Consider the following 72,089-nt stretch of genomic DNA (forward strand, 5'->3'; position numbering starts at 1 on the left):
CCAGTTTGCTTGTTTCGTAGTTAGTTGGACGCAGTTGCAGAGCACGGTCTGCGCTGCTTTGGGCGGTGATCTTGCCACACGCATTAAGGATTTGGAAGTTTTTGGACACGACGGTCACAACACTTTGAAATATAATGCACAATGGTTTAGTTGGGACTCATTATTTTACCAGCGATGAACACTTGGAACTATTTCATCTAGAGTGTCTTACTGACTTGAATTTATTGTGTTTAGCGTTGATCTCAAAACAGGACAGTTTTGGGCTGTAAACACATGCAATGTTTCCAGCTGTTTTAAATATACTGTATAGTGAGTTTACAGAACCACTGTTCTGAGACTCGAGCTATTTTTATATTGCCTTAGCAACAGTGAAGAGTTTAATCACCAGTCTGCATTCAGCTCGTAAAAAGTTGTATAAACTGTTACCTCTGAGCTTTAAAAATTGTAGTTGGCGAACATTGTACAAGCTGCTGCATTTATTTACAACCCAACGATTATTTATTATGATTTATACATCAGGGATAATTAATTATTTTTATTTTAAAGCATCATGTACGAATACAGCATCCCCTTTGACGATGACGCTTGAGTATTTATACATTTTGGAACTTGGTACAAAAGCTGAGATTTACGAAGTCAACATTTGTGCAGACAGCGGAATGGCTGTCAGCTACTGGAGATGTCAACTACTGGGGAAAACTGTATTCCTTTCATTCCCACTGTAACATAGGATAATGCTTTTTCCCCATTAAAGTGAGCATTAAAGGAAGAGAGAGAGACACAGATGAAATTTATTGTGGTGTATAAATCAGAGAGATATTCATGTGACAGATGTGCTAATATTACGTACAGACATATGTGAGATGAAATTTAATGATGAGGCGCAGGTGAAAAGAGACACAGGAAATATTTTGTGCACATATTTGGGAAGAAATTTAATGATGAGTCAGTATAGTATTTACAAAGGTGAGAAATCATATTGTGTGTGTGTGTGTGTGTGTGTGTGTGTGTGTGTGTGTGTGCGTCTGTCTGTGCAATTCAGAGGCAAATATCTTTGTAAATGACGCAATTTTACCCTATTTGAATATTACCCTGATTAAATTCACAGGTATCTGTCTCTGTGTGTGTATGCTATGCAGAGGCAAAGATCTTTGAATATAATGCTATTTTACACAAATAGCAATTGTAATGCTACGGTGATGAAAGACAGAGGTATGCATGTTTACGTAATTTAGAGGTAAATATATTTGAACATAATGCTATTTTATGCAAATATCTTTGCCTTTTACGCTTATTTAAGTGCATGTTTTTTTAATAATGCATATCTTTGAATACGGTGCCATTAAAATGAAGCTTATGCAATTTCACAATTACATTCTGCTTGGCTGTCTCATTTTTAATATTTTGCTGTTTTGAATGATCAGAAATAAGAGTGATGACATCACTGATGTGGAGGGGCGAGGCCTGTGATATCATGGGTGGGGAGAGTACATGATGTGCACACGATGACTTCACTGACCTTCAGCAGACATCTGGAAGTCGAAGTGGCCTGGATAGCACCTTTGCATAATATTTTGGAAGTCTTGCTCTGCTTGTTGTATATTAGTGATCTGGGAAAGAAAAATAATAGTAGCCTCAGACATTTTGCAGATGGTGCGTTTATATGTAATAAACCACCATCTGAAAAAAATCTGTGCAAATAGCCAGTCAGGTCTTGATACCGTATTGAAGCGACGCAACGATTGGCAGCTTGCTATAAATAACCAGAAATGTAAAATTGTGCACGTAAAAAACGTGGAAAAACAGTATGCAGTGGCTTCAGTGTCAATGAGTCTCAACTGGAAGCAATCAATTCAGACAATGCCTACGTGTCATCATTTGTAAGGACATGAAATGGAATGTTCTCATGGTCACAGTCGTGGATAAAGCGGGTGATTCATTGGCAGCACACTGGGAAAAATTTGGAAATTTGTGGTAAGGACTATGGAACTAAACTGCTGAGGTCATCGGTCCATAGGCTTACGCACTAAGTAATCTAACTTAAACTAACTTACGCTAAGGACAACACACACACACACACACACACACACACACACACACACACACACACATGCCCGAGGGAGAACTCGAACCTCCGACGGGGCGAGGCGCACGGGCCGTAACAAGACGCCCTACACCGCGCGGCTACCCCGCGCAGCAGCACACTGGGGAAATGGAGTTAGTCTACGATGAATGTATTCAAGGAAGTCCAGTAAGAATGGTGACAGGTCTGTTTGACCACGACGAATCGTCAGGAAATGCTCAAAAACGTAAACTGGCCGAAGCTTGTAGATAGATGCCGATTATCCCATGAAAAGCCACTCACAAAATTTCACGAACTATTTTTAAATGAGAAATTTAAGAATATATCATAGCCCCCTATGTGTTTCTCTCTTAGGTACTGTAAAGACAATATTAGACACGTTATACGCGCATGGAGACATACGTGATAGGAAGACAGAAACACTCGAAGACGTGGTCCTTTGGTAAGACCTTCTGCAGTGCACTTCACAGTGGCTGTCAGTGTATGTGTGTAAATATGGTTGTCGATGTATTGTACCCTTTGTTCCAAATCTGATAACCCCTGCTTATCGGAACGTTGCCAAAGTAAAAGTATCTGCGATTTTAATGCTGTAGTTAATTATGTCCCTTCCAAAACAGTTTCGATCGTTAGTCGAGAAACACACGATATATCACGTAATCTCCGCCGAATCTCAATTGTGAACTTCTCTAAATGTGTCGCGAGAGGACTTTTAAGAATGCATGTTTACTGATTGACAAAACTCGACGAGGTATTTCGTGGCATCTAAGTTACGAGATAAAAGTCTTTCTACAGATAATCATCTTATTTCATTGCCATTGCAATCATCCGTTTCTGTACTTCTTCAGGATTAATATATGAAGGAACTACTGTTACCAAAGATTTTCTCAGGCTATTAGGTGATTTTGTACAAAACTGGGAACATTAAGGTTATATATACAAATTAACACCAGAAGTACGGTACTTCATTTATTGTACTTAGATTAGTGGCAAAATCACACACATCAGTACAATTCCGGTGATATATTACTGCTTGTATAAACGTGTACATAAGAGAAGGAAGCTGGCAAAAAGGGAAACTTATTAGAGCAACGATTTGAAAACTGGTAGCTTGGTTCACTGGTAAATGTCTGTCCGAAAATAGTGTTAGCTACCACTTTGTAAGGCTGATCTCAATGATAACAAATGTAAAGTATTGCGAATACAAAAACAAAAAGAGCCTTCACTGTATGATTACACAACAGCAGAACAGTCACCGGAAGCAGTTACTTTCATAAAATAGCCAGGAGTATGCGTACGTAGCGAATAAAGGCGGAACGACCACATAAAATTAATCGCGAGTAAGGTAAATACCAGGCTGAGATCCGTTGGAAGAATAATCAGGAAATGTAGTCCATCAACAAAGGAAGTAGCTTACAAAACACTCGTTCGGCCAACACTTGAAAATTTCTCGTCAGCATGGGATTCGTATCACAAAGGACTGACAGAAGAAACAGAGAAGTTCCAAAGAAGAGCAGTGCGTTTCGTTACAGGTTGATTTAGTCAATCCGAAATGATCAACCATCTCCAGTGGGAGACGCTGCAAAAGAGAGGCTGCATGCATCGACGTTAATATCCGGGAAGATATTAAAGGGAAAGCATTTTAGTTTCCAGCTTAGATGTGATGTTTGAGTACGATTCATAGAATATTAGATTATATCGTTATTGGGTCATGCTTGGTGATAGCTGGCAACGCCTGAAGAGCAACTTTTTTTTGTGGTAGGATGAAAAGTGCCGGTGCCAAGTTGGAACAGAAATCACTTTTTAATTTATTTACTTAGTTTTTGTGAGCAATCTTAGTTTTGGAAAGTGGGATAGTTGGGCGCTTATTTTGATTCCACTTCACGACAGTGAGTGTACTGATTTTGGTAAACAGAAAGGAAAACGGTTGTCCATTATCCACTGTTCGGTAATTCTCGTAGCAAAAGTACTGAATATTATTACTAACGCTCAGTTAGTATATCTTTACTGGTCCATATTTTCCAAAACTTAAAAACAATAGTAGGTCAGGCAACAACGTTTTAAAAAGCAAGCGAATCAGTTTAAAAAACAAGTTAAAGTTTTTCTTTTTTTTTGGGGGGGGGGGGGGGGAACCTAATGAAATTATTTCTTTCTTGCCCTTGTCTAGGCATCGACATCTTTGAAGCAGAGATATGGCTCTGGCAGCTAGTTGCATGATAAGGAATTGATACGATTTGACGATACATAACATTCTTTTGAAGTTAAAAAAGTATAATCTTCTTACCTAACTAAAGGAATGTATAGTTAGTGATTTGATCTAAAAGATTTTGAATAATAAATACGGTACGCATTTCACTAAACGCACCTCGTAAAAAAGATCGTACTGAATGCAAAGTTTAAACGAGAACGCAATGCACTCAGCGAGTCTTGTAAAAGTAGCAATAGATATCCTACTACAATTATATTTGTCCCCACAGTGGTATTAGGTATCACTGTACTGAAATAGTACGGGGCCAAAATTATTATCAGGTCAGATTGTCAGGGCTATTTTTTAAGTAGTCGAAAATAATAAAGTAATTTGTACTGATCGTGCACAACGAGATTCTCAAGTTCCTGAAGAAAGGCTTAGAAGAGTTTTAGTAAATTTCCTTAAAGCTGTATCTAAGATTAAGAACTACGCTCGAAGTCTCGTCAATTTCAGCCCCAAGCTCCTGTCAAAAACACCTTTAGCGTAGAGAAGAGCTCACCACTGAACTTTTCCGGTGAATGAGTTACGTTTAAAACTTTATCCGAGAGATCGATGGTGGCACGTACAGGAAATTGAAACTATCAAATCAAAGTCTATCGCGGGAATTTCCGAGACGCGGGTCTGGGAAATGTACAAATGATAGGAATTGAAAGTTACTCGATAAGAACGTAGGCAGTACATTATGCTGTCACAGTGGCGGTTATCTGTGAACCAGTTAACCAAACAGTGTTGCAGGTGATGGAGCTACAGGTTAGCATAGAACTTGAATTGCAGCGTAGCTTAATATTTTTCAAGGCGAACAAAGCGTTGCCACAGATGCGCGGATAATTCTTAGGCTGTCTGATAATGCTGAATCCCACAACACAGTATCAGCAAGGGATAGAAATTCAAACTATTAAGTCTGTAATCCACTTTGACGCTTAGCTATCAGAACTACGAGCAAGATACAGTACTCCAACTTGAATTTACCGCAACTATATTCTTTACAAGAATTTTTTATTTATTTTTCTTCGACTAAATAGATCGTGATGTTTACAAATTCATGGAGAAGAGTGATTCAGTGTCCGTGCGTGTTTGGACACTACCACGCCAGATGTATCGCTGTATTCAGAGGTATCAGAGAATTCAGCGTAACGCCTTTGTGGTCAGCTAATGAGCCGTGGCTGACGAAAGAGATGCCTGGGAGAGAATTTAGAAATACCCACTCCCGCACTGACAGCGATTCTCTGCCAAGTCTTCTTGTTAACTGATTACGAATTCCTCGCGCTCCGCCCTCTAACGAAGGGACAATCCCGAATTATTCAGCTGCCTGGCCGAAGGGAGAAAAGATCACTCACCTTCCTTCGTACAGAAGATACTAAGAAAGTGATCGTGCGGAAACGAATTTTGTCTCCCGACATATTAAATGTTACTAGAAACCGTGAAAGGGAAATGGAAAACTAGAAACTGACTAGCACAAATTCTGTTAGATTGACGAAGAAATAAATTTGTGAGTTGCTGCACTTTTTTTCTTTTACGTATTGCATTTGTTATATTCATACAAGAGTGTATTATAAGTAATGGCGTTTCATTTGTATCAGCTATTATCGCAATGCCATCATAGAACCCAAGTTTGTACTTGGTCAGTGCGAATACAACGGAAATCATCCGAATAATGTGCATATTCTAATAATATATCATAAAGTCACGTAATAAAGCGGCGTCAATGGACTTCACGTATTTATCAATTTATGGTACGGCTATTAATACGAGAAACATATTTTGTTGTTTAGAGAAAGAGTTCAATTAACTAATATATTATAACGTAGTATTAACTGCTTCAAGTTTCAAGAGGGTATAATAATTTTACTGTCTTGTATCCTATCGTTTGAAGTAACGTAACTGCGTTACAAACATATCCAAATTAATAGTTACTGTAGTTTCTAGTTTTTTAGATACTGCAGAAAGTAAGAAACATTGTACTCATGTTGTTTTTTGTGCCCTGTTTCACTTAACTCATAGGTGTCTATTCCAATCATTATTCAGTTTTCTTATTATTCACCTCTGAACAATACAAATAAAACAAACACAGTGATTTAATGTTGTAATTCGTCAACAGCTGTCACGGTACAACCTCGCACACAAAAGAAGAAAATGTGTTACACGGACAAGGTCTAGAAATACTTTATTTCTATGTTAGAATTCATTTTCTGCAACTTTGTAAAGTACACTAATCATGGGAGACACAAGATCACAGTGGACCAAAATAATAAAGGAAAGTCATTCGTATATGAAATGTTCGATATCCCTCTGTTAGCGTTGATAAATGCATCAACTCACAGTCGCGCTGAATGACGAAAGCAATGGTATATTCGTGGAGTACTGCGTATTGTTTCGGAACCTTCCACAAATGCGGGCACAAAACTATCTTCATCAGATACACATGGACTTTCAGATGTTTCTAAGAATTAAAATCTACTGGGTTTACGTTTGGTGAAGGTGGAGGACAGGGATTTGGTTCACCTCCACCTACTCATCTGTGACGAAGTCTGTTATTTAGGAGGATCTCCATCGTGCCTAAATTGCATTTTTCGACCCATAGATAAAGACATATCTTCTAGCAAATCTGGTTGAATATTCTCCGAGAAATCACTGAGAGTTCGTCCGTTGTGCCCGAGTAAAAGAACGTGATGCCACGACAAATAAGCCAATGCTGGCCAAATATTGACAGAAAGTCTTTGTCGATGTCGATGTCAACATGTGCTTAAGACTGATGAAATCCCATACATGCTGATTGTGAACAATTGTAATATGATGATACTGTAGAAAATGAGCCCTGACATGGAATTTAAATTTATAACGTGCATGAAACGTTTTTCCTTCTTCTTCTTCATCAATGACAAAAAAAACTTATATCCCAGAGAATTGATGGTTTTCGTTACTGCATGAGATTTATTTGTAGAATTAAAACTCTGTACTCCTCATGAGAGAGGAGAAAACTAATTGAGTTCTGTAATAAATTTCAATTAGTAATAGCGAATAGTTTGTTCAAAAATCACAAGAGGACGAGGTATACATGGAAAAGCCCAGTTGATACAGAGAGATTTCAGTTAGATTACATCATGGTGAGACAGAGATTCAGAAGTCAGATACTGGATTGTAAGGCGTACCCAGGAGCAGACATACACTCAGATCACAATATAGTAGTGATGAAGAGCAGGCTGAAGTTTAGGAGATTAGTCAGGCAGAATCAATACACAAAGAAGTGGGATACGGAAGTACTAAAGAATGACGAGATATGCTTGAAGCTCTCTAATTCTATAGATACAGCATTAAGGAATATCTTAGAAGGCAGTACAGTTGAGGAGGGATGGACATGTCTAAAAGGGGCAATCATAGGTGTTGGAAAAGCATAGGTACAAAGAAGGTAACTGAGAAGGAACCATGGGTAACGAAAGAGGTACTTCAGTTGATCAATGAAAGAAGGAAGTACAAAAATGTTCGGGGAACTTCAGGAGTACAGAAATACAAGTCACCGAGGAGTGAAATAAATAGGAAGTGCAGGGCAGCTAAGACGAAACGGCTGCATGAATAATGTGAAGAAAGTGAAAAAGAAATAATTGACTGACTCAGCATATATGAAAGTCAAAACAACCTGCGATGAAATTAAAAACAAGGCTGGTAACATGAAGAGTGTAACGGGAATTCCACTGTTAAATGCAGAGGAGAGAGCGGGTAGGTGGAAGGAGACACTGAAGGCGTCTATGAGGGGAAGATTTGTCTGATGTGATAGAAGAAGAAACAGGAGTCGATTTTGAAGAGATAACGCATCCAGTATTAGAATCAGAATTTAAGAGAGCTTCGGAGGACTTAAAATCAAATAAGGCAGAAAGGATAGATAAAATTCCAACAGAACTTCTAAAAGCATTGGGGGAAGTGGCAACAAAACGACTATTCACGTTGATGTGTAAAATGTATGAGGCTGACGATATAGCATCTGACTTTCGGAAAAGTATCATCCACACAATTCCGAAGACTGCAACTGCGAGAATTACCGCACAATTAGCTCAACAAGTCACTCATCCAAGTTTGGCTTTAGGAAATGTAAAGGCACTAGAGAAGCAAATCTGACGTTGCGGTTGAAAGTGGAAGCACGACTAAAGCAAAATCAAGGCCCGTTCATAGGATTTGTCAACCTGGAAAAGCGTTCGACAATGGTAAATGGTGCAAGATGTTCGAAATTCTCTGAAAAATACTCTAGGGATAAGCTATAGGGAGAGACGGAGAATATACACTATGTACAAGAGACAAGAGGGAATAGTAATAGAGGACGACGAAGAATCAAGTGCGCGGATTAAAATGGCTGTAAGACAGAAATGTAGTTTTTTGCCCCTACTGTTCAGTCTGTACGTCGAAGAGGTAGTGATGGAAATAAAAGAAAGACTCGGGAGTGGAATTAAAATTCAAGGTGAAAGGCTATCAATGATACAATTCGCTGATGACAATGCTATCCTGACTGAAAGTGAAGAAGAAATAATTATCTGCTGAATGAAATGAACAGTCTAATGAGTACAGAATATGGACTGAGATTTGAGGAAGGCCGACCGCTGATTCCGAGCGGCTCTAGGCGCTTCAGTCTGGAACCGCGCTGCTGCAACGATCGCTGGTTCGAATCCTGCCTCGTGCATGGATGTGTGTGATGTCCTTAGGTTAGGTTGGTTTAAGTAGTTCTAAGTCCAGGGGACTGATGACCTCAGATGTTAAGTCCCATAGTGCTCAGAGCCATTTGACCCAACTGAGGAAGAAATTTCTGATGATGTGCGTTTGGAGCATAGCATTGTATGGTAGTGAAAGATGGACTGTGGGAAAACCGGAAGACAAGATAATCGCAGCGTTTGAGCTGTGGTGGTACAGACAAATGTTGAAAATTAGGTGGACTGATAAGGTAAGGAATGAGGAGGTTCTGCGCAGAATGGGAAAGAGAAGGAATATGTGGAAAATACTGATAAGGAGAAGGGACAGGATGATAGGACATCTGTTAAGACATCATGGAATGACTATCATGTTAATAGAGGGAGATGTAGACAGCAAAAACTGTAGAGGAAGACAGAGATTGGAATATTGGAATACATCCAGCAAATAATTGAGGACGTAGGTTGTAAGTGTTACTCTGAGATGAAGAGGTTGGCACAGGACAGTAATTCGTGGCGGCGTCGCATGAAATTATTCAGAAGACTGATGGCTAAAAAAAAAAAAAACTCTTCATTATAATAGGGAGGGAAGCGCAAGGGCCTCTGTTTTTCTCTCTACTTGCGGAGGTCTATGCCAATAATGAGTTCAACGAACTAGAGGTGGTGTGTCAGATGTCACGAATGTTCCAGATGTTGCAAATGTTCCACAACGCAAAGATCGTCATTAATTTTCTACATCAACAACGGAACAATTTTTTTTCTGATAAATGCATTATGTCCAAAAATTATGTGAAGCTTAAGGAGATATTACTGTTAGAGAGTGACAGTAAATATGAATAGATGGATCGAGGGCCAAAGAAATTCAAATGGGATGCGGAGAAGATTATTAGGACCCAGGAAGAGACGAAAATCAGTTGAAGCACTAAATACCTTGGAAAATGTATCAATATGTAAATGGCTATGTCATCGGACCTAAAGCTTTTGTTTAAAAATTCTAATTTCTTTACCAAACAAACACAATTCCAAATAATGTTAAGATTATATGACAACAACATTTACATGGCATATTGCAAAGTCGATGTGTACCGTCTGCAGAAGATATGACAAAAATGTGAGCACTGTAAGCTACTGGATGTTTGATCATATGATAAAGTCAATTAGAAAACTGCAACTTAACATCTTGAAGACTTCGAAGAATGTTGATGTAAACTAGCAGCTTGGATTAACTAAAAAAAAGAAACAGTAGCGTTAAGCCAGTGTTAATGCAATAGATTTAGGTGTGCTAGTGTGAAACAAGCGGCTATCAGATAGTCAGTATCGCGAAAATATCATTGTAAAGAAGCGATAGTCGATACTCATTCACAAGCTGAAGTTGTTTCTCAGCGCCACTGACACTATCATCTATCTCACTAAGGTTTTAGCGGAACGAGAAATAAACTGGGGCAATATTCCTGGGCTTTCCTTTGTAAAGGAACATATGAAAACAGATCCAAAAATTGCTCCTTTCGCTTTGCTACTCGCAGTTTCAGTTCCTGCCCTGTCCATGAGTGAATTTTTCCAACACTAACAGCCCTCACATGCGGCCAGGATTTCTTTGGGTTTTGTGAAAGATCTTTCGACAATATTCTGCTAGGGCAGTCATTGAAGGCGTCACGCATTGCTCTCTTGACAGCCAAACACGTTTCATTTAGCGTCTCTCTACCTTCAGCATTCTGCTTTGTTTTACACCTATTGTGCAGTAGTCTCTGTTACTTTAGAAGTTTCTTTACGGTGACCGTATACCGAGAGGGTCCCACCCATTATTAAATGTTCTCCTGGATACATATCAGTCCAGTGTGTAGGCAACTATTCTTTTAAACTTGACCCATAGTTCCTCTACATGCTCCTGTCCTGTGCTAGGAGTTTCAGGTTCTTCATTGAGATATGACACTACTGTTTTTTATCTAGTTTGTTGAACATATATATCTTTATATTCGTTTAGTTGCCCTTTGTACTCTGGTAATCATTATTGCTACAACCGCTCACGGTCACTGATACAAGTTTAGATGTGGACATCCTCAGAGGTTAGATTTACTTGTTGCCATTAGATCCAATATATTTCTATCATGATTGGGTTTCCGAACTATTTGTTGTAAGTAGTTTTCCGAGAACGTATTTAGTATAACATTTCACAGGATGTCTTTTCACGCCCATTAACAAAACTATATTTTCCCAGTTAATTGTTGGATGATTAAAGTCTCCACCGATGATTCTAGTATGTTGGGGAACTTACGTACAAGCGAACTGAGGTTGGCACTAAAGTTTTAAAGTGAACTGAAAACGAAAATATTTTCTGTTGGTTTAGATTAAGACATTTTATTATTAAACAGCAATTTTATATACGCATAAACGCCTAAAAAGCAAAACATAGTTGAAACGCTTTGCAGTATACTATATTAAGCATGAAACAGATAAAAATGTCTGGTGGTAGGAAATAAAATAATTAAAACAAATGTTACCAGGGACTGGCGTGTGCGAAAGAGATGAGATAATTATTGAAAGATTTATTATCAATGCTCTTCGTTATTTATGATGATAAATTAAACGAGAAAATACAAAAAAAAATGAAATAATAGTAGCAGGAGGAGTAAGTATGCAGGACGAGTAAGTATGCAAATGAACAAGTAGTGTTCGCAGAATCAGAAGATGACCAACAATTTATGGTGGGGAGGCTTGTTTGTGAAAGTGAGAAAAGATTTTGAAATGAAGATAGATGTAGGAATACTTCCAGAAGCAATCACAGAATCGAACATTAACAGTTCTTTCCGCCTATCAGCGAAATGTTACAGTTGTTTATATTGAGAGCAAACTGCCACTCTCAGCACCAAACGTCGATCCTACGCAAGTATCCTTACAATCGCTAAAATATCACGCAGTAGCATTACTCAGCTCCAATAGATAATTATTCACAAAAGTGCAGCATTGTCAAGAATTCTTCTTTCACGTTAGATGGTTCTATAATTGAGTTCCCGACGTGAGCTCGCTTCATGATAGAAGAATCCACCATCATTTCCTTCTAACTTAAGTCTTTTCCGACAATTATGTCCAATTTTACATTCATTTGACTTGAAGAGACCATTGCACGACGCAACTCCACCAAGGGTAGCCTACCGCTGGGTCTCGTCGCAGGGTTTCAGACACAAGATGAACAGCGAGACATGACCGCAGTAAATTGTCTTTTTACGTCTTTCTTTTCCGTTCTGAATCCATGGAACACTTTTCTTAATTATTCTTGTTATGAGACGGTCTGAAAATCTCTTCCTTCGTAATATACATCATTTACTATTTTTTCTGAAATTGTAGTGACCATTTGGATTTCTAACAATAACTTTCCGGTAATGCGTGAAACCACATCCACCAAAAAGCACTCGGTTCGAAAAATACGGCGACAAGAAAAACTAAAGAACCGAATTAGCGCGAGACGTACAGTCTATTGTGAGAGAATTTCACTGGCCGTGTCTCTCCTTTCCGCGTAAACTACGCCACATTGAGGGTGACAGCGAAAGACACAACTCGTTCGCCGAGAAACTGCCCGGCACTAAATCGTCACTAGCAGCGCACCTACTGTCTCGTTTATTTGCACAGCAAACGAGCGCTTAAGAGCAGGCTATAGCGTGACCGAACGTAAATCATCCTGGCCCTACAGGCGAGTCGGCTAAATCTGCAGCAGGTGGTTTAGAGGAGGCGCTCGTTCACACATGCGCTACTTACAACGGCCATCCCTCTCATTTACAGCACAATTACAGTATGAGGCAAGTAAAGCTTTCACCAACCAGAACATTAGTTTCAATACCACAGCACTTTACTCGGAATAGTCCAGTAGGAGATGGTATGCACCTTTGAACTGACTTACCCAGGGGACCTACAGTTGAGCATGGGCTACGAATCAAGGTGCAACTCGGCATTTTTAACATCAACGAATATTGCCAGAGATGAAAAAAAAAGAGCTTAGTGACAGGAAGAAATCGCTGAACTGATCGTGGATCAAACCGCTTGTACAGTTTACCCTCAGTGGCAGGAATCGATTTATTATTATTGTTATTTGAGTAGAATTTATTTAGTTATCTTTGAGAGTTAGATCCGATCAGTTATCCACTTACGTGATTTTACCAGGGATACTGTTGTCACTGGCTCTCGCTGACGAAACAAGAGATAAAAGTCGGTTTGTGGGGCTTCTTCCTCTGTAGTTGAACAAACCAGAACTACATGTAGCTACAGAGAATATTTTGTAAGCCATAATGATGAATAGTTACACTTGTCGCAAAACATAAAAACGGCCGAATTCAAAAGTCACCTCGACTCATTTATTTGCTATTAATCCTTACGTTTTTATGTTTACAAGTGATCAGCTCCACCCATCTAATTATTCCTCAAACATTTGGATATGTAGTCTACAATTAACCACTGAACAGAATTAGGTGTGTGTCCATTGTGCTCCAAGCCGCGAACGGTTACTCAAATTGTAATCGCCAGAAAGAGAAAGGGGGAGAGGGAGAGAAAAAGAGAGACAGAGATCATCAATTAGAGCAGGGGCGGGCAAGCGTTGCACGCGGCTCGTGAGCGCACAGCGCTGCACGTGTACTGCTCGCGTGCAATCGCCGAATGGGGCAGTGGCGACAGCCGGCAGGTTGCGGCAGTGTAGTACAAGGCTAAGCCGCGGACGTTGATGCGAAGCGACCACTAAATAGTGAACGTTGTATTTCAAGAACCGGAAAATGCAGAGTGAATCAAGGAAAGGAGACGTGGAGATTTGCTATCTTTTAAAAAGAAATGGGAGAATCATTTTTTCTTTGTGCGAAGACGTGAAAATTCGAAACGTTTAATAGTTGGCAGTATTCTCGCTGGTCAGCGGAAGTTTACAATTGAAGGCCATTATAATAAATTTCACAAGGACGAGTACAATTTATTGTCGGATTCTGAGCGGATGGGGAAATTGACTGAGCTTAAGAAGAGCGACCTGACGATATTAGATGCATCTGTCCTAGTTGCCGTTGTCACGAGAGATCTGCGACTTTCTCTCGTCATGTCTCTCATCTAACTGATTTAACATTTTATGGAGCACTGTTTTCAATTTTTCAGGACGACAACAATAATAGCCCAGCGGTACGTGCAAGCTATAAAATTGCGCTTAATATAGTGAGAGCTGGAAAACCATTTGCTGAATTAATAAGCCTCAGTAAGAGCAGACATAAGTGATAAAAATTTACGTAACTGTTTGCGTTTATCTGTATGCAGAAATTTTGTTCCAGATATTAAACGTATTGTAAAGTCCACCTGTGAAAATTAAATAAATCGTATCGTAGTTAATAGGTACTCTTTCAAACGATGATTTATTTCAAGCACTCCTGCTAACCTTATTCCATCATTCAATAAAGCAAGCTAGAAAAACAAAACGCATTACAGAGGAAGGAGTGGACAGAAGGTATGGTGGGGAGGGGAGGTAAGCGGGTGGCCAGCTTGCCCCCGTGTGCACGCAGAACACCTGTTAACTGCACGCGTGCAAGTGCACCGCACACGTGCAGGATTCCTGCCCGCCCCTGAATTAGAGTGTGAACAACTGATGACAATCCGTACACACCTAAGTCTATTCAGTGGCTCAATAGTTAACTGGTGTCGCAGGGTATATTGTGCCGAGAAATAACTGTTAAGAAAAATATTAGATACGTTGCAGCGCTACAGAATTAATCAGCACAGAAATTAGTCAATCAGGCCGCTGAGCGAGCAAATTCTGGCGTCCCACCGGGTACAGTTTCTCAGTTGTTCTCATAGCGTGGATGACAGCGCACGTTACTGCTCAGCCTTCGGTTCGGCTTCAATACTTACGGTCATCCTATTTTCAATTTTTGTATCGCTCTCTCATTCGGTTTTAGGAAACAAAACTAAGAACACACCGTCACCGTCACTGGGAGGTCGCTTGAATTTGCGCCCGCAAAGGCGTGATGCTAATTAACTCGGAAGTGGCGTAACATAAATTTTTTTCTTTACAATTATTATTCAGCACAGTCTGCACAGCAACACTCGTACAATGTTTTTAGACTGTTTCTGACCACCCTGTATATTACTGGGACAACATACAGAATGTAAATGATAATTGCTTATAACGTATCATAGAGGACACTTCTAGTTCATCATGTCGGGAAATTACAGCACATGCACGGTGGGCAGATTTTCAAAATTCTCTCACTCTTTACGTGCAAGTATTGTTTCTAGAGACGAAATGAGTAGGACCTTTTATGTAGTAAATTTAATGTAGTTTGATTTCTTACTGGAGTACGTTACAGCTAGAGGCCGCGGTTTTAGAGTTATTCAAGAAAAATGTACAGAAGTGGCCTCCGAACGTACCACCACACACTTTTAGTAAGTTGTTCATGGCACTACCTCTTACTCTTGTACAGCAATTTGCGATTAAGAGAATTATTTCCCAAATTCGACCTTTGTTGGTCTTCATTTTCTAGGTTATTCCTGCGCCACCGGCCAAATCGTACACTTCGAAATTATAAAATTTACGTTTGTGTACATTTAACCTCATAATTTTGAGAATTCAAGCAGCATAAAATTAACAATAAAGTAATGTCTTGGTTGTCCCTTTTATTACAAAAATGCTTTGCTTGTAAGGGTTAAGTTAAAATCGAACTGTAAAGTAAGTAGTTTATGTGTAATGTTTACAAAAGTCTGTTTCCTTTCAATATCCTCACGAGAAAGTCTAAATTAATAAAGTCAACGGAATAGGCGAATAAGCCGGTGGCGTGAGCCATTGGAAAACCAAAACAGTCGAATATGGGAAATAAAACGTGTAGTCGCCAATTTTTGTACAGTGGTAGGAGGTAGAGCCTTGTACAACTTACTAAAAATCCTCACTCATAGGGAGGACTAAGACCAATGCTTTGCTTGCAGAGAGCGAGAAAATATTGAAAGTTTTGCATATAGTCAATGCGCCGTAGCTTAGCTGATTTCTGTAGGCCAATTTGTGGTTAGTTTTCCGACATGACAGACCACAAGTATTCAGTGTGAACCTGTTCATCTCGACTTTCTCTACACCACGATGGTACGTCGTAAACAAATACCCTTTACGCCCTGAATATTGCAGCTCGCTTAGGTAAGGCATATTCACTTTTATTTCCATTTATGTAACGTCATTTTCATCGTTAAATGTGCAAGAGATAAATCAGACAAATAGATGGTATTTAATAATGAGAGCCGGTCGCGGTGGTCTAGCGGTTCTAGGCGCTCAGTCCGGAGCCGCGCGACTGCTACGGTCGCAGGTTCGAATCCTGCCTCGGGCATGGATGTGTGCGATGTCCTTAGGTTAGTTAGGTTTAAGTAATTCTAAGTTCTAGGGGACTGATGACCATAGATGTTAAGTCCCATAGTGCTCAGAGCCATTGGAACCATTTTTGAATCATGAGAATAATTACTTCCGAGAAGCCAGATCACTTTTATAAAGCCATTCTAAAAATGCAGAAATGAGTGTCACCTTGACGAGATGATTGTGTTTGAGAATATACTATTAAAGTTGCACGAAAAGCGAAGCAAAAGAAGTTTTACAGAATGTCTGCGGAGGAAGACAGTCCTCCAAAACAGCAACAATAATGCAGCTTCACAGGAAAAATTACAGACAAGACATAAGCAGCAGTAGATCTTCCAGTCTCCTCTGCGTATTGTACAAGATATTTATCATAATCATAAATAAAATCATAATCAACTGTATAAAGAAGATAGCATTTTAATCGAGCAAAGAAACAATTTGTTTTATTCTCGATAAAGTACAATGGAGTGTAATCAAATAGTGAATGGAATTATATAAATGACTAACATTTTGCATAGGATTCATTGTATTCGAGAAAGCTTTCCTCTCAGTTTCAACAAAACCTGCACTGGTATTTTTGCGAATTGAAATGTTGATTCAGGCTATATGAAAATGTATATATGAAAAGAATGGAAATTAATAACGAAATCGTAGCACTAGTTGACGAGTTTCTGCATTTAGGGAAGGTGAAAACAACGAATCGAAAAACTTCAAAAGGAGTAGACAGAATAAAAGAAGCAACGGCGCTGTTGGTGAAACAAATATTTTTCAAACCAGGCTTCCACTGTGTTGAAAATGGAAAGCTTATTTACTGTATTTATTGCCAGATGTGACAACAATGCATAAAAACCACTTTATTCTGCGACATTACAGCTAGCGATTAACTGAGAAATTATATAAAGGACTATCGTTATACATATGATTCATTGTTTTTGAGAAAGCTTTCCTTTCAACGCAACCAGCACATCTTGGGATCACCTTGGACGGGGCATTTTCTTGAAAAAGCGCTTGCGCTTGACCTGGACACCTGCTTCGCTCAAAAGCAGAAATAACGTTCTTCATGTGCTCCGTGGCACCAGCTTAGGATAGTCAGCAGACACTCTTCGATTATCGGAATTCGCATAGGTGTACTCGACAGCCGCGTACTTTCCGTCTGTCCGGCTTACTCTGTGGGGTGATAAAAGTCATGGGATGGCGACATTCATATATACAGATGACAGTAGTATCACGTACACGAGACATAGATGCTGTATGTAGCAATCTCTGTTATCTCATCTGCTTCATCCGAAAAAAAATTCCCTAAGAAATAATAATGGAAGGATAATTAAATTTACAATTAGTCATTACGTCAGATTTTTTATTGTAACAAGACTAATGACTGAAATGGGCTATTTAATTCAGCAAGCACCTAATAAATACAGTTTAAATGAAAGCAGGTTGACAGGAAAAATACCTCTTGTTTCACTGTTTTGTAAAACAGGTCAGTGCAAAGGAAAGGCTTCAGTGATGAAAGGAACACTGAACCTGGATTAAAAGCAAATGTGACCATGCAGTGGGGTCAGATGACTGATTCTGACTGTAAAAGTGGGAGTCATATAGTTTGAAATATCACTTCTACCAATAGTTTGATAATTATTTTTTTGTTTGTGTGCAGGAGTAAATGCACAAAGCCAATATAGCACCAGTTTGTTTGCATGGGTTGCATATATTCAGGGACAGACATACATTCAGGGGTAAATTATCCCCCTCAAGCCTCCCTTAAACTTTTGTTGCACTAACTGATTTACGATGCCTCAGTGGGTTGATTTATAGTATCCAGGGGATAATCCATCCTTTGGAGAAACCCCTCAACCTCTCCCTCCACCTCCTCCTCACACTTTCCTCCCCAACCAACCTCCTCGCCGATACAAGCGCACTTTTGAAATAAAAATAATTGACTAGTTAATTAAATTGATCAATTAATTACACCCTCCCTCTGGGAAATCCGCCAGCCCTCCCCTCCCCCATGTTCCATCTGTAAATTCTCAGTAAACATACTCAGTCCGTGCTGGAGGGGAAGGATTTCATGGTACAAAATTCAGATCAGTGTCAGTAATAACATATTTTTCAATTCAATCTGCATATTCTTTATTTGATCAGTTTGTGGGAGACAGGGCTTCTCCCTGGTGGTCAATAGCCCAATTTCAGTACCTCCGCTCTTATGACATCACCTCACATCCTACTGGTGGGTACTGGTGCAGTTAGGTCAAAATACTTACTGCATTGATCCCATAACCCATTGGTTTCCCAAAATAGTTGAGGCACTTTTGGTTGATGACTAAAGCTCATCTGCATATTTGGTGGGAAATATCTCATCAAATTGATTGACTGTGTGGAATTTTGCAGTTTGTGGGAAAAATTCTCGTCATATATCCGAGGTCTTGTTTGTACCTAGAGATGGGCAAACTCGTTCATCCTTGGGAACTAGTTCACTGCTGATCGTTCTTTGTTGGGAACCGTTCATTTTTACTCGTTCACCGTTCGTTTGTGCTTGGTATATGGTTCTTATGAAAAACTGAAAACTAGTAGTGTAGGTGACTGAAGGTGGAGGGCGCCAAGAGGGGGCACTTGCCTCCCCCCTGGAGTACAGAGTTTTTATTCATTACAGAATTCTTACACACTTTTAGAAGTAATTTCTGTGATTCTGCAGAACCTCTCGTTTAGCCAACCGTAGCCTTGTCTGGCTGATCGCAGGGAAATAATATAGGGTGGCGCACGGAAAACTGGCCCCGAGTACAGACTGCTCGCCAATTACGGGCGATGTGTTGCCCGTTACGAGCAGATACAACAGACAGACAAACATGTAATAATTAGGCAGTGAAGAAATAACAAGCTAATGTAAGCAACAATTGCGAAACAATCGATGACGATGTGTAGAGAGCTGGAGAAGAGAACATGAAAATCTCACGCGACATGTAGTCTTGTAAACCTGTTGGGGGCTGTTTCCCAACTTAACAGACCACAGGTGTCGTGCATAAAATTCTTCGTTTCGACTTCCAATACATAGCTATGCTACATTGTAAACAATAATCGTTTACACCCTATATATATATCACGTTGTCTCTGAGTTCGTAGGCGAAGTAGAAACTTTATTAGAGCATAAAATAAAATGTGGTTTTCTCATACTTGCGTCACACGCTTAGTAAAAATTAAGTTTTTATATTGCATTATTAAAGTTAATGCAGCAATAATAATAATAATAAAGTTCGCAGTAAAAAGTTTTTGGTTTGAAAGCTCCTTCTGAGAAAATGTTTTGGATAATAAGTAAATAAGATTTTATGGCAATTATGTCTTTTCAAATGGAGAGGCACCGCTTTTCCTACTGAGCCAAAATGACCCACAACCCACTTTTTTTTTTCTTCGAAGAAATCAAACTAGCAGGTAATGCAAATTGGAATCAATCAAACTTAAAAATACTTAGAGCCTTCCTAAATGTAATGTTCTGTATATGAAAGATACACTAAAATCGTTTTATGTGAATTTTCTTACATTAAAAATTAAGCAAATTATTGAAAGTTAGGTGCTACATCAAGTCGATGAAACCAAAAAATACATGAATAACAAAAAAAACTTGCCTTGTTATAAGTATGTCTTCTGCTGTTCATCGAAATAATGAAGTGAGCTGATATGCCCATTTGTTACCTGAAAATACGTACCTACTACATACAACGTAATTCTTATGTAATTTACGTAACTATAAAATACTTTTTGATTACCGGTCGTGAACGCTGAATAGCCAGAACCAAGTGCAAGAACAGTTTGGAACACATGTAAAATAGGCGAGCGCAGTGAACGAAACGAACAAATGAATACTGAACTAACTAGGAGCAGTCGGCAGTGGAACTGAGACAGGTGGTCATGCGAAGAACGACGAGTGCGGTCGAGGGAGACCGAGACTGAGACGAGCACGCGACCGAGGCTGGAACGAGAACTGCCGAAGTGACCACCGCGACCGAAGTGAACTATGAACCGATCGTTCCTCGTTCCCGGGAACTATAAGTAGACCGCCGCGACCGAAGTGAACTATGAACCGATCGCTCCTCGTTCCCGGGAACTATAAGTAGACCGCCGCGACCGAAGTGAACTATGAACCGATCGTTCCTTGGAATTCTTTCAACTTGGTGAACCGTTCCTTTGGAACCGTTCGTTCGCGAACTACCCATCTCTAATTGTACCGACATGTGATTACAGACACACTGTCCTCCATCACCACAACGCATATCCTGCGAAAAACCTTCCAATCACATCGTTTCACCGACCACAGGAGAGACGTACCAGGGAATGTGATGGCTAGGACATTGGATCATCACTCGCCCATGTGCCGGTCACTTTGCCACGAGCACACCCTGTGCCCCTGCTGCCAACCGGGACAGGACTGCAGGTCTACACATGTGTCAGCCTCTCTCAAGTGGTTACTTCCTGTCGAACAAAGCATCAGATGGCGGCAACACTTTGATATTTGACCTGGGGATTTACCACCAAACCACCGCCACTCTCTCGCAGTTTGTGCATGAACCAAAGTCTCCAAACGTGCAGAGAGAATTTTCATCGCTCCTGTTGGTTATTGCCGGGGGCGCAATTGGGTTATAAACAACGGCGGAAAATAGTCCATTTGAACTACCCTATCAAATTAATTATATAACAATTTACAGGAGTCCAGTATATCGCTTGGAATACTCACCACTACCTTATGATGATCCTTCTTCGTAATAAAACATATTTCCAGCATTTGAGAATCACATACAGACATTATGCAAATCATGTAAATAAATTTCGGCCACAAAAGGATCGTATTGTTAAATATACCCGAGGACTTGTCTGCAGCGACATTTGAGAACACAAGCTCCCTCCTCCACCACAATGTTTCCACTAAAAATATTTGGCGGATAAACCTGCCGAACGCACACACTCGTGATTGTGAAACACACACCGTCCGCCAGCCGCTGGGGAGCCGCAGCTGCACCGGCCGTACTGGAAGTTGCAAGCTAATCTCCAGGCACCCACGCGCCAATAGAACATTGCGCTAGGCGTTGATAAATGTACTACATTTACGTGCAAATTTAGAATACGTGGTCAGAATTGAAATCATGATCATGGGGGCAGAAGTGACAAAAAATCGGTAAAATTACGAAAATTGATGGAAAACGTATATACACTCCTGGAAATGGAAAAAAGAACACATTGACACCGGTGTGTCAGACCCACCATACTTGCTCCGGACACTGCGAGAGGGCTGTACAAGCAATGATCACACGCACGGCACAGCGGACACACCAGGAACCGCGGTGTTGGCCGTCGAATGGCGCTAGCTGCGCAGCATTTGTGCACCGCCGCCGTCAGTGTCAGCCAGTTTGCCGTGGCATACGGAGCTCCATCGCAGTCTTTAACACTGGTAGCATGCCGCGACAGCGTGGACGTGAACCGTATGTGCAGTTGACGGACTTTGAGCGAGGGCGTATAGTGGGCATGCGGGAGGCCGGGTGGACGTACCGCCGAATTGCTCAACACGTGGGGCGTGAGGTCTCCACAGTACATCGATGTTGTCGCCAGTGGTCGGCGGAAGGTGCACGTGCCCGTCGACCTGGGACCGGACCGCAGCGACGCACGGATGCACGCCAAGACCGTAGGATCCTACGCAGTGCCGTAGGGGACCGCACCGCCACTTCCCAGCAAATTAGGGATACTGTTGCTCCTGGGGTATCGGCGAGGACCATTCGCAACCGTCTCCATGAAGCTGGGCTACGGTCCCGCACACCGTTAGGCCGTCTTCCGCTCACGCCCCAACATCGTGCAGCCCGCCTCCAGTGGTGTCGCGACAGGCGTGAATGGAGGGACGAATGGAGACGTGTCGTCTTCAGCGATGAGAGTCGCTTCTGCCTTGGTGCCAATGATGGTCGTATGCGTGTTTGGCGCCGTGCAGGTGAGCGCCACAATCAGGACTGCATACGACCGAGGCACACAGGGCCAACACCCGGCATCATGGTGTGGGGAGCGATCTCCTACACTGGCCGTACACCACTGGTGATCGTCGAGGGGACACTGAATAGTGCACGGTACATCCAAACCGTCATCGAAACCATCGTTCTACCATTCCTAGACCGGCAAGGGAACTTGCTGCTCCAACAGGACAATGCACGTCCGCATGTATCCCGTGCCACCCAACGTGCTCTAGAAGGTGTAAGTCAACTACCCTGGCCAGCAAGATCTCCGGATCTGTCCCCCATTGAGCATGTTTGGGACTGGATGAAGCGTCGTCTCACGCGGTCTGCACGTCCAGCACGAACGCTGGTCCAACTGAGGCGCCAGGTGGAAATGGCATGGCAAGCCGTTCCACAGGACTACATCCAGCATCTCTACGATCGTCTCCATGGGAGAATAGCAGCCTGCATTGCTGCGAAAGGTGGATATACACTGTACTAGTGCCGACATTGTGCATGCTCTGTTGCCTGTGTCTATGTGCCTGTGGTTCTGTCAGTGTGATCATGTGATGTATCTGACCCCAGGAATGTGTCAATAAAGTTTCCCCTTCCTGGGACAATGAATTCACGGTGTTCTTATTTCAATTTCCAGGAGTGTAAATGTAGGGAACATACGACAAATTTCAGGAAAATCGAGGGAGAATGAGAGAGTACTTACATGTCTGCTTGGTGCAGGAAAATTCTTGTATATGAGAACGAGTGTGTGACAGCAATAGGAATATGAAAAAACAGTAACTGATTGTGGGCAGCAATAAGATGGCTGGAATAGATTGCTTAACCTGGATGACCACAAATATATATCGGATCACAAGCCCAGGTGTGACCCCAAAGTTATCAGCAACCACACACAGATTTTTATAAAGTGTCTCAACAAGTTACTAAGATAAACTTTACGTCCTCCTTAACTAAAGAGCACTACATTACCAACTTGGGGATTACAATATACATATACTGAATGGATCATGTGTTTGATCCTGTGCAAGACTGTTTAAGTGTTTTAAACTCTAAAAAACAGTATTTATAGTGTGCTTCTCTGTACTCTCTACCAGTCACAACCATGCAATGCCAGCTAACAAATAGCTTAAGGAATAGTTGCTGTGCGGTTTCAGTAATATTCTGCAGTATGTCTACTGAATAATAGGAATAAATGCAAGTTGTATACTGCCTTTGGTGCTTTCCTAGGAAAGAGGTGTATCTGCTTCTAAATTGACATGGATCTGCATTAAAGATGATACAAAGCAGATAGAGTAATCGGTTGAGACGGGTTGTAACGAGGTAGACTGATGATGCATTCTAGAGACAGGGAGATGTTGTAGCATGTCACTTATAGCATATTTAACCATTTTTGCGTTATTCTCTCAGGCTGTATCAGTTGTGTGGTATAACCTGCATTCAACTCTTATACAACTGTGTGTTCTAGTGCTATCTACCTGCAATTGCTAACAGCCAGCCTCTCCATACAAACAGTCATGAGAGGACTTCCAAAGCCTGTGTGCGGGGTCATGTTCTCTAAACAGATGGAAAACCTATTTTGGCACCCTCCTCTAGATGAACGAAGATGTAAGCGATGTACTCCATTTCCCTGAAATAATCTTGGACATAAATAGAGTCTTCAGTTTCATAATTGCAGTGATCCTAAGTCGGTGGCACGGATTTGTGAGGTACTGCCATCCCTGTGTGTACATATGCTTGACAGTTGTGTGTGGAAGAGACGGTGTTCTATACACGGAGTTAGTGCTGCACGGTGTGTAGTTTCACATGTCAAACACCATGTCCAAGCATTTGTCTATTTCCTCATAAGATGTCATTATTTTGTACATTTTCCATTAATGACGATCATTTTGCAGGACTGATTTGGCATAGTACAATTTCCTAACCATAATCGAATGTGAACAGTGGGTGCTATACACCTACAGAAAACTATATTGTGCATGTATCACAAAGAACATATGGTTTTTTTTACTTCGCTGTATAAGGTAGTAGTTTTATCATTTTAAAGTTTCTCACCATAGTGAGTGAAATAGAAAACTTGCAGAGTGAATATATGTCACGTATTGGAAACAGGCCTTCATTTTCTCCATTGGAGAATTGACAGTTGCATTCCATGGGACTAATAGAACAGAAACCATACTGCTTTAACAATATATCACGTTTAAGTGCAGAACTGCGCAGCCTTAGCTGTGTGTATTTATGTTCTACAATCATTTCTTTCTTTCCAGTACCTTCTTGATATGAGATTCAAACACTACAAAAATACTACATAATAGCACAACTGATTTACATAAAATGCTTCAAACTCCTTCCGTCTGGAGCTTCATCATGCATAAACCATATATTTCTTCTTACTATTAACCGTCTGTTGTTTCACCACAATACTCTCAAATGTGTCAGCCTCCCATCTATTATACAACAATAAGGATTTCAAAGGTCCTCAGCACGCAAACATCTAGAGAGGTCGGGGATAATTGGACGGGTGATGTGAGTAAGATTGGTACGGAAAAGTCTTCACAGAACTGTAATTACTGTATTGGAACGAGAATACCGATCTATATCACTGGTCTCGGTCGGTTGTGGAAGTCTGGAACACATGTTATGCTCTTTCCGAAAGCGAAATATTGAAGTGTATGTATTACATGGAACTTGTCTTGTTCTGCTCCTTCACAAGACATCAAATGTAGTGGATATAGTGCCTTTGTTACTTCTGGTCAGTTCAAAATCAAATCGGAGACAATGTTGTAGGGAAAGCTGGTTAAAGACAGGGAAGCAGTTACAAGATGCATTGAGGGACCATCAAGAGTTTTGATCAAGATCCTTAGCTGATTGGTTCAACGAAGAGGCAGTTCATTTCTAAATAGATGGCAGAGTGCTGCTATGGATATGATTCGTTTGTTTTGGTGGTAATCATCAAAGGTGTTGGTGAGTTCAAATTCTCCAACTTTATCCTACGAATGCTAGAATACTTTTTGACTCCCATCCAAGTAGGGGGAGATGGCAAATCGTAATAAAATCTTATCGAATCTATAAAGTGTTGCGCTAAGGAACGTAACTTTTGTACCTCCTCTCTGCTGATGGCTATTTCCTACACCAAGAAAAGACGTCTCATGTGATGTAGGGTTAGCGATATGTCCACTTCTACTATATGGCCCTAGCAAAGTTTTGGAGGGGGTGGTTTAGCAATGATAACCTTACTGCAATTTCATTTGCTGATAGCGTCACAATATCGACCCCCATGAGACTTTTTGTTGACGTGACAAGTCGTCAAGAGTGGTTTGGACCTCAACTAGCTTGGTAAAATGCGTTGAAATTACGGAAAACCTGGTGAAATTACGAAAACTGAAGGAAAATACGTAAAAGTGATGGAAAGATGACCAAAATATGACAGAATGATGGTACTTACATGCTCGTCTGGGTGTATAAAAATTATTCCATTTGTCCACAGGTGGGATTGACAACTGATGGTGCATGCTATCTGTGCTCTGTGGGTATAAGTCCTGCAGAACAAGGTTTTGTTCCATATGCAGCTATGCATTGTAAGTAATAAAAAACGAAAGATGTAGTGTCCAAAGATGTGGAGGTCAGCATGACTCGTATTTCATCTTCGTGGTCCTTTCGTAAAATGTATGTTGACGGTAGTAGAATCCTTCTGCAGTCAGTTTCAAATGTCGGTTCTCAATACTGTTCCTCGAAAATAAAAAACGAAAGATGTAGTGTCCAAAGATGTGGAGGTCAGCATGACTCGTATCTCATCTACGTAGTCCTTTCGTAAAATTTTCATTTGAGTTACTGGGAGAGTATAATCCGACTGCAAGAAAAAAACTTACTCACCCTGCAATGGAACTCTCATGATAAGTTTCATGAATTAGTCAATCGATTTGATATCAATGAAGTGTCGCCGGGCAGGTGGAAGCGCGGGCGAGAGTACTACTGATATGATTCGTCAGTTGGATTCGTGATCAGGCATTTTTACATTGTGGCGAGATCTTTTAACGAAATTTCAATCTCCCGCGTACCCAGAGAGAGCTAACCATCGCAATAAAATCAGCTATATTACCGAATTTATAAAGTTATATATAGGATTATCCAGGAAGTACAGCAAGCTCTTAGCACTCGGGTATGAGCCAAAAATTAGTTTAATATTCTAGTCCTATGATGCAGGATGTAACAGATATCGAGGTGATAAGAACAGATTCTTTTTACCTGATGAGAAAATACTTAGAGGAAATATAGCCTACACAGTACTGTCGTACTGGATTTTCATAACAAGTAACGATGCTTTAGCGACATGAAAATGCGTGTATGGTGCGATTTCTTCGGTCTTCGGAAATAACTCGTTTAAAAGGAAGGAAATCCACATTTAGCGTGAGAAATGAGAAATGCGAGATGTATGGACAACAACATCCTCTTTTTGGATTGTGTAAAGCGGATATTTTAAACTGGGGAGTCTATGTCGAGGTGGAATTTGCAGCTAGAACTATACATCCAAGCTGCACCTGCTTTTCCCACGGTGTCCACAGCCAGTAGCCGACCGGAAGCCTTGGGCTCGCGTGAGCTGCGGGTACAACGAATGCTCCAAGCTGTCGACTCTGTGGTAGGGACAAGTCTCAGTTGCGGCGTCCTCTGGGTGGCTAAACAGCGAACTACTCAGTGATGGTAGAGTGGTAACAGAAGCGGAAGTGTGTGTTGTGTGAAAAGATTTAATTTGGCAAGTGTTTACGCTAGACGATTATTCCCACTGATGTAAACTGATCGGTTGATGGTTGGGTGGCCACGGTGACAGTCTCTCTGACCCCTGGCAAGGCCGGCGTCTGGATTCCTGGAAATGAGCTCACAACTACTGGCATGGCCAGCGCAGGCACGGCTCTCCAGCAGTCGGCGGACAGCATATGCATCAAGAAGAGAGTGTGTGCAATAGGAGGCTGTTTTCGTCACGTGTTTAGAGGAAATTTTGTGGTGGAGGAGCGTGATTATGTTCTAAAACGTTAGTCCATACAAGATCTCGGACATATTTAACACTACAATCCATTTGTGGTGGAAATTTATACTACTGGCCATTAAGATTGCTACACCACGAAGATGACGTGCTACAGACGCGAAATTTAACCGACAGGAAGAATATGCTGTGATATGCAAATGAAAAGCTTTTCAGAGCATTCACACAGGGTTGGCGCCGGTGGCGACACCTACAGCGTGCTGACATGAGGAAAGTTTCCAACCGATTTCTCATACACAAACAGCAGTTGACCGGCGTTACCTGGTGAAATGTTGTTGTGATGCCTCGTGTAAGGAGGAGAAATGCGTACCATCACGTTTCCGACTTTGATAAAGGTCGGATTGTAGCCTATCGCGATTGCGGTTTATCGTATCGCGACATTGCTGCTCGCGTTGGTCGAGATCCAATGACTGTTAGTAGAATATGGAATCGGTGGGTTCAGGAGGGTAATACGGAACGTCGTGCTGGATCCCAACGGCCTCGTATCACTAGCAGTGGAGATGATAGGCATCTTATCCACATGGCTGTAGCCAGCCGCGGTGGTCTCGCGGTTCTAGGCGCGCAGTCCGGAACCGCGCGACTGCTACGGTCGCAGGTTCGAATCCTGCTTCGGGCATGGATGTGTGTGATGTCCTTAGGTTAGTTAGGTTTAAGTAGTTCTAAGTTCTAGGCGACTGATGACCACAGCTGTTAAGTCCCATAGTGCTCAGAGCCATTTGAACCATTTTGAACCACATGGGTGTAACGGATCGTGCAACCACGTTTAGATCCCTGAGTCAACAGATGGGGACGTTTGCAAGGCAACAACAATCTGCATGAACAGTTCGACGACGTTTGCAGCAGCAAGGACTATCAGCTCGGAGACCATGGCTGCGGTTACCCTTGGCGCTACATCACAGACAGGAGCGCCTGCGATGGTGTATTCAATAACGAACCTGGCTGCACGAATTGCAAAACGTCATTTTGTCGGATGAATGCAAGTTCTGTTTACAGCATCATGATGGTCGTATCCGTGTCTGGCGACATCGCGGTGAATGCACATTGGAAGTGTGTATTCGTCATCGCCATACTGGCGTATCACCCGGCGTGATGGTATGGGGTGGCATTGGTTACACGTCTCGCTCACCTCTTGTTCGCATTGACGGCACTTTGAACAGTGGACGTTACATTTCAGTTGTGTTACGACCCGTGGCTCTACCGTTCATTTGATCCCTGCAAAACCCTACATTTCAGCAGGATAATGCACGACCGCATGTTGCAGGTCCTGCACGGACCTTTCTGGACACAGAAAATGTTCAACATCTGCATTACTTGTTGGTGTAGCAATTTTAATGGCCAGTAGTGTAATTACTTCATTGGCATAATGTTTGCATGTGCCTCTCAAACGTTGAAAATATGTTTTATTGGCAAGAAGGATCACTGTAAGGTGGTGGTGAGTATTTAAGAGATCTATTTGACTCCTCTAAACTGTTAAACAATAAATTTGATAGTGCAGCGCAAATGGACTATTTACCTCATTTTTTGTATCAAAATTCTGTAACCTCTCCCTTTATCCCCAGCATTAGTCAACAGGAACACAATATTCTGAGGAGGGATGAAAACCTCCATCTGCAAGTTTGGAGACGCCGGTTCACACACAAACATGAAGTAGCCACTTGAGAGAGAGCTGTGGTGATTTGGTGGGAATTCCCTGGGTATTCAATATGAAAGAGTTGCCGCCACCTGATGCTTTGTTCGACAGTAAGTAGCCACTTGAGAAGGATTGACACACATGCAGACTCCCAGTCCTGTCCTGGCAAGCCGCAGTGGCACGTGTTATGGTTGTGGCAAAGCAGAAAGCGCGTTGAGTGCACTATGAGGCAATGTCTCAGCTGGTGTAGTGTGTCCTGTGGGGTCGGTAAGAAGATGCATTCAGAAGGTTTTTCTCTGGATATCGGTTGTGGTGGTGGAGGAGGGAGCTTGTGTTATCACATGTTGATGCATACAAGACTTCGGATAAATGATCAGTGTTTTTCCCACTAATTAAATATTTCACAAAGTTAATCAATCTGATGAGTTATATTCCTGCCGAATATGCAAATGACCTGCAGCGATCAATCAAAAATGCCTAATTTTTTCCAGGGTACTGATGACTTGTAGGATCAATGCAGTAGGGATTTTGATGTAACTGCACCAGTATCCACCATAAGAGTTGAGGTAGTGCAGTTGGGCTTTTTCAATTAACAAAATGTGCCAGGCTATTATGCTGGGGTGGAATGGATTTCACCTTAAAACCAAACGTTTAGTCCCCATTTTCAGAGGACTTTTCAAGGGGGGTCATAGCTTCTTTGAATGTCCAATTCATACCCTGGCTTGCTACTGACTACAGTAAAATTCCACTTCCGCGTGCTTCTGGGCAGCGGCGTAATGTCACGTTTCGAATGTGCGAACACATTTGGCTGTTGTCGACTGCCGTCGTCCGCTGTTGCAATCACTCCATTGTTGGAAGACTGGTACAGTATTTATTCAGCAACAGAATCAAGATATTCAATTTCACGCCCTCCTCCTTCATAATGAAATTACTGGGGCGTTCTACAATCACTATGGCCCCTCTGTATAACCTTTCATGATATCCGCTTGTGGCTGCCAGAACCTGAGTCCTATCGAATGAGGTGGTCCCCTGGCTGGAAAGCATGTGCTGCAACAGCTGATTGGTCTATCTTCCATCTTCTGTAATTGCTCTTGTGCTCTTCAAGTTGTTTGACATATCTTTTTGTAGAAAAAGCAGAAAATCATAGGAACTGACGTAGTTGTGCGAGGTGTATGTGGGTACTACAAAAATAATGGCCAATATACGACTAGTAGGGCACAAGGACAATTGCAGAAGAGTGATAGATCAGCTGTTGCAGAACATGATGAAAATCAGATATTCAAAGAAGCTACGATTCCCCTTGAAAACGTCCTCTGCAGACGGGGACTAAACGCTTGGTTTTAAGATGAGATCCGTTTGACCTCAGCATAATAGCCCAGAACATTTTATTAATTGTGACATTTCCACCTGTGAAAGTTTACATTTTACAATTGAGCTATTGCCTATCAAGGCTGAGTCCTGTTTCCCACAAACTGATTAAATATAGAATATGTTATTACCGGCATTAATCGGAATTTCGTGTCTTAAGATCCTTCCTCTCCAGTATTGACTGAGGGTTTTCCTGCCAATATCCAGATGAGAGATTGGAGGGTACATGGGTGTTGGGAGGGGTAATTAATTTTTCAATTTAATTAGTCAATTAATTTGATATCAAAAGTGTGCTTGTATCAGCAAGGGGAGGCTTTGGGATTTCTCAGAAGGGTGGGGAGGAGGGAGAGGGGGGTTCTCAGAAGGATGGGTCATCTTCAGGGGTCATAAATTAGCCCCAGGGGATCATAAATTTATTAGTATAACAACAGGTTAAGAAGACAGGGAGGGGGATAATTTGCCGTTGAATGTATGCTTGCCCCTGTATGTAAGGAAAAGTGGAAATTGGTGGTGAGATCTTATGGGACCAAACTGCTGAGGTCATCGGTCCCTAAGCTTACACACTACTTAATCTAGCTTAAAGTAACTTACACTAAGTACAACACACACACACCCATGCTTGAGGGAGGACTCTAACCTCTGACAGGGGGGAGCCGCGCAGACTCTGACAACGCGCTGCAGACTACGCGGCTACCCCACGTGGCCCGGAATATATGCAACCCACACAAACAAAGTGGTGTAGGGTAGGCTTTGTTACACTTCTTGCAGGTACGTCTGTAATTTGTCTTCCTCTACCATTTTTACTACCCTCCAATAGTAAACTGGCGATCCCTCGATGTTTCAGAATGTATCCTACCAACTGATCCCGTCTTTTAGCCAATAGTAAACTGCTTATCCCTCGATGTTTCAGAATGCATCCTATCAACAGATCCCGCCCTTTAGTCAAGTTGTGCCTCACATTTCGTATCTGTTCAGTACTTCCCCATTAGTTACCCGATATACCCATAAAATCTTCAGCATTCTTCTGTAGTATAACATTTCGAAACTTCTAAACTCTTCTTGTCTAAACTGTTTGTCATCCATGTTTCACTTCCATACATGGCTACAATCCTTACAAATACTTTCAGAAACGACTTCGTAACACTTAAATCTATACTCGATGTTAACAAATTTATCTTCTTCCAAAAACGCTTTCCTTGTCATTGCCCCTCTACATTTTATATCCTCTCTACTTCGGTCATCATCAGTCATTTTGCTGCCCAAATAAGAAAACGTATCTGCTACTTTAAGTGTCTACTTTCCTAATCTAATTCCCTCAGCGTCACCTAATTTAATTCGATTACATTCCATTATCCTTGTTTTGCTTTTTCTGATGTTAATCTTATATCCTCCTTTCAAGACATTGTCCATTCCGTTCTACTGGTTTTCCAGATCCTTAGCGCCTCTGACAGAATTACAATGTCATAACTTCAAAGTTTTTATACGATATTGCAATACCTGTGTTGTTCTGAATGACGATGCAAGTTTCCTGTATGTCCGAAGATCTTTTAATGTTCTGTCAAATCCTTCTCACAGTGTTGCATCTCTCATCTCAGCTACCACCTACACTCCTGGAAATGGAAAACAGAACACATTGACACCGGTGTGTCAGACCCACCATACTTGCTCCGGACACTGCGAGAAGGCTGTACAAGCAATGATCACATGCACGGCACAGCGGACACACCAGGAACCGCGGTGTTGGCCGTCGAATGGCGCTAGCTGCGCAGCATTTGTGCACCGCCGCCGTCAGTGTCAGCCAGTTTGCCGTGGCATACGGAGCTCCATCGCAGTCTTTAACACTGGTAGCATGCCGCGACAGCGTGGACGTGAACCGTATGTGCAGTTGACGGACTTTGAGCGAGGGCGTATAGTGGGCATGCGGGAGGCCGGGTGGACGTACCGCCGAATTGCTCAACACGTGGGGCGTGAGGTCTCCACAGTACATCGATGTTGTCGCCAGTGGTCGGCGGAAGGTGCACGTGCCCGTCGACCTGGGACCGGACCGCAGCGACGCACGGATGCACGCCAAGACCGTAGGATCCTACGCAGTGCCGTAGGGGACCGCACTGCCACTTCCCAGCAAATTAGGGACACTGTTGCTCCTGGGGTATCGGCGAGGACCATTCGCAACCGTCTCCATGAAGCTGGGCTACGGTCCCGCACACCGTTAAGCCGTATTCCGCTCACGCCCCAACATCGTGCAGCCCGCCTCCAGTGGTGTCGCGACAGGCGTGAATGGAGGGACGAATGGAGGCGTGTCGTCTTCAGCGATGAGAGTCGCTTCTGCCTTGGTGCCAATGATGGTCGTATGCGTGTTTGCCGCCGTGCAGGTGAGCGCCACAATCAGGACTGCATACGACCGAGGCACACAGGGCCAACACCCGGCATCATGGTGTGGGGAGCGATCTCCTACACTGGCCGTACACCACTGGTGATCGTCGAGGGGACACTGAATAGTGCACGGTACATCCAAACCGTCATCGAACCCATCGTTCTACCATTCCTAGACCGGCAAGGGAACTTGCTGTTCCAACAGGACAATGCACGTCCGCATGTATCCCGTGCCACCCAACGTGCTCTAGAAGGTGTAAGTCAACTGCCCTGGCCAGCAAGATCTCCGGATCTGTCCCCCATTGAGCATGTTTGGGACTGGATGAAGCGTCGTCTCACGCGGTCTGCACGTCCAGCACGAACGCTGGTCCAACTGAGGCGCCAGGTGGAAATGACATGGCAAGCCGTTCCACAGGACTACAGGACTACATCCAGCATCTCTACGATCGTCTCCATGGGAGAATAGCAGCCTGCATTGCTGCGAAAGGTGGATATACACTGTACTAGTGCCGACATTGTGCATGCTCTGTTGCCTGTGTCTATGTGCCTGTGGTTCTGTCAGTGTGATCATGTGATGTATCTGACCCCAGGAATGTGTCAATAAAGTTTCCCCTTCCTGGGACAATGAATTCACGGTGTTCTTATTTCAATTTCCAGGAGTGTACTTCCTCTTCCATTTCTATAATATTGTCGTCGATATCATTTCTCTTACATAGACCCTCCATAAATTCCATACACCTTCCAGCTTTCCGTTGTATGCTTAGTACTGGTTTTGCATCTGAGCTCCTGATATTCATACAGCTGCCTCCCTTTTCGCAGAAGGCCTCTTTAATTTTTCTGTAGGCGATATCTATCTTTCCCCTAGTGATATATGCTTCTAGAGCCTTACATTTCTCCTTAGGCCATTCCTGCTTAGCTATTTTGCAGTTCCTGTCAATGTCATTTTTCAGACTCTTTGTTCCTTTTCGCCTGTCGTATTTTTTGTATTTTCTCCTTTCATGAATTAAACTCAATATCTCCTGTGTTATCCAAGGATTTCTACTATGTCTTGTCTTTAAACCTATTTAATTCTCTGCTGTCTTCACTATTTCATCTTTCAAAGCTACCCATTCAATTTATAGTGCATTTCTCTCTCCTGTTCTAGTCAACCACTGCCTAATGCTTCCTCTGAAATTCTCAACAACATCTGGCTCTTTCAAAATATTCTTACTTTTTGCAGTTTCTACAGTTTTAATCCACAGTTCACAACCAATAAATTGTGAACAGAGTCCACATCTGCCCACTGGGAATATGTTACAATTTAAAATCTGAATCCGAAATCTCTGTCTTATCAGGGTGGTCCATTGATAGTGATCGGGCCAAATATCTCACGAAATAAGCGACAAACGAAAAAACTACAAAGAACGAAAATCGTCTAGCTTGAAGGGGGAAACCAGATGGCGCTATGGTGGGCCCGCTAGATGGCGCTGCCGAAGGTCAAACGGATATCAACTGCGTTTTTAAAAAAATAGGAACCCCCATTTTTTTTATTACATATTCGTGTAGTTCTTAAAGAAATATGAATGGTTTAGTTTGACCACTTTTTTCGCTTTGTGATAGATGGCGCTGTAATAGTCACAAACGTATAAGTACGTGGTATCACGTAACATTCCGACAGTGCGGACGGTATTTGCTTCGTGATACATTACCCGTGTAAAAATGGACCGCTTACCGATTGTGGAAAAGGTCGATATCGTGTTCATGTGCGACTATTGTGATCAAAATGCCCAACGGGCGTGTGCTATGTTGCCCCTCGGTATCCTGGACGACATCGTCCAAATGTCCGGACCGTTCGCCGGATAGTTAACGTTATTTAAGGAAACAGGAAATGTGAAACGTCAACGACGACCTGCAACAAATGGTGATGCCCACGTAGGTGTTTTAGCTTCTGTCGTGGCTAATCCGCACATCAGTAGCAGACAAAATGCGCGAGAATCGGGAATCTCAAAAACGTCGGTGTTGAGAATGATACATTAATATCGATTGCAGCCGTACCATATTTCTATGCACCAGTAATTGCTTGGCGATGACTTTGAACGTCGTGTACAGTTCTGCCACTCGGAACAAGAGAAATTACGGGACAATGACAGATTTTTTGCACGCGTTCTATTTAGCGACAAAACGTCATTTACCAACAACGGAAACGTAAACCGTCATAATATGCACTATTGGGCAACGGAAAATCCACGATGGCTGTGACAAGTGGAACATCAGCGACCTTGGCGGGTTAATGTATGGTGGGGCATTATGGGAGGAAGGATAATTGGCCCCCTTTTTATCGATGGCAATCTAAATGATGCAACGTATGCTGATTTCCTACGTAATGTTCTACCGATGTTACTACAAAATGTTTCACTGCATGACAGAATGGCGATGTGCTTCCAACATGATGAATGTCCGGCACACAGCTCGCGTGCGCTTGAAGCGGTATTGATAGCATATTTCATGACAGGTGGATTGGTCGTCGAAGCACCAAACCATGGCCCGCACGTGCACCGGATCTGACGTCCCCGGATTTCTTTCTGTGGGGAAAGTTGAAGGATATATGCTATCGCGATCCACCGACAACGCCTGACAACATGCGTCAGCGCATTGTCAATGCATGTGCGAACATTACGGAAGGCAAACTACTCGCTGTTGAGAGGAATGTCGTTACACGTATTGCCAAATGCATTGAGGTTGAAGGACATCATTTTGAGTATTTATTGCATTAATGTGGTATTTACAGGTAATCATGCTATAACAGCATGCGTTCTCAGAAATGATGAGTTCACAAAGGTACATGTATCACTTTGGAACAACCAAAATAAAATGTTGAAATGTACCTAAGTTCTGCACCTTAATTTAAAAAACCTACCTGTTACCAACTGCCGTGGTGGCCGAGCGGTTCTAGGCGCTTCAGTCTGGCACCACGTGGCTGCTACGGTCGCAGGTTCGAATCCTGCCTCGGGCATGGATGTATGTGATGCCCTTAGGTTAGTTAGGTTTAAGTGGTTCTAAGTTCTAGGGGACTGATGACCTCAGTTGTTAAGTCCCATAGTGCTCAGAACCATTTGAACCACTTATTTGTTACCATCTGTTCGTCTAAAATTGTGAGCCATATGTTTGTGACTATTACAGCGCCATCTGTCACAAAGCGATAAAAGTGGTCCAACTAAAACATTCATATTTCTTTACTACACGAATATGTAATAAAAATAGGGGTTACTATTTTTAAAAAAACTCAGTTGATATCCGTTTGAACTATGGCAGCGCCATCTAGCGGGCCAACCATAGCGCCATCTGGTTTCCCCCTTCAAGCTAGACAAGTTTCGTTCTCTGTAGTTTTTCATTTGACGCTTATTTCGTGAGATATTTGGCCCGATCACGATCAATGGACCAACCTGTATAATCAGTCTGAAACGTTCCGCTGTCTCCAGGTCTCTTCCACATATACAACCTTATTTCATGATTCTGAAACCAAGTGTTAGCTATGATTAATTAATTTTATGCTCTGTACAAAATTGTATCAGGTGGCTTCCTCTTTCATTCTTTTCCCCCAGTCCATACTTACCTACACAGTGTTACAGGATCTAAAACAAAATGATGCAGCCCGTTTATTAAGAGGAGTATCCTACGTTAATTCTTTTCCTGCATTTGAAAAGGAGTGACGCTGCAGTAGTCCACCATAAGATGGCGAAAGTGCACTTCAAGTCCACCATCACACCGCCCGAGTTCCCGGGTTCGATTCCCGGCGGGGTCAGGGATTTTCTCTGCCTCGTGATGACTGGGTGTTGTGTGATGTCCTTAGGTTAGTTAGGTTTAAGTAGTTCGTTCTAGCGGACTGATGACCATAGATGTTAAGTTTCATAGTGTTCAGAGAGCCTCCACCATCACATGACATTTCGTTCAGCTGTCGCAGGCTCATCCAGTGTTGCTACAAAAGTCCGAATGGTGAAGAACAAAGTGGCCGACCAACTAACCGTGAAAAACCGAGCATCGCAAGAGAAATAGCGGCCCTGGTGCTGGAAAATCGGCACATCTTATGCAGGCGATAGGGAGGGAAAAATGAAAGTCACTGGTAGATAAAATTTCAACATCTTTCACGAAATTTTGAACACATCAGAGGAAGCCGCCTGTTAGTTCCACAACTGTTCACACACATTCGGAAAGCACGTCTAACCAAAGCAGCAGCGGAAATGTCAATTTTTATATGACTATGACCCGCAGAAGAAGGAGCAGAGCATGTAGTGGGAAAATATCAGTTCATCATCGCAAAAAAAAAAAAAAGAAACTAAGACCCATGACCCATCCATCATCTGGCAATGTAACACGGAATTTATTTAATTATTTTAACTGCCATGGTATGGTGCTAACAAATAATACTCGTAACGGACAGGCCGTCACAGGGGCAAGCTATTAAAATCTCCTTATGAGCTTACGGGACGGTGTTGAGCCGAAGATGACAAACAGTTTGTTTTTTTCTGTCCAAAATGACGACAAGGTGACTTTCCTGAACACCCAAATTGCAGACTCCACAACGAAGGTGCCTGCCAAGCTTTTTTTTTTTCTCAAAGTGATAATTACAATTTTATGACCACCTCTTGTACATGGATAAAGTCCACATTGTCTTTACCCTACAGAGGATTGTGGGTGACATTCCATAGTAATTTGAGTGGTGTTATTCTAGTTGGCACTGTATTCTGTGAGCATACTGGAAAGAAAGGAGAATGATGTCAACAAAAGCTGTTTAGAACAGAATGATCAATGAATGGCTCTGATATTGTTCCCAGCAGCGCATTTCCTTTACAAAACGATTATGCTTGAACGTCGACACTGATTTGATGATGAAGAGGACAAAAGAAAACGTTTTTCCCGGTCCCTCAATCGTCGTATCTGCGTAATATTGAAACAAAGTATTCTCTCTATTAAAAGTTTTTTGGAGCTAATAACACAGATTGCCATCAGAAATTTTATTCATCGATCCCCAGGAGAATAAGACCATTTATGATGCTACAGATAGCTCTAAATGACATGAGGTACAGAAAAAAGAACTGCCAGGTGTGAGAAGGACTCGAGCTCTAAGGATTCCGTACGAACTTTGTTATGAATATAGACAGTTGATCAACCGCAGGGATCGAAAATCTTGACGATTTTTGCCTCTTATCGACACTGCTACTGGCAAGATATCAGTCCCGGAAATCCCAAGACTTTCAACAATCATCTTGGGTACTAACAAACCACTTCAGGTGTATTTAATCCTTTATTTTTAGATCACTACCGGTTTCATGGAACTAAAAGAAACATCTTCAGGAGAACATATAACTAAAACATTAGAGCTGAAAAGCTTGAAACCTTGTACCCAATATTCGTTGTCCCTCATAACAAAATACCGCTAAAAGACAGTGTGTCATTGACTGCCTTTAGACCGGGGAAGCGGACCGGTCCGCAATACTGGATTGGAATTTGGCTGTTTTGTTCAACGACATATCCGCTTTTAGCGATGTTTTTTCTGACGGAAAACGACCGTTGGGTACAAAGTTCCGAACTATTTACCTCTTATATTTTAGTTATACATTCACCTGAAGATATGGCTTTTAGTGCCGTGAAACCGGCAGTGATGTAAAAATAATGGACTAAATACAGCCGAAGCTGTTTATTAGCATCCAAGATGATTACTCATAGCTGTGGTTGCCCTACCTACAAAGGTGTCTGCACTTTCTGGAATGTATCGATTTTAAGTTTGAAGTCGAATAACAAACGACATAAAATGTTTTTTTGTTTTATATACACTACTGGCCATTAAAATTGCTACACCAAGAAGAAATGAAGATGATAAACGGGTATTCATTGGGCAAATATACTATACTAGAACTGACATGAGATTACATTTTCACTCAATTTGGGTGCATAGATCCTGAGAAATCAGTACCCAGAACAACAACCTCTGGCCGTAATAACGACCTTGATACACTTGGGCATTGAGTCAAACAGAGCTTGACTGGCGAGTACAGGTACAGCTGCCCTTGCAGCTTCAACACGATACCACAGTTCATCAACAGTAGTGACTGGCGTATTGTGACGAGCCACTTGCTCGTCCACCATTGACCAGACGTTTTCAGTTGGTGAGAGATCTGGAGAATGTGCTGGCCAGGGCAGCAGTAGAACATTTTCTGTATCCAGAAAGGCCCGTACAGGACCTGCAACATGCGGTCGTTCATTATCCTGCTGAAATGTAGGGTTTCGCAGGGGTCGAATGAAGGATAGAGCCACGGGTCGTATCACATCTGAAATGTAACGTCCACTATTCAAAGTGCCGTCAATGCGAACAAGAGGTGACCGAGACTTGTAACCAATGGCACCCCATACCATCGCGCCGGGTGATACGCCAGTGTGACGATGACGAATACACGCTTCCAATGTGTTTCACCGCGATGTCGCCAAACACGGATGCGACCATCATGATGAAGAACCTGGATTCATCCGAAAAAATGACGTTTTGCCATTCGTGCACCCAGGTTCGTCGTTGAGTACACCATCGCATGTGCTCCTGTCTGTGATGCAGCGTCAAGGGTAACCGCAGCCATGGTCTCCGAGCTGATAGTCCATGGAGCTGCAAACGTCGTCGAACTGTTCGTGCAGATTGTTGTTGTCTTGCAAACGTCCCCATCTGTTGACTCAGGGATCGAGACGTGGCTGCACGATCCGTTACACCCACGCGGATAAGATGCCTGTCATCTCGACTGCTAGTGATACGAGGCCGTTGGGAACCAGCACGGCCTTTCCGTATTACCCTCCTGAACCCACCGATTTCATATTCTGCTAACAGTCATTGGATCTCGACCAACGCGAGAAGCAATGTCGCGATACGATAAACCGCAATCGCGATAGGCTACAATCCGACCTTTATCAAAGTCGGAAACGTGATGGTACGCACATCTCCTCCTTACACGAGGCATCACAACAACGTTTCACCAGGCAACGCCGGTCAACTGCTGTTTGTGTATTAGAAATCGGTTGGAAACATTCCTCATGCCAGAACGTTGTAGGTGTCGCCACCGGCGCCAAGCTTGTATGAATGCTCTGAAAAGCTAATAATTTGCATATCACAGCATCTTCTTCCTGTCGGTTAAATTTCGAGTCTGTAGCATGTCATCTTCGTGGTGTAGCAATTTTAATGGCCAGTAGTGTAATCACAAATTAACAGTTTATTTATTTATTTTTCATTTACTTGGGCTGTGTAACGTTGCGTCTGCCAGATGTCATGTTTCTAGGCCAATGGGAAGTACCATGTAAGTGTTGATTAGTGAATTTACGAGTTTCGAAACATGTGACATAAATGCCCGTATCTTCTGAGTGCGTTGACTTGGAAGCTTAAAATTTTCCGTAGACTATAATATGTGACACAAATTTCAACTTGATACGTCTACCCGCTCCTGAGAAAATGGTTTTTAACAGTCGGGCAGACAGAGAGAGAGACGGACATCAAAGTGAGCCTGTATGTGTTCCGTTTTTACCAGCTTACGTACTGAACCTTAAAAATCTCCTCGGTGGTAATAGATGGAATTTTACCAACGCTCACCACGTGTTCACAGTGCCTGCTGCACACCTGACTGTCTCTACCGGCCGTGCGACACGTTCCGCCTCTCGACAAATGACGTCAGATGGCGCGGTCGCCAGAAGCCTTCAGACGCGTACGCGCGACGTACAGCAGGCGGTGCGGACCGGCTGCGGTCTCCATCGTCGCCGTATGACAGATGAGTGGCGCCCAGCACAGGTGCGGCCACGCGCGCTCTGGCTGCGGGCTATTCCGAGGATATCTCACTTGTCCACCCGACGGGTATTAATATTCTCGATCCCTTTTGTCTACGAGAAGTTTATTTATGGACAGACAGACGCATGCCTCGAAGGTTGTGTAAACTCAGGCTTAATCTACGATATCGGATTGACCTGACGATCATGTCTTCCTTAGATAATGTGATACGTGGCTTAACTTGAGTAGAGAATTTTGCAGCCCAAAATTTCCAAATACTGCAATATTAGCGTCGAAATGAGAATTATAGGTACCCCAAAATTTATACCGCAGTCTCACAAATTACTTAAGGGGTATAGTTACGATGCGAAAAGCTGGCAAAAAATACACTCCTGGAAATGGAAAAAAGAACACATTGACACCGGTGTGTCAGACCCACCATACTTGCTCCGGACACTGCGAGAGGGCTGTACAAGCAATGATCACACGCACGGCACAGCGGACACACCAGGAACCGCGGTGTTGGCCGTCGAATGGCGCTAGCTGCGCAGCATTTGTGCACCGCCGCCGTCAGTGTCAGCCAGTTTGCCGTGGCATACGGAGCTCCATCGCAGTCTTTAACACTGGTAACATGCCGCGACAGCGTGGACGTGAACCGTATGTGCAGTTGACGGACTTTGAGCGAGGGCGTATAGTGGGCATGCGGGAGGCCGGGTGGACGTACCGCCGAATTGCTCAACACGTGGGGCGTGAGGTCTCCACAGTACATCGATGTTGTCGACAGTGGTCGGCGGAAGGTGCACGTGCCAGTCGACCTGGGACCGGACCGCAGCGACGCACGGATGCACGCCAAGACCGTAGGATCCTACGCAGTGCCGTAGGGGACCGCACCGCCACTTCCCAGCAAATTAGGGACACTGTTGCTCCTGGGGTATCGGCGAGGACCATTCGCAACCGTCTCCATGAAGCTGGGCTACGGTCCCGCACACCGTCAGGCCGTCTTCCGCTCACGCCCCAACATCGTGCAGCCCGCCTCCAGTGGTGTCGCGACAGGCGTGAATGGAGGGACGAATGGAGACGTGTCGTCTTCAGCGATGAGAGTCGCTTCTGCCTTGGTGCCAATGATGGTCGTATGCGTGTTTGGCGCCGTGCATGTGAGCGCCACAATCAGGACTGCATACGACCGAGGCACACAGGGCCAACACCCGGCATCATGGTGTGGGGAGCGATCTCCTACACTGGCCGTACACCACTGGTGATCGTCGAGGGGACACTGAATAGTGCACGGTATATCCAAACCGTCATCGAACCCATCGTTCTACCATTCCTAGACCGGCAAGGGAACTTGCTGTTCCAACAGGACAATGCACGTCCGCATGTATCCCGTGCCACCCAACGTGCTCTAGAAGGTGTAAGTCAACTACCCTGGCCAGCAAGATCTCCGGATCTGACCCCATTGAGCATGTTTAGGACTGGATGAAGCGTCGTCTCACGCGGTCTGCACGTCCAGCACGAACGCTGGTCCAACTGAGGCGCCAGGTGGAAATGGCATGGCAAGCCGTTCCACAGGACTACATCCAGCATCTCTACGATCGTCTCCATGGGAGAATAGCAGCCTGCATTGCTGCGAAAGGTGGATATACACTGTACTAGTGCCGACATTGTGCAAGCTCTGTTGCCTGTGTCTATGTGCCTGTGGTTCTGTCAGTGTGATTATGTGATGTATCTGACCCCAGGAATGTGTCAATAAAGTTTCCCCTTCCTGGGACAATGAATTCACGGTGTTCTTATTTCAATTTCCAGGTGTGTATGTAGATCTGTGTCCTGGAACGAGGTCTTCCAACGACTCCTGCGCCATATGTAACAGGATGATCACATAGACATGGCACTGGCGTGTGCTGACGGCATGCTGGCGGTTGGACCCGGAACCACAAGTGCTGAGCTGGAGAGTGTGGAAAATGTTGTATCTCCTAAGTGCAGCTATTGTTCGTGGGCAATAAGGTAACTACAGCCACACAGAAAACATACGTACTCTTAAAAGGACAACCCTGCCGACAAGAAATCCCGCCATAATAATGTAAGAGGTCCATGACTAAGGAATTTATTGCTAGCGCACTCGAGCAGAATAATTTCGATGGACTGCTCACGCGCTGCCTGCGATATGTAAGCTACAATAGAATCGCAGACCAGAGAGCAGTGTCGGCAGCGGTAGTAGTAGTAGTAGTAGCTTGGAGTCGGGCGGTTGGGTCAGGTCGCTCTGAGAGAGCAGTTGTCTAGTTGTATAGATCACAGAGAGCACTTGTGTCCTGTATGGAATTACCAAGGCCGGTCGTGGAGAACGATGGCGGTGCCTGAGCGATGTAGTATAAGTCAAAAGCAAAAATTATTATTATTTATTGCCTCTTCCATATGTAATTTGCAACAACTCATTTTGTACTTTTGTTATATCAAAGTCGCATTTAAGTAATTTTCAATAATTTTTCAATAATAATCTTTCTTATAAAGATAACTTTTGACAGTCATCCATCCGAATTTAAAGCTTTTTACTAATTTCTCCTATCCATAATCATGAAAATTATCGTAAATAAAATCAGTTGTTTTTCATACATAACAAAATCTAGTGGCCAGCATTGCACTGGGCGGTGCCAGAAAATTTTCTTATATGAGCAGATATATACGCGTTATCCGGCGACTTCATTGAGGTAAGAATTTTCAATTTGTTCAGAATGATCTTTCAGGGCCATGACGCAGCACTGCTGACGTCCAAAATTTACCAGTTTAAATTTGCAGTCAGTTAATTATTGAAAGGTTATATGTGAGCCACAATTTTATTGAGAGGTTAGTCACATTTTTATTGCCAGGTTACGGAAAAAAACTGTGGGGAGCTTACAGGAACAATAATAATAATAATTTAGTGTGACTCAGTGGCCTGGTACAATTCTTTCTACTGGACGCCACTCCGGTGACTTGTGTGTCCTTAACCCAACCCAGTTACACAACCTGGGAAAGGGGACCTACAGTTTAACGTGGCATCCGGATTGATGATTCCTCACATCGTTGAGAGGTGAAGGCTAAACCCACCGTTAAACTTGAAAACAATTCCAGCACAAAACATTTACGCGTAACCTTGGAATCCAATGGAAAACGTAATTTCAACGACACATTTCTCACTAAGCCTTTAAGTGATAACTTACTGCACAAAACTGTGTGAGCAGGCACCGCCAATTGCCATAAGGACATGTCACGAAGGCACTTTTATGACTATAATCGGCTTCGCCCTGAGTGCCTGTGCGCAAAGATTTCTGTGTGTACGAAACAATTCTTGTGAAGCAGGAACTTGGAGTGGCCGGCCGCGGTGGCCGTGCGGTTCTAGGCGCTCCAGTCCGGAGCCGCGCTGCTGCTACGGTCGCAGGTTCGAATGCTGCCTCGGGCATGGGTGTGTGTGATGTCCTTAGGTTAGTTAGGTTTAAGTAGTTCTAAGTTCTAGGGGACTGATGACCACAGCAGTTGAGTCCCATAGTGCTCAGAGCCATTTGAACCAAGTAACTTGGAGTGCGCTCCTCATACTTACACGGGACTTTGTAACTGCAGTATTCGATAGTATGCCGGTAACCTTCGGGAACATTACCGTAACTCCCCTACTGGTTCCGTAACGGGGACATAAGAAAATCTCAAGTAATTATTTACAAGCCTAAAGTTGAAAACTACGAAGCGGATGCGCAGCACAACTGGAAAAATAATGATTCTGGTTAAGAGCAGACCAGCTGTTTTTGGTAGCGGTAGCCCTAATCGCCTTGCCTTAACCGCAGGCAAGACACCGAGAGAAGTGGCGCAGCAGTAAAGGCACTGGAGTGACATTTGAGAGATGGGGGTTTAGGACCCAGATAGTTTTTCTGTGATTTAATTAAATCGATTAAGACACATGCCATGTTGGTTGCTTTGACAAGGAAATGGCTGATTTCCATTCCCACTTGTTCCCTGTCTACGGTCTTGCGTGTCTAATTATCTGGTCAACGACGGAACATTAAACCCTAACCTTCCTTACTTCGGCGTCAGAGTGTGATTCACTGTCCAATGTAACACGGTCCATAACCTGTTTACCTAAACATCTTTACTTTGTTTGTACCATTTACATTCCAACTACATGGAAACACTTTGTAATTTCACAGAACGTTTTCAACAATCAAGTATGTAATCCCTTAGGCAAATTCGAATTTGGATATACACTATGTGATCAAAAGTATACGGACACCCCCAAAAATATAGGTCTGTGATATTAGGAGCATTGTGCTACCACCTACTGCTAGGTACTCCATATCAGCGACCTCAGTAGTCATTACACATCGTGAGAGAGCAGAATTGGGCGCTCCGCGGATCTCACAGACTGGGTGTCACTTGTGTCATACGTCTGTACGCGAGGTTTCCACATTCCTAAACGTCCCTAGGTCCACTGTTTCCGATGTGATAGTGAAGTGGAAATGTGAAGGGACACGTACAGCACAAAAGCCTACAGGCCGACCTCGTCTGTTGACTGACTGAGACCGCCGACAGTTGAAGAGTGTCGTGATGTGTAATAGGCAGACATCTATCCAGACCATCGCACAGGAATTCCAAACTGCATCAGGATCCATTGCAAGAACTATGACAGTTAGCCGGGAGGTGAGAAAACTTGGATTTGATGGTCCAGCGGCTGCTCATAAGCTACACATCACGCCAGTAAATGCCAGACAACGCCTCGCTTGGTTTAAAGAGCGTAAACATTGGACGATTGAACAGTGGAAAAACATTGTGTGTAGTGACGAATTACGGTACACAATGTGGCGATCCGATGGCAGGGTGTCGGCATGAACTTCATCTAAAACGGCTCTGAGCACTATGGGACTTAACATCTATGGTCATCAGTCCACTGGAACTTAGAACTACTTATACGTAACTAACCTAAGGACATCACACAACACTCAGTCATCACTAGTCAGAGAAAATCCCTGACCCCACCGGGATGAACGTCATCTGCCAGCGTGTGTAGTGCCAACAGTAAAATTCGGAGGCGGTGGTGTTATGGTGTGGTCTTGTTGTTCATGGAGGGGGCTTGCACCCCTTGTTGTTTTGCGTGGCACTATCACACCACAGGCCTACATCGATGTTTTAAGCACCTTCTTGCTTCCCACTGTTGAAGAGCAATTTGGGGATAGCGATTGCATCTTTCAACACGATAGAGCACCTGTTCATAATGCAAGGCTTGTGGCGGAGTGATTACTTGACAATAATATCCCTGTAATGGACTGGACCGCACAGAGTCCTGACCTAAATGCTATAGTACACCTTTGGGATGTTTTGGAACGCCGACTTCGTGCCAGGTCTCATCGACCGACATCGATACATCTCCTCAGTGCACCACTCCGTGAAGAATAACCTGCCATTCCCCAAGAAATATTCCAGCACCTGATTGGACGTATGCCTGCGAGAGTGGAAGCTGTCATCAATGCCAACACCATATTGAATTCCAGCATTACCGACGGAAGAGGAATGGAAGAGAAACCCATCTGGCAGAATTCAACAAATACTGTAATTTAATCGTCGCCAAGACTCGGTTTAAGAAGCATGTAAGAAGGTGCCTGTGGACATTGGGCGATTTCGACAGAGATTTAGCCATATTCTAAAGTGTAAGTCATTTGCTGGGGTAGAGGTGGACTCTGGCCATAATTTAGTGATTATGAATTGCAGATCAAAACTTAAGAAACTGAAAAATGGTAGGAAATTATGGCAACGAGACCTGGATAGACTGATGGAGTCAGTTGTTGTTGAGAGTTTTAGAGGGAGCATTACCAACATTTGACTAAAGAGGGGAAATTAATTCAATAAAAGACAAATTGGTAGCACTGAGAGATAAAATAGTGAAAGCAGCAAAGGACCACACATGATAAAAGATACGGCTCAGTAGAAATCCTTGGACGACAGAAGAGAGAGCGGATGTAATTGACAAAAGGAGAAGATATAAAAATGTACCACGTGAAGCAGGCAAAAGCGATTTCAAACGCCTGAAAAATGAAACCGATAACAAGGGTACACTGGCTAAGGCTAAACAGAAATGGCTAGAGGATGAATGCAAAGTTGTAGAAGCATACCTGAGTAGCAGAAAGATAGATGCCGCCTATAGGAAAATTGTAGAGACCTGTATGATTGTCAAGAGCTCAGATGGTAAGTCAGTACTACCGCAAGAGGGGAAGGCTGAAGGGTGGGAGAAATATGTGGAGGGCTCATATAACAAAAACAAGCTCTAGGACAATATTATACAAAGAAATGAGGTAGCAGGTGAATATGAGATTAGACATTTACTGACAATGAGAGAAGAATTTGACACAGAGCTGAAAGACGTAAGCGACAAGGCAAACGGAGCAGCCGACACATTCCCGTTGTATTACTGAGATCCATGACTAAACTATCTCAGATGGTATTGAAGATACACGACACAGACAAGATACTCTCAGACTTAAAAAAAATTAAATAATTCCAATTCCAAAGAAGGCAACTGCCGACAAGTGTTAAGATTACCGAACTCTCTGTTTAATGAGTCATGATTATAAAAAAACTGAGATTAATTATTTACAGAAGAATGGTAAAGAAAGCTCGGGCAATAGCTAGGCAGACACTTGCATTAAACTAAAATATACAAGGTGTCCGCCGGCCGGAGTGGCCGAGCGGTTCTAGGCGCTTCTGTCTGTAACTGCGCGACCGCTGCGGTCGCGGGTTCGAAACCTGCCTCGGGCATGGATGTGTGTGATGTCCTTAGGGTTAGGTAGGTTTAAGAGTTCTAAGTTCTAGGGGACTGATGACCTCAGAAGTTAAGTCCCGTAGGGCTCAGAGCCATTTGAACCATTTTTTAGACAGGGTGTCCCACCGAACTCTGGCACCTCATATATATTCGGAATAAAACAAAATGTGAAAAATGCAATAGCTCAGGGATGCACCCATCATGAAGGACAATGAACACCACTTTCAACACAATTTTTTTTTAATGGCTCACGTGTGTTATATCTACAATAACGAAAACTAAAGGTACAATTGGTAATGGCAGACTTGGTTTCACTGTTCTATAACTCGCATGTTTTGAAATATTAGACTGTAAAGGATTGCTACGGCGTCGTAGTTCCGAACAGGGCAAGGGTTGCCTCGACTGTCCTGCAGCCTGCTGTTGACAGACCACACTATAAGCGTGTACGTTCTACCTACACTGTCCGGTCTACTAGTGTCTCCTGCTCGGCCCTGTTGTACTGTTGTCGGTGTCAAACAGGAAAATACACTGTGACACATTTCACGTACGTTTCCGTCTGTGCTTTCCCTGTTTTGGTGTGGCTTGTGACAAAATGGTTCAAATGGCTCTGAGCACTATGGGACTTAACATCTGAGGTCATCAGTCCACTAGAACTTAGAACTACTTAAACCTAAGGTCATCACACACATCCACGCCCGAGGCAGGATTCGAACCTGCGACCGTAACGGTCACGTGGTTCCAGACTGAAGCGCCTAGAACCGCTCGGCCACACCAGCCGGCGGCCTGTGACACTTGCGGTCGTCTCTTTGTCGATATGCCGGTCTTCAGTAATGAAGAAAAATTAGATATTACGTTAATTTACGGCGAATGTGACAGATATGCAACCACAGCTGTTGCAGCGTACGCTGAGCGCTAGCCAGATCGACGGCGTCCTTCACGTTGTACCATTTTCAACATCAGGGAAAGTTTTATGGAAACATGCAGCTAGACACAGAAGGCGTCAACGAACAAACACAGCAACTAACAATGACAACGAAATTGCTGTTCTGTCTGCTGTAGGGCAGAATCCTGAGCTGAATACAGGACGGATTGTACGCGGTTCTGGAATAAGCTGTAGCAGAATGCGAAGAATTTTGTATAGACATACGTTTCATCCGTATCGTATCTCATTCCATCAAGAACTGTACAGGAATGACTTCGAATTCAGTAATTTTGTGCTTCAGCAGTTGCAAAGTCATCTTGTATTGTTGTTCACGGATGAAGCTCCGTTCACAAACCATGGTCAAGTGAATCTGCGGAACATGCGCTATTAGTCCGTGCAAAATACCCACTGACTTCGAGCGGATGCCCATCAACAACAGTGTGATGTCTACGTCTGATGCGGCATCATTGGTACCCGTACTGCACGTCCATATTTTTGTCAGGGAACATTAGCTGGATGGCGATGCGTATCATTTTACGGCAAGCTGAAAAAGAGAGTGAGGGAGAGAGGGAGCTGGATATTTGTACTTGCGTATTATAAACCCCTTTTCTTGAAATTTTCTCTGCTTCATACTTCCTCTGTGTCACCACAGATGACGTGTCACTGACCTCATTTGTGCTAAGACTGCAGTATATACGAGCAGCCTATTTGCTTCCACCGCCCTGAGTGTAATGCACAAGTTCTAATAAATGTTTGCCAACCTGCAGTCTTCTACAGTTGTTGTTCGCTGTGCAGAAAACAGCACACAGGTCGTGAATCCATTATCTTGAGGCTGTAAGCTTTTTGTATGAGATGCCATTCGCTTTTTATTGGCAGAACACGAGAAACTGCACAATTACATTCCACTATGGAGTCACAAATAGTTTCCATTCTTCAACAAAATAGTAAACTGCGTATTTCCGTAATTGCAATAACACCGTTCTCAACTACGTGTCCATATAACCATACATTGCTAATGTATACCGACCGCGGCAGACAACATATCTGTCCTCCGACACCGCCGAACCAGCCTGGTCTTACATCCGAACCACTTCGCCCGCCATCCGAGTTAGGCGCGATCCGAAGATCACCGAAGTGCTTCGTCTTCATTTAGCAGTTGTTTATTATTCTGCTGGTTATTCTTATGAAATAATACACGCTATTGAGAGATGGTTCAAAAGGTTCAAATGGCTCTGAGCACTATGCGACTTAACTCTGAGGTCATCAGTCGCCTAGAACTTAGAACTACTTAAACCTAACTAACCTAAGGACAGCACACACATCCATGCCCGAGGCAGGATTCGAACCTGCGACCGTAGCGGTCGCTCGGTTCCAGACTGCAGCGCCTAAAACCGCACGGCCACTCCGGCCGGCGAGAGATGCTTTAACATGAAATCCAAGTAAATACGCTATTTAGTTTTTCCACTATTGATAATAGAAGATTATCATTTTGGCACGCAACTTCCGAAGGCGGCATCCAATCGCAGAGAAGGTCCACAATTTAAGCGGTCTTTCTCACGATACTGTACCGAACAAACCGTCTGTCATAGGTACCTCACACCACGTTACGTCATCTTGCCACTGCTGCCTCCTCAACTGCTCTAAGAAGAGCTTCTTGTACCTGATTATGATGGCTGTCAAACTGGAAATATTACAATTTCTGCAAGACACACTGCCCCATCTCATGGAGGACGTGGGATCGACGTGCTTCCAGCGTGATGGATGCCCCGCACGTTACGCAAGTGCTTCCAGGAAAGTTATGAATGCAGTGTGTCCAGATAGGTGAATAGAACAGGCAAGTACAGTGAAGTGGCCAGCTCAGTCCCCCGACGTGGCGCCGTTATGCTTCTTTCTCTAGATCGCAGTGAAAGAGTGTGTGTCCCACGAACCCCCAACGACACCAGAGAATGTGTTACCGCTGCGTGTGCGACAGTACATGTGGTCCCGGGTTCGATTCCCGGCGGGGTCAGGGATTTTCTCTGCCTCGTGATGACTGGGTGTTGTGTGATGTACTTAGGTTAGTTAGGTTTAAGTAGTTCTCAGTTCTAGGGGACTGATGACCGTAAATGTTAAGTCCCATAGTGCTCAGAGCAAAACAGTACATGTGGAAACACTACAATCTGTGCAACCCTCACTTGTTCACTGTTCTCAAGTGTGTTTATGTAAACGATGGGCACTTCGAACATCCATTGAGGTGATCCAGTTTCATCGGACGTGATGTTAGAAGTTATTTGTGAGTGCGTCTTCCGTGCTGGATGTCTGTGGGCTACATACCACTAATAACTGTGTTTAGATTTGTAGAACAAGGTCTTATCACTAAATTGCACCCCTAGTTTTCACTTCTTCAGAAAAAAAACTTACATTTACCATTTAAAAAAATAACCTCAGCTACACTATGTCGGCGATTGCTGCGCAAACAACTTCTCCACATACGCGCACATCACCATTACCCTACTGCGCAACCATAGGGGTTACACTCGTCTGGTGTGAGACGATCCGTGGGGAGGGGGGGTCAACCGGGGTCCGAACCGCACAATAACCCTGGATTCGGTGTGGGGCGGCGGAGGGATGAAGTGGACTGCGGTAGTCGTTGTGGGGTTGTGGACCACTGCGGCTGCGGCGGGGACGGAGCCTTTCCGTTGTTTCTAGGTCCCCGGTTAACATACAATATACATACCATTTAAAAAACCTACTTTTATGTTGAAAGTAGTGTTCGTTGACCTCTATGAATTATGTATTCCTGCCCATTGTGTGAGCCCTTGACATAGGGCTAGACAATAGCATTTTTCACATTTTGTTTCATTTTGGAAATATACTGATGAGCCAAAACATTATGACCATCTACTTAAAAGCATGTTGGTTCATTTCTGGAAAGCAGTTCAGTAGGGATTCTGCGTGCCGTGGATTCGACAAGTACTTTATAGGTTTCCAGAGGTTTGTGGCGCCAGATACGTACGCACAGCTGACACACTTCCTGTAATTTAATGGCGCACGATAGTGTCCCAGATGAGTTTCATCGGATTCACATAAGCGGAATCTGATGGCCAAGACATCAACGTGAGTCTACTATCATGCTCCTCAAACCACTGAAGCACGTTTCTGGCCTTGTGATACGGACAGTTATTCTGCTGGAAGAAGAAATCTCTATTGAGGAAGACATCAAGCATAAGGGATTACATGTGATCCCCAATAATGTTCACGTGATCTACAGCTGACATGGTATCTTCGATAACTACCGCAGGTCCCATGGAAGCCCACGTGAATGACCCCCATAACATAATACTAGTCCCACCGGACTACGCCCATGGCGCAATCTATGTTTCGGGAAGCCATTCGCCTGGATGGTGGCGTCTCTGGACACGACCATCGACCTGCTTTAACAATAAACGGCATTCATCCGTCCAGACGATACGATTCCATCGAATCGCGCTCTAATCTCGATGATCCTGCCCCCACTGTGATCACAATTGGCGATGTTGTGTCAGCATGGAACACGTAGGGGTCCTCTGCTGCGGAACGCCATGTTTAACGCCTTGCGCTGAACACTGTGCTCCAAAACACTAGCGCCAACGCCAGAACTGTATATATACCACTATAGGGCAATGCGGGAGCATTATCGCACCATAAAAGCAGCAACACTCTTGATTTGCCAATAATGTTCCATCACAAGTTTCAGTCCATATAGAATATCATCTCCATTCCTCCTCACTCCCGATATGCAATTGTATGACGAGTTAAGAAAAAATATTATAGTTTTTGTTCCACTGACCCAATACGGACGTCCAACTTCTTGTCGCCTACTCGTGGTTTCAGCATTCTTCAACCTTTTTCCACAGATGCTCACGACAGTAGCACGCGAACAGCCGACGAGCTCCGCCGTTCGAGTTGCTCGCTCTCAGGCACAGGGCCAGGACAATCTGGATTTTGTCGAAGTCGCTTATGTCAGTGGATTCCTGCATTTGCGCCACATATCGTCGGTAGAATGATTCCCCATTCGTGTCTGCTCCGCTCATATACTTTTCTTATCGTGTCACGTGCCCGCAGCGCCACCAGGCAGCACACAACCTCGCGGTGGGCAGTGGTCATAATATTTTGTTTTCATAAGTGTATATGAGGTTGCAGAGTTAGCTGGCACCCCTTGTATAGGGTAAGTGATCGATACAGTGAAGGGGCCCTTCAGCGTGAACTGCAGTGATGGATACAGGTTTCCCTCGTCTTGACTACCAGCAGTAACCAGCATTCAGACAGTGTGTGCTCGCAGTGCTGTGCTATCCTGCGCAGCAGTAAACACTACCCGTAAGGCACACGACGTACTGATCAAACCAAACCACTATAGGGCAATGCGAGAGCATTATCGCACCATAAAAGCAGCAACACTCTTGATTTGCCAATAATGTTCCATCACAAGTTTCAGTCCATACAGAATATCATCTCCATTCCTCCTCACTCCCGATATGCAATTGTATGACGAGTTAAGAAAAAATATTATAGTTTTTGTTCCACTGACCCAATAATGTTACTTATCCTGATGAAGGCTGCTTGTAATTATAGTCGAAATAATTTTATGATATAATGTGTGTTTTATTTCTGGCAAAACTGTGGGCAACATCAGTAGCAGGACAAAGGGGGCATCACTCTACTTTGCATTGTTGACACCTTTATTCAATATGGCGAATCCAAGATGGCTGCCATAGATGTGGCGACCTCGCAGTGACATCGTGGCTGGAAGTAAAAATTTTGGCTGGAAAATAGGTCAACTGGGCTACCTTCACTAATTTAACCCTCATACCCCTCCCTTCTACTCTCCTTCCCCCTCTCCTCCCCTCTCCCCTCGACCCTCACCTCCCCTCCCCCATCTGGAAATAGTCAGGAAAAGGACTCATTCTATGCTGGGCTGCTGGATACGACAGATCTGAATCTTTATTTTGTATGCATTGATTATTTAAACAATTTCTGTTGTTGTAGGCAGTAGTTCCATCCAGTGCATTCACAATGAAGTCCAGAGTCCAACTGACATAGTTCACAGAGCCTCCACCAGAGGGTGCTGTTGGCCCTCCCCCTCCCCTCCCAGCCATTCCATCCATTCAACACAGTAAACAATTACATCTGTCTTCATAGTCCAGCAGCTACACATAGACAGAGTCCTATTCCCGCCATTTTCCCCAGACCGCCATCTTGGATTATGACACAGGAGGGGAGGAGGGAGGGCCAACAGTGTCCTCTGGTGGCAATGTTGTGAACCAGTTCAGTTGGACTCTGGACCTCATGGTGAAAGCAGCAGATGGAGCTACTCCCTATGACAACTCAAATTGTTTAAAGAAACAATACATTCAAAATACAGACTTAAATCCATCCTATCCAGCAGCTCAGTACAGACTAAGTCCTTTTCCCACCATATGGGGGAAGGGAGGGGGGATTAGGCTAGTGGAGGTAGCCCAATTGACCTATTTTACCGCCAAAATCTGAAGTTTCCACCTTGACATCACTGCGACATTGCCGCATCTATGGCCACCATCTTGGATTCACCATCTTGAATAAATCTGGCAACAATGCAGAGTGGGGTGATGCTCCCTTTATCCCACTAGTAACATCCCTCCCTCTATTAAGTGATGTTCTGTACTTAAGTGCATTGTAGTGCTTACAATCTTGCTTGGTAGTGTTTATATGTCGGCAGTCAATCAGATATCAAGTCTTTTCAGAGGGAACTTAAACATGAAATGTTTTTTTTTATGTGTTTTCCACCAGTGCTGTAATTTATTCTCTTTTCTGTTACTTAATTTTTACTGCTGCTAGTTTAGTGGTTACATATAAAATACTCAATAAATTTAATAATTAAATGCTCTAATACACGGTTTACTAAGTGAACGTTTTTATCGTACGATTCTCCATTTATGTCTTTATTGGTCATCTTCGTTATCCATCACCGTCAAGGGTTTATTAAATGAAAATTTTTACAGCTTTTCCAACTCCATGATGCATCAGGCATTGTCACATCATATTGGGCGCAACTCTACTTTTGCTGAAATCACGACGCCATAACTGCCAACCACACGTAAGCCATTGTAGCTTCCATTATATTCGAACGTACCGAGGCAAGTTCCGTTCTTCCTCTTTCTTGCCTGTGTCCTTTTTCACTGCCAGTCCTGTCTTCTGTTTTTCATTTAGGTACGACCCGACTCGTCTGTCACGTTACTCCATCTCCTAAACCTAGTGGCTCGTCTTGGACTATATATTTTCTGTTCTCCTTATTACTATTTATTATAAAATTATTTACATTCTGCTACTGTCCACAACATTCGCACTGTTACACTGCATGTCCTCGATGTCGGCAATACTTTCTCTCTGCTTCAGTAGGTGTGCGAGTGCAGAGCCAAGTGTTGATGAAATTGTGGGTAGCTGTGGACGCATACGTACTGATTCACATGCCATGGCACGCTGCCTCGTACCTGCCGTGGAGGATGGTGATTTCGTGGTCCGGTATTTTAGGCTTAATCGCACTAGACACAGCACTGCCGCAGCTGCCCACGCCGCGTCTGCCGTCGCTTGGCGTTAGTGTCGCCACTCACTTAACTTGCACTACCTCCAGTGTCTCAGCTCTAGGCCAGTGCCAAGTAGAGCGGTGATTCAGACATTACAACTGTCATTTCAAACTACTGTTCACCTTTTATGTTCAGAATTTCCATAGCGTCCCCATGCAAACAGAGGTAACTGCGGAAACGGTTCCTTTGTCAATGTCGCGGTCGTCTTTCTCCTGCATCCTTGACCATCTGTAATAGTGCCCCGTCTCAAATGACCTCACAATGTAATCATAAAGTTTTAATTTCCATCTTCAAAAAATAAAGTTACGTAATTAATCTTTTGTTGAGATATAGGTACATTCTGCAGGTTCAGATGGTTCAAATGGCTCTGAGCACTATGGGACTTAACTGCTGAGGTCATCAGTCCCCTAGAACTTAGAAATACTTAAACCTAACTAACCTAAGGACATCACACACATCCATGCCCGAGGCGGGATTCTAACCTGCGACCGTAGCGGTCGCGCGGTTCCAGACAGCAGCGCCTAGAACCGCTCGGCCACTCTGGCCGGCTTAGTTAGGTTTAAGTAGTTCTAAGTCTAAGGGACTGATGACCTCAGATGTTAAGCCCCATAGTGCTTCAAACCATTTGAACCATTTTTTTTATACATGCATTGTTGGTAAACAAGTCTGAATGGTGAAGAACGAAATGACAGACAATCTCTCTGTATTTTTACTGATTTTACGTAGATTACAAGATAGCTGTTTTCCCAAAAATGTTACCAAAAATTGCAAGAGAAGTCTGAAGTGTTACATGCCGTTTTGGCAAACATTTCACACTCCTTGTGTACTACAGGGAAAGATGACTGTGACAGAATAATATTAAGCAGGAAGTAAGTCGCCGAACAAATACTGTGCGCGGGCTTTTGTTTTCGTATACGCAGACATTAAACGGGAAGTGTGGTTCAAATGGCTCTGAGCACTATGGGACTTAACTGCTGTGGTCATCAGTCCCCTAGAACTTAGAACTACTTAAACCTAACTAACCTTAGGACATCACACACATCCATGCCTGAGGCAGGATTCGAACTTGCGACCGTAGCAGTCGCGCGGTTCCGGACTGAGCGCCTAGAACCGCTAGACCACCGTGGCCGGCACGGGAAGTGTGGGATACGAGAATACGGAAAGGTGTGACGACAAGTAAACGGCTTCACCTGCTGTGGCCCTTGGACTTACAAATTTTGGCGTCGCGGCTTGGCGATGGCTTGACCGTCAAGGAGCAACCACACGCACCAAGAATGGAAAAAAGAAGACAAGATGATTTTGTGAGAGGTAAAATATAATGTAATCTTAGATATCATGTTGAGCCTTCGCTTACGTCGTACGAAAAGTTGTGTTCTGCTCTAACTCACGAGTCATTCTAATAACCCTTCACCCATTCCATGAAATATATGTGTGTAAAAGGAAAGCAGTGGACGTGCTTTTTCGTGATGTGAGCTGCAGAACGTGAAGGAGTCAACCCTATCCTAGGCTACACACAGGATTTCATAGGCACTGATTAGCAGGACCTCTACTTCAAGAGAATCAACTACGACGACCGGATTAAAAAAAAAAAAGGTGAATACGTCAGATATTACGTTTGGCGAAGAATCTCATGAAGTGTTCTGACTTAGCTTCAGCTACAGGGAGCGAGTCAGCAGCTACATAAAACCGTAAACCAACAAGAAAAACACTTCAAGTCGATGCCCTGTTGCTGGAAGATCGGCGTATCACGATCAAGGCGAGAGTGGAAAATTGAAAATCACTCACGGATCAGTTTTCAGCAACCTTCTCGGCACTTTAAGAAAGTCATAGGTCACCACCCAGCGGGTTTGCGACTGCTGACAACCATTCAAGACTCGAATCTAAAAACTTATTAGGCACCTAATCAAAATGGACAAGACCTCAGTGCACCACTATGACATGAGAGACGAAGGAGAAAAAAGACGCATTGGAATTGGTGGTGAATTCACCATCACCGAAAAAGACGAAGATCCGACCATCATCGCTCCAGGTGATTCTCTTTTCATGCAACTGCCACGATATGATGCTAACAGGTAATGCTCGTAAGGGCAAAACCGCTACGAAGACATACTGCCTAAATGGCCTTACGAGGTTATGGAAGGCTAGCAAGATGTCAAAGATGGTATTTTTTACTCCATAACAACAACCTTTCTCATTCTGTGATGACACAGTCACTCAGATTGCTTCTTTGCGGTACCAAATTCTGACTCGTCCAACTTACTTGGCACCCACTGGCTTCCTCTTCTTTCATCGGACGAAGAAACTGTTACATGACAGATATTTTCAGAAGAAGCACAAGGTGATTTTCCAGGCTGACTGTTATTCCTTGAACAGCCAAAAAAAGCAGACTTCTCCAACCAGGTCTCCGCCAAGTCATCCACTGTAGAGTAAAAAGTGTTGTACATAAAATGTATTCGCAGCTGCGAATATGGACAACCATTAACTGTATAATGGAAAGACAACAATGAAAATCTGTGCCATGACTCGAACCCGGATACCCCACTTTATGCGAGCGGTTGCGTTAACCACTTTGGCTACCCGTGCATGACTCACAGCGAAACCGAAACACCATATGTCGTCGTTCATGTGTCACAGTCTGCTCTCGTACACATTATGTAATTCCCCTACAGTGGGAGGACATTTTAATTGAAAGTCACTGCCTAACATTGGCGTATAAATGCAATATTACAGTGCCTTTATTGTTAATAAGTACTATGCAGTGTTTCTTCGGTCATGCGTGCATGTCCGAAAGAACATTGCATAGTGCTTCCTAACGACACAGGCACTGTAATATCATAAAAATTTGTTGCATTAACGAATGAAGGTATAGAGAGGTGCTAAGACCATCAACAAGTGTCGTGGTAGCAGCTTGATTTTCACGTAGTGATAACAAAAACCATATGACTACCGCTCGTCGCGTCTAATATCTATCAGCAATCGTCCTGATGCGGGATTTTCACCTCAAGCGAATGGCAGCGTCGTTCCTTCAGAGCCGCAGCCCTGTCTTACGCTGATATGCTTTCATGTGGAGTAGACAATGCGTGATTGTACACGATCGGATCCTAACGCAAAGCGCACGGAATTTCAATGCATCTGAGACGAAAACTTGGCCCTGTACAAAATATTGCCCATTTTTACAAGCCAAAGCTGCAGAGTCGGTGACAAAAGTCATGGCATAGAGATATGCACTCGTACCGATGCGGCAGTGCACTGGCGGAACTGTCATTTGTCCGCAGGTCACTGGACTTTGAACTTGGAATGGTACACTCATCTTCAGAACATCTTCAATGACTAGGGATAGGACGTTCATATTCACAGGACATGTACATTAGTGTGTTCTGCAGAAATGATTAGCCTTTGAACCATGTCGGCCCGCGGGTTCAAGGTCGACATTGATGTCTCGGCGCAACAACACCTACCGGTAAAATGTGCCTGCAGCTCTCGTTGTCTCTATAAACCGAAAGTAATGGCTCGATCTTACCTGAGCAGACGTGCAGGATGCCTTGCAGACGTATACGCGAACCGTACTGTCAAATCAGTGAGTTTGAAAGAAGGCGCATTGTTGGCATGAAAGAATGTGATGCATCAATCCGGGAAATTGCTGCTCGTGTGGGACGAAGCGTTTCGCCAGAACACCAGGTCTGTGCAGAATGGTTCACGGAAAGCCCTAGAACACGACGAGATGGGTCAGGTCGCACCTCCCAGACCACTCCCTACAAGATCGACACCTCATCCGAATGGCATCCGCGTCCTCCTCGGCCCCGGCGCAGCAGTGGAACAGCGTAGCACATCGTACACTATCAGCAGTGACAGTCCGTCGCCGTTTGTTAAGGAATGGGTTACGTGCGCTTCGTCCACTTCTCCGCCTATCTTTGACGAATGTGCAGAAACATGCTAGACGACAATGGTGTATGGAACGACGTCAATGGGACAGGATGGCATCGTATAGTGTTTTACGACGGTTCCAGGTTCTGTTTGTTTGAAAACGATGGCCGCATTTTGGTTCGTCACAGGCAGGGGAGAGGCATCACAGTGACTGCATTCGCAAAAGACACACAGCACCAACTGAATGCCTTATGGTGTGGAGTGCTGTTGGATACAACCACAAATCACAGTTTGTGCATGTCCAGGGCACTGCGAACAGTGTGACCTTAGTGAATGACGTCTTGTGACCCGAAGTCATACCCTTCCTGCACAACATCTCAGACGCTATTTCTCAGCGAGACAATACACTACCAGGTACTGCTGCACGAACATACGCCCTCTTGGTGTCACTGGGAGTCAGTCTTTTGCCCTGACCCGTCACATCACTAGACTGTCGCTAATCGAAAATTTGTGGAATATGGTGAAACGATGAGTGCAGCACTGTGACCCAATGCCAATCACCACAGATGAAATTTGGAACCAGGTGACTGCAGCATAGATGGCTATGCCACAGTACGCCATTTGTGCCTTATATGAGTCTTTGCTATCAGGCCTGGAACAAGTTGTTAATGGCCTTGGCGGACACTGTGTCTACTTGGCAACAGGCCACATGCTGAACCGAGGTGGATGAAATGCTAATCATTTCTGCAGAACATGCTAACGTACTTGCTCCGTGAATATGAACGTCCTATCTGGCTCTGAGCACTATGGGACTTAACTTCTGAGGTCATCAGTCCCCTAGAACTTAGAACGACTTAAACCTAACTAACCTAGGGACATCACACACACCCATGCCCGAGGCAGGATTCGAACGTGCGACCGTAGCGGTCGCGCGGTTCCAGACAGCAGCGCCTAGAACCGCTCGGCCACTCTGGCCGGCGAACGACCTATCTCTAGTCGTTAAAGGCGTTCTGTTTCTTCTCAACGTGAGTGTAGCTGGAGATATTTGAGGCATGGGACATCTCATTTCGCAAATCGGCAGGAAATTCAATATTCCGGCCGCGCGGGGTTAGCCGCGCCGTCTGGGCGCTGCAGTCATGGACTGTGCGGCTGGTCCCGGCGGAGGTTCGAGTCCTCCCTCGGCCATGGATGTGTGTGTTGTCCTTAGGATAATTTAGGTTAAGTAGTGTGTAAGCTTAGGGACTGATGACCTTAGCAGTTAAGTCCCATAAGATTTCACACACATTTGAACTTATTTTTTTTTATATTCCGCGGTCCACAGCGTCCAGAGTCTGCCGAGAATATCACATTTCACGCATTACCTCTCACTATGGACAACCCAGTGGCGAACAGTCTTCATTTAACGTCCGAGAGCAGCGGTGTTTGCGTAGAGTTGACATTGCTAGCCCGCATCTCGTGGTCGTGCGGTAGCGTTCTCGCTTCCCACGCCCGGGTTCCCGGGTTCGATTCCCGGCGGGGTCAGGGATTTTCTCTGCCTCGTGATGGCTGGGTGTTGTGTGCTGTCCTTAGGTTAGTTAGATTTAAGTAGTTCTAAGTTCTAGGGGACTTATGACCACAGCAGTTGAGTCCCATAGTGCTCAGAGCCATTTTTGAAATTGCTAACAGCCAAGAAACACTGCCTGAAGTAACCGCAGAAATCAATGTGGCAAGTACGTAAGAGGCCAGATTTGGCGTTAATGGGCTATGGCAGCAGGCAAGCGACCAGAGTGCCTTTGCTAACAGCACGACATCGCCAGCAGCGCTTCTCCTGGACTCGTGATCATATCAGTGGGACCGCAGATGACTGGAAAACCGTGGCCTGGTCAGATGAGTCCCGATTTCAGTTGGTAAGAGCTGATGGTAGGGTTCCAGTGTGGCGCAAACACCACGAAGCCATGGGACCCAAGTTGTCAACAAGGCACTATGCGAGCTAGAGGCGGCTCCATAATGGTGTGGGCTGTGTTTACATGGAATGGACATGGTCTTCTGGGTGTTTGGCTACTTGGAGACAATTTTCAGCCATTAATAGACGTCATCTTCGCGATCGAAGACGGAGTTTGTACGGATGATAATGCGCCATATCACCGGGCTACAGTTGTTCGCGTTTGGTTTGAAGAATATTTTGGGCAGTTCGAGTGAATCATTTGGCCGCCCAGATCGCCGAACATGAATCCCATGGAACATTCAGGGGACATAATCTGGAGTTCAGTTCGTGCACAAAATCCTTCTCCGGCAACACTTCTGCAGTTACGGATGACTATGCAGGCAGCATGGCGCAATATTTCTGTAGGGGACTTCCAGTGACTTGTTGAGTCCATGCCACGTCGATCTGCTGCACTATGCCGAGCAAAAGGAGGTCAGATATGATATTAGGATGTGTCCCATGACTATTGCCAGCTCATTGTACATCAGAGAACCGCTCTGTAGAATGTTGCTTGCTGTGGCCGTCAGTCTTCCGAGGAAGCAGCAGTAGCGTGGGACGCGACTCGCAGATAAAGATCTCTTTTTCGTGGGAAGAGCAATACTTGAGGTCGTTTTAGAATTTCTTTTCTCCCTTTGTGGAGGTGAAGAGCTGTCAGCCAGACGATTTCTCCATGCAGGACGAACGGCCTCTTGTGCCGCAGAAAAAGCAGAAAAGAGCCCCACTGGCTTTTCCTAAAAAGACTACCAGCGAGTAGGAGATAGCAGGCCGCTTTCTAAGAATTAGAAATGTAGGAGAACCGTCGATTGGCTGAAATAAAAATATCTTTGAAGAGAGGGAATTTTGTGCTAAACTTTTAGGAACCGTGCTCACGGAAGCACAAGCCATTGGCTGGTTGATCAAACTAGGACGGAATTGTGCCAGCATTATTAAGAAAATTATGGTTGGCTGGGATTTAACGGAGCCTTCCCACTGGCAAAGACAATTTATGTGGACTTCGCGAACTGCAAAGAGGAGATAGCTCTGCGTGGGCACTCTGGCTAGACAGCTCTGGCAGAGCACTCGGGACAGGGCAGCAGGAACACACGGCTGCTACAACTCTCTGCAAGTGCTCACTGTTCTCCAGCTCCTCTTGTGACCCTGTTTGGAGAAGGAGCTACTTCTGAGCAAGGAGACGGTATGCAGAGGCCCGTCTGCAGCAGATGTCCACACTGCTCCACCATGCAGCTTAAATCATGTTGAGAATCCACAGCCCAGGCGGCCGGCAATGAGACTTATCAGTCGTTTGTTAGGGCATGGTTTGGAATACCTTAGATTCCGGATTCTCGATACTACTGATTAGGCGTTCCACGGCTCAATGATGACCCGGTTAGTTATGGTAGCTGCATGTGGCATCCTATTCCTTCTGGCGAAGTCCTAGCAAGCACAAAACGAGCACCACGATAGTTTATTTTTATCAATGATTCGTAAGCTGAGGACTATTCTCTTCTTCCTCATTCGCCTTGACGATTGTCGATTAATCCACCATCAGTTTACACTGCTCATCATCCATAGAGGTTGGCTGTTTTATTTGCTCTGTGTGCTGTCAATCACAATATCATTTTGTCTGAAAATTCGTGTTATGTACAGGGTATTTCACAAAGTTTTGGTGATTTCAGATTTGAATCATGTTACCCAAGAAACATGATACAGCGTTGGTGGCACATTCTACACTCATGTTCATAAATTAAGGATAATGCTGATACGTTGTGAAACAACGCTTTGCGGGTTTAAATCATCTCGGGATATGACCATGCGGTGCATTTGACGTGCGGTCGTCGCACTGTGGCGCTGGCAACAGTCCACATACACGGAAGTGTGTTGGTGCATTTCAGAGTACGGTGCGGCGAGTAAGTGTGCAGACGTTTTCAGACGTGCTAATGGTGACTGTGTCTCAAAGAACACATATTGATGACGTTATGAGGGGTAGAATACTAGGGTGACTGCATGCTGGTCAAACACAGCAGGTCGTAGCACGGGCCTTCCGTGTGCCACAAAGTGTATCTCAAGATTATGGCAACGATTCCAGCAGACAGGAAACGTGTCCAGGAGCTACAATATGGGACGTCTACAGTGTACAACACCACAGGAACACCGATATCTCACCATCAGTGCCCGCAGATGACCACTGATTACCGCAGGTAGCGTTGCTCGGGACCTTACTGCAGCCACTAAAAGAGTTGTCTCCAGACACACAGTCTACAGACGACTGAACAGACATGGTTTATTCACCTGGAGACCTGCAAGGTGCATTCCAGTGACGCCTGCTCACAGGAGAGCCCGTAAAGCCTGGTGTCAAGAACACAGTACATGGTCATTGGAACAGTGGTCCCAGGTTATGTTCATGGACGAGTCCAGGTATAGTCTGAACAGTGGTTTTCAACGGGTTTTCATCTGGCGTGAACCAGGAACCAGATACCAACCCCTTAATGTCCTTGAAAAAGACCTGTATGAAGGTCGTGGTTTGATGGTGTGGGGTGGGATTATGACTGGTGCACGTACACCCCCGCATGTCTTTGACAGAGGAACTGTAACAGGTCAGGTGTATGGGGACGTCATTTTGTACCAGTATGTCCGCCTTTTCAGGGGTACAGTGGGTCCCACCTTCCTCCTGATGGATGATAACGCACGGCCCCACCGAGCTGCCATCGTGAAGGAGTACCTTGAAACATAAGATATGAGGCGAATGGAGTGGCCTGTCTGTTCTCCAGACCTAAACCACACCGAGCACATCTGGGACTTTCTCGGTCGACGTATCGCTGCACGTCTTCAAACCCCTAGAAGCCCCGACCCCTTCAGGAGCTCCTACAGGCACTGGCGCAAGAATGGGAGGCTATACCCCAGCAGCTGCTCGACCTCCTGATCCAGAGTACGCCAACCCATTGTGCGCATTGTGTAAGTGTTCAAATGGTTCAAATGGCTCTGAGCACTATGGGACTTAACATCTGAGGTCATCATTCCCCTAGACCTTAGAACTATTTAAACCTAACTAACCTAAGGACATCACACACATCCATGCCTGAGGCAAGATTCAAGCCTGCGACCGGAGTGGTCGCGCGGTTCCAGACTAAAGCGCCTAGAACCGCTCGGCCACACCGGCCGGCTGTGTAAGTGTGCATGGTGAACATATCCCATATTGATTTCAGGGTACATGCGCAGGAAACAGTGACGTTTTGCAGTACATGTGTTTCGGGACGGTTTTCTCAACTTATCACCAATACCATGGACAGATCTGTGTCGTGTGTGTTCCCTATGTGCCTACGCTATTAGCGCCAGTTTTGTGTAGTGCCACATTGTGTGACACCACATTCTGCAATTATCCCTAATTTATGAGCATGAGTGTATTAGTAGTGCGGAGTGTCAAGTTTCATCCCATATACAGGTCAGTAATCATGTAGGCCTGGTCGAGGCAACATCGTGCATTCGCCGTGGAGTACTATTTTCGCTACGGCGAAACTGTCGTTCGCGTGCAACGTGCCTTTCGTGAGCATTTCAACATTCAGCCGCGATATCTAATTCCTGCTCGTGGAACAATATTGAACTGGGTAAGGAACTTCCGCACAACTGCCCGTAAGTGGAATTGAGAGTCAACCGGTCCTCGGAAAACCGTCCGAACTGCCGAGAACATCGAACGTGTGTGCGCAGCAATTTACAGGAAAGCTCTCGTCGTTCTTTACGAAGACTGGGTTGCCACAAGACGGCGCGACATGCCACGCATCCAACAAGACCTTCCAAGTTCTCCGTGAAGCATTTAGTAAAAGCATAATTTCCAAGTGCGCTTGTGTCGAATGGCCGCCTCACTCGCTTGATTTAACCGTGCCAGACCTTTACCCGTAGGGTAATTTGAAATTGAAAGAGGATTCCGACAGGCCGAAAAGCTTGCGACAGTTAAAGGACGAATTCACGGTGAAATTTCCGGAATTCCTCCAGCAGTTACGAAAGATATGTTGAAAAACTGGGTGAAACGCCTCAAGTATTGTCTGGCCACGAATGGTCGTCATTTTCCCGACGTGATATTTCATAGGAAAACTTGAATAAATGTTGTACCTTGCGTAAAATGTTCAACTTTGTTTAGCGATTAGTTTATTTATTTATTTATTTACTTATTTATTGTTTCGTGGGACCAAATTAAGGAGAAGTCTCCATGGTCATGGAACGAGTCAATACATGAAATTATAATACGATAGTAGAAACAGATAAAATGAAATATAAAAAAACATATTCAGGTGACAAGTCGTAAGTTTAAATAAAGAAAATCAACAATGTAACACTGGAATTTGCTTAATTTTTTGGCTCTTCCAGGAGATCCTCGACAGAATAGAAGGAGTGAGCCATGAGGAAACTCTTCAGTTTAGACTTAAAAGAGTTTGGGCTACTGCTAAGATTTTTGAGTTCTTGTGGTAGCTTATTGAAAATGGATGCAGCTGAATACTGCACTCCTTTCTGCACAAGAGTCAAGGAAGTGCATTCCACATGCAGATTTGATTTCTGCCTAGTATTAACTGAGTGAAAGCTGCTAACTCTTGGGAATAGGCTAATATTGCTAACAACAAACGACATTAAAGAGACTATATACTGTGAGGGCAATGTCAGAATTCCCAGACTATTGAATAGGGGTCGACAAGAGGTTCCCGAACTTACCCCACATATAGCTCAAACGGCCCGTTTTTGAGTTTGTGTGTGACTCAAATTTTAAATCGTGAAAACTTTGTGAACATTTGGCGAAGAGATTTTGTAATATTTTGAGGCCAGTTTAGACCAATATTTTATTTCAGTAGATTGATTAAGCCCCTTTTATCGAAATTATTAATGCTTTTTGAAATAACCAACGGTCGGACTCATTTGTCAGGACCATCCATTTCATATCGTTATTCCGATGCCCGACACTTTTCTTCATCGCATCTGAATCCGTGGGGATGGATCTACGTATAGGGAAGTCCAACCGATGGAGATCATTGTGACTGCAAGAAGACATGTCTAGTTAGGTTGGCGTCTTTCAGTATTTGTGAAACTTTTCTCCTTCCACGCTCACTACTGTTAATACAAGTAATAAAACCGACAGTCCTCAGGGAATGTATTTCCGTTGGGATTTGTTTCTCGCGTCGCGTCGCCGGTGTTTATCGGGGTGTAAGTTAGGGCGAGTGCAGAGCCGTCCGTTTGGAAGCCGGCCACGGCAGAATGCACGGCGACAGGGCGGTGACAGACGCCTGGCAGGGCTCCGACCACCCGCCGCCCCTGCCTGTCTCTTTCGTTGAGCGCGTGCGGCAGTGTTCGTGGGGAACGTCCGCAGCAGCGGACACGCGAAATGATAACACAGTAAAGCACGCACGAAGCAAGCTTTACAAAATACTCTACAGGATGCGTCTCCAGCTTGCCTACGAGCGCACTTGCACTTACATGCTGCTCCTGTGTATAGACGTAACTGTCAGTTAGTCTCATGTTCCATGGGTCCCTTCCAGGATAAATCGTAATGATGTGCAACGAGTCATTTTACATTCATATCGCAATACTGACCCTACGACTTATCTTAGAAAATAGATTAAGGAAAGGCAAACCCACGATTCTAGCATTTGTAGACTTAGAGCAAGGCTTCCCAACCTTTTCAGCTGGCGGACCCCTTCTTCAGTCGAAAATCCATGGCGGACCGCTAATCAGTCAAGATCACAGTAACTTTAACTTTCAGAGCGAAATCCATGGGAACTGAAAGCTTCTTAATGCAAGGGCCATGTTCCAAATGACCCCCTCTCCCCCCCCCCCCCCAAAGTATGAATAGTCTTTGGTTTAGAGATGAATGAAAACAACTTGAAATTAACGATCCAATTTGAATTCCCACTGTATCTAGACACTTGCTAGTGGATTTACTCTCTTTTTTCAACACACTACATCCAGATTAAAATTACTTTGTAATTGACAGTTCACACGTTGGAGCTGCCTTCCTCCAAGAGCAATCAACGTCACGTTCAAACTGTTCGCTGATTGGTCGACAAAGCTCGCTCCGCGCATGCGTAAAAGGTTTCAGCGCATCTAGCGCCGTGAGCCGGCGCACAAACGACTCCCGTATTGTTGCGAAACAGTCGATCAGAGAAGCCGCATTCTCTGGCACTAAACTGTGTATGCGTTCTCGCTTAGGAACCGCAAAGGCTGCTTGGGAATACGACCTGAAGTAAAAGTAAACATGTTTTTCACACGAAAAAAAATAGTGATGAATTTGATTTTCACATCTTTATTCAATAATTTTACTCATCATTTTACACGATTTGGTGAAAGGTGGCCGCAGACCCCCTAGAAAGAGCCGGCGGACCCCTAAGGGGTCCGCAGACCACACGTTGGGAAGCCCTGACTTAGAGAAAGCTTTTAACAATGTTGACTGGAATACTCTCTTTCGTATTCTGAAGGTGGCAGGGGTAAAATAAAAATGGTTCAAATGGCTCTGAGCACTATGGGACTTAACAGCTGTGGTCATCAGTCCCCTAGAACTTAGAACTACTTAAACCTAACTAACCTAAGGACATCACACACATCCATGCCCGAGGCAGGATTCGAACCTGCGACCGTAGCAGTCGCGCGGTTCCGGACTGCGCGCCTAGAACCGCGAGACCACCGCGGCCGGCAGGGGTAAAATACAGGGAGCGAAAGGCTATTTACAAATTGTACAGAAACCAGATGGCAGTTATAAGAGTCGAGGGGCATGAAAGGGAAGCAGCGGTTGGAAAGCGAGTGAGACAGGGTTGTAGCCTCTCCCCGATGTTATTCAATCTGTATATTGAGCAAGCAGTAAAGGAAACAAAAGAAAAGTTCTGAGTAGGTATTAAAATCCACGGAGAAGAAATAAAAACTTCGAGGTTCGCCAATGACATTGTAATTCTGTCAGACACAGAAAAGGACTTCGAAGAGCAGTTGAACGGAATGGACAGTGTCTTGAAAGGAGGGTATAAGATGAACATCAAAAAAAGCAAAACGAGGATAATGGAATGTAGTCGAATTAAATCGGGTGATTCTGAGGGAATTAGATTAGGAAATCAGGCACTTAAAGTAGTAAAAGAGTTTTGCTATTTGGGGAGCAAAATAACTGATGATGGTCGAAGTAGAGAGGATATAAAATGTAGACTGGCAATGGCAAGGAAAGCGTTTCTGAAGAAGAGAAATTTGTTAACATCGAGTATAGATTTAAATGTCAGGTAGTCGTTTCTGAAAGTATTTGTATGGAGTGTAGCCATGTATGGAAGTGAAATATGGATGAGAAATGGTTTGGACAAGAAGAGAATAGAAGCTTTTGAAATGTGGTGCTACAGAAGAATGCTGAAGATTAGATGGGTAGATCACATAACTAATGAGGAGGTATTGAACAGAATTGGGGGGAAGAGGAGTTTGTGGCACAACTTGACAAGAAGAAGGGACCGGTTGGTAGGACATGTTCTGAGGCATCAAGGGATCACAAATTTAGCACTGGAGGGCAGCGTGGAGGGTAAAAATCGTAGAGGAAGACCAAGAGATGAATAGACTAAGTAGATTCAGAAGGATGTAGGTTGCAGTAAGTACTTGGAGATGAAGAAGCTTGCACAAGATAGAGTAGCATGGAGAGCTGCATCAAACCAGTCTCAGGACTGAAGACCACAACAACAACAACAACATCGCAAAATAATTTATAATTATGGCTACATTTATAAGTTGTTTTTCGTTCTTTTTTATAACTTATTATTATTAAATAAACAGATCCGAATTAGTGCTTCCCACCCACCAACAATAAGACAAATTCTTCTACGGAATAGAAAGAGTTGCCTAGCAGAAACTTTTTCGCTTTGTTTTCGAGTTTTACTATCCTGTCTGCCAGACATTTTACATCACTGGGTAAGTCATCAAAAATTGTAGTTGCAGCGTTGTCCAGCACTTCTTGTTTGTGCTGAAGACAACCTTAATGTGGAGTAATGAATGCCATTTTACCTTCTTGTGCGATTATTATGTACATCACTGATCCGTTTAGAAATTCAGTCGATTACTTACAACAAACTTTATGATGGAATAAATATACCCTGAAGCAATAGTCAGAATGCCTAACTCCGCAAACAGATGTCTACAAGATAGTCGTGGTTGAGCACCACATATTATTCTTACAGCGCGGTTTTCAGCCATGAAGACTTCCTTTCCTAAAGATGGGCTACCCCAGAACATATTCCATATGACATAACGAAATTATGAAAAGTATCTCAACCTACTGATTTGTCTCTCCCCAGAACTTGCAGTAATTCTAAGTGCAATGTGGCTAAGCTAACTTGTTTTAGGAGTTATGAAATATGCTTTTTCCAGTATAAATTCTCATCAGCATGGACATCTAAGTATTTTGAAGTTTCCACCCTTTTTATTGTTAACGCACGCCGGCCGGAGTGGCCGAGTGGTTCTAGGCGCTTAAGTCTGGAACCGCGCGACCCCTACGGTCGCAGGTTCGAATGCTGCCTCTGGCATGGATGTGTGTGATGTCCTTAGGTTAGTTAGGTTTAAGTAGTTCTAAGTTCTAGGGGACTGATGACCACAGCACTTAAGTCCCATAGTGCTCAGAGCCATTTGAATCATTTTTTCTTAACGCACCATTTGTTACAGTTATCATTGGTGTAATATCGCTAGGTGTGCAGCACTGAATATGTTGAGTCTTTTTAAAATTGTGAGTCTGTGACACTGTTAAGAACATTGCTTACCATTGCTACTGTTGCTTGGATTGATTACAATACCAGTGCCATCCGTGAAAGGAACTAATTCTGTTTGTCGTTTATTAGACGGAAGATCTTTTACATATACGAGGAGCAATGGAAGACCTAAGATTCATCCTTGGGAACTCCATATGTCATTTCTCCCAACTCAAAGTAATCTCTCCTGATTACATCGGTCGGATTACACCGGTCGAATTAGTAAGTATTACTTTTACATTCTTTTGGTTAGATATGACATTATCCATGATTGGCTATACCTTCAGTTCCATTAAAATTGAGTTCATCTAGGAGGATATTTTTTTAAAAACATTTAAATGCATTAAACAGCTCACATAAACTACCAACCGGTACTATTTTGTTATTTAAGGCTTGTAAAATTTGGTGAGTGAAAGTGTAAATGGCGTTCTAAGTAGAACTACTCTTGCGAAATTCAAATTATTATTTACTGAGGATATTATTGTTATTAAGGTGGGATACTATTCTAGAATACATCATCTCTCAAAAATTCTGGAATATGATTTCAGCAGTGGAACAGCTCATAGGTTATTGACATCCCTCCTCCCACCTTTCTGCTAAAGGGTATAAATAAGGGATATAGCAATCTCTTCGGAAAAACGCCTTGAGTAAGTGATATGTCAGGCCTATTATATAGCAGAAAATCTTTAGTATTCTATTGGAAAAACCGTCAAATCCATATGAGCTTTTACTTTTGAGGAAGTATATAATTTTCTTATTTTCAGAGGGAGAAGGTGGTGATACACACACGTGACTGAATTTTTTGAGAGTTGTTTTTTCAACAGATTGACGTGCTCTTGCTCTTGAACTCTTTGTCTCCAAATTTTCTAGTATATTTAAGAAATGATTACTAAAAGCATTTGCTACCTGTAACTCAACATTTATACCCCTTCCATTTAACTTAATAGTGATGTTATGCTTTTTTGGCCTGTTATCCCGTCCCAAGTTTCACTACAGTCCATGTAACCGTAAGTCTGCTGTCGTAATTAGTCATTTCTGACCTAACATGCATTTTCCTTGATTTTTAACAACTTTTCTTAGTATGTTTCATTAGTTTCTGTAGTGTGCGGCTGCTGCAGGATCTTTATTTGGCCGGCCGGAGTGGCCGAGCGGTTCTAGGCGCTACAGTCTGGAACCGTGCGACCACTACGGTCGCAGGTTCGAATCCTGCCTCGGGCATGGATGTGTGTGATGTCCTTAGGTTAGTTAGGTTTAAGTAGTTCTAAGTTCTAGGGGACTGATGACCTCAGCAGGTAAGTCCCATAGTGCTCACAGCCATTTGAACCATTTTTTTATGTTTATTTGGTCTTGAAAACAGATAGAATTCCCTTTTTCTTTTAGAAGATACTTTAATCCCTCATGTGAATCACGGCCTTTGTTTTACGTGACTGTTAAATGTCATTTATGATTAGTTTACGCGGAAAGCTGTTTTCAAATAATGATATGAATTTCTCACGGAACCATAATTTCTCACGGAACCGTAATTCACTACCATAGAATATAGAGACTTAGGCACGTTTTTATTTCTTTGAACAGTTACCCGAATTCGTCCGTAAAGCCATCATCAGACCGTACAAAGACCAGTAAAGTAAAAGTCACGTAGTCGTAACAAAGAGACTGTGTTAATTTTGATATCAAAGTCACCAGTTTCCACCAAAAGTTCACGTTACATTGCATACATCACTGTTTCAATGCAACGGCCTTGTCTCATTTAATACACCGGTTCTCATCAAATTACCGAAGTTGAGGAACATCGGGAGTGGCCAGTACTTGGATCGGTAACCGTCTGGGCAAGCCACGAGCTGCTGACTGCTTTCCCTTTGCCTCTACGGCAAAGGGTATGAGTGATGTGGCGTATAGTTCCTTACGACCAGACTTTGTGCCAATGTCCTGGGCTAAATTCTAAACCTCTCCGCAGTGTCCCAGTAAGTGCGGGACTCTTTTCGTAGTCATCAATCCATCAGATGGGAACGTTAAGCTTGACGGATGACGATATTAAAGGCGAAATCGGTTAAGTGTTCAAAGAAGTAAAAACGCGTCTAAGATTGTGTATTCCCTCTCTCTTCTGTCATGATCATCATCATCCAGTACAAACATGACACCACACTACACACATGCGTTACATCACCTACACTTATCAGGTATACTTAAATACAAAAAACCTTTCCAATTAGACGGCAAAACAGCACCTCTGGGTCCCCTAGCCATCAAAGCCATCATCAGACCTTACAAAGGGCAGCAAAGTACTTGCCTATTAAGAGCAACTGTTCCTTCTTTCATGTCTTTCTATTTCAGTCATAAGCAGTAACAATTATTCACCATTGCTGTTGTTAATAAATAAATGTGTAAAAAGGGGCGAGTGCGTGTAATATTGAACTGTCGGATTAAGTTTCAAATGTAAGCAAAACAGTGTTATACTGAAATTACATAATTCCGGCTTGATGTCAGTGGCACGCAATGTGCTATGCTCACTTCATCGATATTCCTATTCTATGGTGTTAACACATCATTTCCGGGCCGATAGAGATCAAAAAGCGTATGAGGTCTACTCGATCCGGTTTTCAGTATCGGGGAGTGGTCCCACGCACATTCCGCGTCACGGAAGGTGGCAGCAAGGGGCGCATTCTGGTACCACGGCATACAATAGTAGGCAGGCTTATGACGGACGAAGGAAGAAACGAAGGAAGATTACGTTTAACGTGCCGTCGACATCGAGGTCATTAGAGCTCGGATTCTGTCAAGAAT

The sequence above is a fragment of the Schistocerca cancellata genome, chromosome 1 (genome assembly GCF_023864275.1).
Source record: "Schistocerca cancellata isolate TAMUIC-IGC-003103 chromosome 1, iqSchCanc2.1, whole genome shotgun sequence".
NCBI lineage: Eukaryota > Metazoa > Arthropoda > Insecta > Orthoptera > Acrididae > Schistocerca > Schistocerca cancellata.